Source organism: Dreissena polymorpha, chromosome 4, assembly GCF_020536995.1.
Source record: "Dreissena polymorpha isolate Duluth1 chromosome 4, UMN_Dpol_1.0, whole genome shotgun sequence".
Lineage (NCBI taxonomy): Eukaryota > Metazoa > Mollusca > Bivalvia > Myida > Dreissenidae > Dreissena > Dreissena polymorpha.
Window position 1 is genome coordinate 120644433 of NC_068358.1, and position 72089 is coordinate 120716521.

General features: G+C 33.6%; 2 protein-coding genes and 1 long non-coding RNA gene across 13 annotated transcripts; all 3 read left to right on the forward strand.

Moving 5' to 3' along the window:
- Positions 1-12263: 12263 nt before the first annotated feature.
- LOC127879947 (uncharacterized) lies at positions 12264-28475 on the forward strand. Of its 4 annotated transcripts, none has more exons than XR_008049360.1 (6): positions 12264-12448; positions 23854-24039; positions 24561-24760; positions 25875-26031; positions 26727-27724; positions 27836-28475. It is a non-coding gene; the product is annotated as an uncharacterized LOC127879947 (long non-coding RNA). The 4 variants fall into 4 exon arrangements; XR_008049361.1 differs by having other exon boundaries at positions 23867-24039; XR_008049362.1 differs by lacking the exon at positions 12264-12448 and having other exon boundaries at positions 23657-24039; positions 27841-28475.
- A 1922-nt stretch (positions 28476-30397) lies between these two features.
- Positions 30398-36422, forward strand: LOC127879941 (uncharacterized). Of its 5 annotated transcripts, none has more exons than XM_052427067.1 (7): positions 30398-30487; positions 32083-32272; positions 32565-32791; positions 33100-33217; positions 33944-34060; positions 34693-34857; positions 35055-36422. In XM_052427067.1, the coding sequence occupies exons 2-7, from the start codon at positions 32092-32094 to the stop codon at positions 35330-35332; spliced, it is 1086 nt and encodes a 361-aa protein (XP_052283027.1). In that variant the 5' UTR covers positions 30398-30487; positions 32083-32091; the 3' UTR covers positions 35333-36422. The 5 variants fall into 5 exon arrangements, with proteins under 5 accessions (XP_052283027.1, XP_052283024.1, XP_052283029.1 ...); XM_052427064.1 differs by having other exon boundaries at positions 30442-30728; XM_052427069.1 differs by lacking the exon at positions 30398-30487 and adding an exon at positions 30977-30999.
- A 2256-nt stretch (positions 36423-38678) lies between these two features.
- Positions 38679-51766, forward strand: LOC127879940 (uncharacterized). Of its 4 annotated transcripts, none has more exons than XM_052427063.1 (7): positions 38679-38829; positions 43333-43511; positions 43957-44162; positions 45951-46073; positions 46898-47042; positions 49808-49963; positions 50853-51766. In XM_052427063.1, exons 1-7 carry the CDS (start codon positions 38813-38815, stop codon positions 51149-51151), a joined length of 1125 nt encoding a protein of 374 aa, XP_052283023.1. In that variant the 5' UTR covers positions 38679-38812; the 3' UTR covers positions 51152-51766. The 4 variants fall into 4 exon arrangements, with proteins under 4 accessions (XP_052283023.1, XP_052283020.1, XP_052283021.1 ...); XM_052427060.1 differs by having other exon boundaries at positions 38680-38829; positions 49784-49963; XM_052427061.1 differs by lacking the exon at positions 38679-38829 and adding an exon at positions 39835-39993 and having other exon boundaries at positions 49784-49963.
- Positions 51767-72089: the final 20323 nt, after the last annotated feature.

Below are 72089 nucleotides of genomic sequence, written 5' to 3' on the forward strand. Positions count from 1 at the left end.
CCATGATATATCTATTATTTTATAATGGTTAAGTTGGCTATGTATATGTACCAAACGTAATAAATTTATGTTCTGTTTTGTTTGGGTATTAATCGAACAAATGCAATAGCGATGCTGTGTGCACATCCTTAGTAACGTCTCTTCAGGTGCAACTACAAAGATATCACCAAGCATGAAGTTTGAACTCCTACTTGTCGCTTCAATATGTCTTAACTGAAAGCCCACACGCCTTATACGACTGTATTACGAGTCAATATGGATTCAGCTATACAGTCATTCGAATCAACAATTTTTTAAATATGGTTTCAGAAAATTAACCTACATTTTATTATCCTCGAAATGACTTTAGAATTTATATTCTCTTTTTCACGATAAGTGAAACAACAAAAGTCATTAAAAGCTTAAAACGGAGTCCTCGAGATTTAATGACTATTTCAAGTTGTCTGCTATATTAAACAATATGTTTGTAAATACAATAATTGTATAAATGGTGATAAAATATATCCATCGGTAATTGGTGAACCTTGAAGAGCTAATAATGGTTTGTATCGTATGTGATTTCGAAAAAAAGTATCCTCTTGGTAAGTACACACAGACAAGTGCTATTCTGACACATTCTGGAGTAATGTATTGTCACTCCAACTCAGCTTGATTCGAGACTGTTGTAATGAGGAAAGATATCCACAGGCCCCCAGTGGACCTAACTGGCAACTGCATTAGTTGTAGACGTTCACATGCATGTACAATAGTAGCAATCATTTTTGAGACAGCTCTACTTTCGTGGCTTTAAAAAAAAAAGGTATGAGGGCTTTTTCACTTTTGTTATCAATATATTTAAAAGTGAATGCAGCATTATCCACATCATTTAATCTAATAGATATGCTGTTCACGGATGTTTAATCCCTAATCTGAGGCATGTTCAATGTGGCAGAATTTGCAAATATGATATCTTATTATAAGTAACTCATACCTATTGGATCAAACGATGGTAAAAATTTGCAGTGACTGAGTTATTGATAACTGAATTACATGGCTTCAAGAGTAAGTTCAGTTGAAATAACATTGTTATACTTGTATATTGAAAAAAATAACAATACACTAACCCTGATGAGTGGCGTTAAGATGCTGACAATGTGCAGACACGTTAACTCATTTATGCATAACGTCTAGAAAAAAGGCCTTGTCAAACAGCGCAGACCCTGATGAGACGCCAAATGATGCGGCGTCTCATCAGGGTCTCCGCTGTTTGCTAAAAGGAATTTCTGTAAGAAATATTCTAAATATAGAAATAATTATACTAGCCACCCCAAATTTGTGAAATAAATTGATAAAAGTTAGGAGGATAGGAGAGTCAGCTCGGCATAAATGGGTTAAATGAATTGTCGTCGTGACAAGAATCCTGCCATGCGGCATTGATACTAGTAAAATGACCTTTAACAAACAAAACAGATATAGTTTTGACATTTATTTAATTGAAGAGCCCATAAAAGCGAATTCTTTTTTATTGCAGTGATTTTACTTGCCAAAAGTTACAGTCTCTTACATGTTGTTTCCCAATTGCAAAAAGTAAACAAAGGCTTCTTCCCAATTACAAAAAGAAACCTTTTTCCGAAAAATCGGACCAAATTTTTCTAAACAAAATGCCATTTTTTTCCAAAGAAACTAAATAATAGCTTTATAAGATAAATTTTAAAAAGGAGTAAACATGCACTTATAAACAATTGGTATACTGTATAACTTATAATCATATCAAGTATGTTATTTTTTCCGCAGTTCATGGTATATCGCGATATATTTTCCCAATAAAAAAGGCACAGGCTGTAAAATATAGTCAAGTCATGATCAAAATTGTATTGACAACATAGTAGACTTAATTATAAGGTTGTTTCACCGGTACCAGCTGAATAGAATTATATTTTAAAAGTTTCGCATAATACATACTAGTAAATACACATTACTTTATTTTAAATACACGCTTAAAAATGAAGCAAGATTGAACGAACTGGATGCAAATTAAGTTTCACAAAAAATGCCGTTTACAACTTATATGATGAATTATTTTAAATAATTATACTTCTAGCTAACGATCATTTTCGTGAGATTTCTCTGTAAGGTACCATATGAAGTCATCCACATTTACATATGGTGTGACTTAGATACAGAGCATACGAGAGTTGAACAAATACCAATTTTAAAACTCAGTGTAGCCTTGAAAGGCTGCTCGAAATAATGCCTGTATTCAATTGAATAATTATGGCCAGTGAGCACTCGTAACGATAAAAACAGTCCTATTACATTTAAAGTGAGATTATAAGATGTCAAATATTTATGAATTTATATAAAATGTGTATACAACTTATTACACATATATATATTTTAGTTTCCTACAACGATATATATTCATACGACACACGAACACTAACTCCGATCCTAATAAAAAGACGAAGGCTGCGGTTATTGTAGGAAAAAATGTACGAAATATCTTGGTCACAAACGGCTCGGGGTCGGGGGATTTGTCTTTGCTGCATTTAATGAAATTCGTCTTCATTGTATAATTTTTCTTGCCTATTTCGTGTTATTGTAACATATTTTTATCAAACACATATAAAAATCGTATAATGTCGCTTTAAAGCTATTTTATACATATTTCCTACATCGAAAGACCCAATTCTCATTTAGACACACTTGCGTCCATTCGAGAATCTGTCTATGAGTAGATTGAACCCGGCACCTCATCACATTAACAAACACCACCGCGACAGGCATAGTATAATTATATATATATTCTGATGATTCAAGTAATAGCTTGTACATACCTGATGTATTTAAATTGTTTATGGTACGGTCTTAATTTTTTCAATGAGTTGACTGAATACATCGACGCCTTAATGGGTAATGTTTTGCTTCCGAGTCTCCTAAGATCATTTATCAGACGTTAACGTCTTTTTTATATGGTAATACAAGGTCATCTGCTTGTCGCTTCACACATGCACCAAGGCAATCGGGGGCCCCTTTTCCTTGTCCGGCTTCCCAAAAGTTCCATGTAGCCGATCGGGTTCCCTAATCGTGGACAACTTTTAAAAAAATGAAATTACTCAATAAAACAGAACATTTTTAATGTTAGTGGTTTATTTTTCACACAGTTATTCGGTTTTGCAATTTGTGTGTAATTGTTATAATCACACAACAGTTTGTTTCTTACATCGTCAAAACTGGTGACACGAGGATATAGTTTTGCCCACATTTACATTGCTTTGTAAGTGCGCCCAATATCAATGAACATATAAAATAGTGTATGCTATGATAAAAAGATAAACGTTGTTCGGTAATGACACAAGAATGTATGTTTGTTTACTAATGATATTTTACCTACAAAACTGATGCGTTACTAGTCCTCTTCTTCGCTTGTAAATATTTTGAAACATTGCAACTTTTTAATTACGTCATGCGGATGTTATGATTTCTGGGAAAGGTTTCAGACGCTGCGGTAATGACAAGTAATCTTGGATGACGAAACAACTCGTCTAACATTCTTTTGGAAGCTTTTACACCAAAACCATTGTTAAATTATAGTTTTGTATGTTGTTTATATATTACGTAAAAAAAGCAATATAAATGATAATTACAAATATGTGAACATATTTTTACAAGTCAGTGTATACATGGAGACTTGGGTTTTTTGTAACAAAGGGACCAATATCTGGTGGAAATCCTTAAAATTATAAATTGAATAGAGTCTAGTTATTATTTCTGGCAAATGACTTATTTTAAACTAGCTGACGATGTCATTGAAGATATGTGCAGTTGGGTATTTGTTTAATCACCCACTTACATTCTTGTCCATTTTTTTACCTCGTGTCCATAGAAAAAAGATGTTGTTAATCTACAAAACTCCTTTACCAGAAGGACGCATTGATGTTTTTTCAATGTTTTGATAAAACACTTTTGTACGATTTGCTGGATGCCGGTCTCTTATTTTTAATGTGATCTTTTTTGACAACTTTTCAAAACAGTTCGATTAAAAGGTCAATAAACGGCGTATGAAAAAACATGACACATATTCTTTTCTTCCTTTTAACTCAAGCCTTGTCCAAAGTCTACAAAAAACTACATGAAGTATCGTGATTACACCTCAGAGATCCTAAACAAAGCGTTTGAGTGTGTCAATACTCACGCATGAACCAATGATATTTTTTCAAACATAAATAATTGATGTTAGATGCTTGCAGGAATAAGATTTAATGTTTAAGAAGACATTTTTCTTTTTGTTTTAATGGATTTCTGTGAAAATTAATTTTTTATGATTATTTTTTAAAAAAACATAAGTATTTGATGACAATTTAGGGCAGAGATAGTATATAGGGTCTAAAGCATTGTATTTTTGTTTTAATATGTTACTTTGAACATTCTATTTTTTATGATTTTTTTAGCATTAAGGGGTTGTTTTTTTAAGACCAAAACTGGTGCTATGATAATAGTGGATGACATTCACTTTACCAAAACATTTATAATTGTATTGTTTATTCTTGAAAGTGTATCTCCGCTATTCACTAAAAATACCGCTTATGATCAGAAAATTCATATATAATGATGTTAAACTTTATATTTTTTCAACAAGCATATATCTTTTTTCTTTTTATACAGCCCAATGTTCTTCTCAGCCACTAAAGGGTTATATGTGTCGTGAATCATATGATCGGAAAACATTTAATGTTTGTTATAACTTTAAAATAATTAAATGAAGTGATGTGGTTATTCTTTGATAAACCAACATACTGATCAAAAGGGAATATTTTATTAATTGTTTGCATTTTATATTAAATGCGTAATCTTTGCCTAAATGTATTTCAAACTATAGAGAAATCTATATAAAATTGACGACTTTTGTAAAAAAGACAAAAACATTTATGTTATAGAAGCTTCAAGATAAAAATAAAAAAATACAAGTTTTAACGGATATTGGTAATAATTTCCAATATAATTGAGTGACTTAGCTATTGGAATTGATGAAACTATCAGATGGAACAAACAACTGAAATATTATTTATTTTTCAATATTTTATGCACTTTAATTGAGCCTTAATGTGTGTTTATAAGCATTTATAGACAGTGCCCCTCACCAAAATCAAGGACATAGTACTTGTTATTCATTTGTGTAATGTTATACAATAATTTCGTGGTAGAATATTGGAAAAAAAAAACATTAGAAACGAAAACTTGTCAGGTGAAATTTTCAATATGGTTACGGAAATTACCGATCGTTGGTTTCCGAAAAACAATGTGTCGCGGTTTCCGAAAAATACGATGGTTGCACTCAAAGATATTAATGTTTCTGACAATTACTGGTTGATAAATTAATGATTTTGATTCTCATTTGATAATTTGGTGATGTCAAGGCTGATAAACTTGAAATATGCAAGCTATTCTGTCTTTTATCATATGTCTGTTGATACATCTGTACAAACGGTAATTTCCGTAAACACTCGTTAAATTGTAGCAGACGGAAGTTTAAATCAAAATTCTTATGTTTTACACAAATATTCGCCCACATTCTTGCTAAATACTAAAACATGATTGATTTAAAAGTAATATTGCATTATTTTCAGCCTTGAAAACTGTCTATGACCGCGTTAAAAAGCATAACAAACTTTTTGGTTTACCATTTTTATTTGGACGCGATAGTGTTGCGAGTTTTGCATGTCAGTATGAACTTAGCTACGCTGGGCGGAGCGTCATGTATACAATCGATATTGGCCAATGAGAGTGCACGCTTTGCGACAGCACTCGTTGGCCTGAATTACCTGCAGTAAATTTATGCAGACGACAATTGAGTCGGAACAGTGGTGTAATGGTAGATCGCTGGCTTAGTAAACGAGAGGACCCTGGCTCGAATCCCGCCCTGACCACTTGAATTTTTCTGAGCAAGAAATTTATCCCACATTTGCTTTTCTCGTGGAAATTGCGCATTACATGCAAAATACAGTTAAATCAGATATTTGACGTAAAGAATTTTAATAACTTAAAATTAAATTCCTTACATACCACTAAATTGTTTTGTCGAATTCTCAAATTGGCATAAATAAATTTGTAATCCGAAACACGCTTCTGAATTTTATTGTTAACGCCACATAAACAAATTGTAGCTTCGAATAAACAGTGCTTCGTGTATTTTTGCGGTTTCTTTGTCTCAGTAAAAAGCGCGCGAAAACTTTGAAGACGTGTACAACGTCACGTGAAATGTGTTGGTGAATTTATTGAACAGCAAGTCAGGCGACATACGTGTGTTCAGTTGGAAAACACCGTCTCGATTGGACATAATCTTATCACATCTTTTAATTGTCACATATGCGAAAAATTAATTTGCTACTTAAGAAAAAAGGCGAATGTTTATGTTTAAGAAATTCTTGAGTTTACTATTTAAAATGGAATATACGGTATAATCTGGCATTGAACAGCGACGAGAAAAGAAGTAAGTATGCAGTAATTGATAAGAGTTGCGCTGATACGGATGCTTTGGGGAATCGATCCAGTTGGGATTATGGGAGTCTATGCGTGAGAAAAAGTGTTCAGCAATGAAATAAATGTCGTTATCCATGACTTTATAGGTTTTTTCTTAAAGAGTCATAACGGACCAAAATAACGTCATAAGTAACGTACAGAGGGGGGTTATCTTTCTACGTTATGTAATTTGTCATGTCGGCAAAATTGTTGCTCAATAATTTAAAGAAATAATTAAAATATTAGATACACATAACACAACATGTACATGATTCTAAGCTAGTTATTCTCTAGCAAGGAAACCAACATTCTAAAGATGGTTGCCATTGCAGGAACCAATTGCGAAAGAAAAAGAGACGTTATTTTGTCTCTCTATAACATAACTATTAGGATGAACAGTGCACCCACAATTTGACCCCTGCTTTAAGACACACTCTTTATAAATTTGAATGGGTTTTGTTCATTTCAAACGTGCGATACAAAAAGCTGTAACATAATTTTGAAAACTGAGTCGCGTCTAAGATTATGCAATAGCGTACAAATTCAGTGACTTCAGCGCTTTGATAACTTTCTAAATAGCTTTCAGGGAGTATGGCATTGAATGTTCCGCAAGATAAATATCTCGATTTAATTATTGGATGATTTCGGACGGTTTCATCCAATCAGAAATAGCTTTTAAACGTAATTTAGACCCATGTTAAGCGAGATAATAAACGACCACTTTTTGTACACTTCCATTTTGTGACATCACGAGTTGCCTCCCTTGTTGGTTCATGCTGTAAGTGATTATTATACTAATCAAATATCAGTACGAAAGGCAGCCTTGATGTTTAGCGGGCCGATTCAGACTCTGCGAGCTCGAGTTAAAGGGCATATTGATCCAACTTACCTGAAAATAACATTGAATTTATTTAAAGACGAGAGATATCTAGTTGAACACGCGGCGATCTTTGCACAGGTTTGATACGGAATTACAAACAATAAACTAAAGGAGCTTGGTGCAGAATAATCATTATTATTAGGGAAAATTCTCATTCGATTAAGTAACTGCTGTCACGTGGATTTCTTCAACGATGGACAGAGAGTGTAAGCTCGATCAAAATGAGTGCGCTGGCAACAAATATAGAGAAAACATTATAACCTGTTGTGATCGAGCGATATTGTAAAAATCAAAATAAGGTGATCGAAGAAATCGGTTTGTCTGACAAGCCTCAGTTAATGTATAATGCGATGATACCGGTATTCTACTAGAGCAGCGCACAGTAAACATAATTTCTTTGATAAATAGAAAGTCGATATTACTCAAATACGACGGACACTCAAGCGACACATAAAAGCAGATAATTGATTGGTCAGTAGAATACAAAAAAAATCTGTTTATTTAACCAGCGCACACTTCTCACCTTTTACAACCCCTTTCAATTGGTATGATTTCAGAGAAGGTGCGTCTTTCATGAGCCAAAAACATGGAAATGTCTGAGTCGAAATATCAAATGGCGGAACGTGCATGTTAAGCGTACCTCCGTGTCATGTGCCTTCTAATATTACTTCTGCTTTTAAAAAAGCCGGAATATAATCTGAGATGGAAACACGATGGAACGGGATACATTGTTTCCCTGTGAAGCACGAAACGAAGATTAAAGCCATTAAATCGGGAATTGATGGTGTCGATGCATATCAACAAAAAGAAATTGAAATGACCGGGAACCATCCCAGGAAAGCCCGACGTTATGCGTGTACGTGTGCTATAATTAAAAAACTACATAACACAAAGCAACGCTTTGTAAAACCTAAACCCTTCACAAATTCATCGTGCATTAAATCACTGTCGCAGGATGATCAAGGGAAAGTAAACATGCGTAACACAAGAAAGGGAAAGAAGATCAATTCAACTAAAAGCCATCAACCAACCGACTTACTGCAAAGGGAAACGTATCTGATGATGAGAGCCTACCGTGATGAGAAAGTGTGCTTTGCCTGTTGACAGTTTTATCGCCTAAATAATTACAAAAGACATACGTTGAAATAATATCATGGGCCTGGTGTAATAATATTCCCACTGCGTTCATTTCAGTGTTCGACACTAACGGGAATCCGGTATTCCGAGACTCGTGGAAATGAGACTTGGACTCCTTGTTTTTGGGTCAAGGTAGTCCGTTGGACTCCTTCAAACTCATCTTTGATTATAAACAAAATCCCTTCGTTTACTTATTCGTTTCGCAAAATCAGAATGCGTGCACAAACAAAAATTTTACTAAGAATGGTCATTGTCGATCACTGTCCTTAAGAACTTGTAGTTGCATTTGTTTATTGTCTCATTTAAATTGTAATAATTTAATATTCACCATCTACATATCGCAGAAGGAAGTTTTTAATACCAAGTAATGACTTCACACTTCAGCCACTGCTTGAGAGCTGTGAGATTTCTTCTTAACAAAGAAGATTTAGCCAGCTGGTCTATTGATAGTGAGAAGTGTGCAAACAAAACTAAGTGATGTCGGAAGCATATAGAAAACAAGAACAATACCATCATTTGGACTATGTACTTGAATACGTACTTTTCTTCTTTGCTATGACAACCCCAGTCTATTCAACAAGTAGTTGTCAGATGATCCAGTGTGTATACTTATTATTGTATTGTTATCATAAACATACTTTGTCAATTTTATAGTGTACATGTATGTAAGCAAAAAAATTAATTAAAAAAGTTTTAATCAAACGACTTGCAACGCAAAGGACCCCAGTAAATTAATAAAATCGTCGAATTAAAAACTTAATCACGTTGCTTTGTCATAGCTTTCACACATGTACCTAGCAAGAGTCCTTATAAGATCAAATTAGCACAACTTGCTTAGAGTGAGCTTTTATGATTATATTTTGCCAATTGTTAATCATCGTTCCTGCATTTCCCGTTGTCAACATGTACATTGTAAACAGTCTAGAGAATATATGTATTTCTAAGATTGTAAGAAATCGGTCTAAATGACAATTGGGTAAATTACAAAACTGCGTTCAAAATCTAGGTTGCTATGTCAAATTAAATACAGTTTCTGAACGTTCCAGAAATTACATGTTTACCCAATCCCCATGAAACTCGATCAGAACGCATTTTCTAATGTTATATCTGCTGAGTTTAAAAACGATTTAGGTCTACTAAAAAATGAGTGTATGTAGGCTAAGGCATTTTCCCCATGTTGGTGTAATGAAACTTTGTAAACAATCTAGAAGTTCAATGTTTTGCCAAATCATAATAAAACGATCAAAACAATTGCACTCATGATATTTCAACTGATTTCAAAATTGCTCTTGTCCGTTCCAAAAGACGACTTTAGGGGAAAAAAGTTTAGGAAGGGATTATATAAAAGTCATTCTTGTTGATCGTTCGGTTCGTCCGAAGTTTTAAAAAAGCTTTCTGAAAAAATCCGCTGGGTTGAATATTGGCCCCTCCCTGAGGATTTCTTGCTGTCTGTGTATGTTTGGAGCAAACATTTTAAACAAGTATTCTCTGAAACCGCAAGGCCAAGAGGTTTGGTTATTGGCATCTATTATTTTATTCTGGTCCTCTACCAAGTTTTTTAAATAAATATCGTCCCTTTTGTAAAAACTGGCTACGCCCAATGTTAATGAAATGTATGAAGACTTACATATTTGAAAAAAAGTTTTCTCACAAAACGATAGGGCAGGGAATTAGTTGTTGTTTAACATCTTATTCTGGTCCTGTAACAACTATGTTAAAATCATCCCTCTTGGGTTAAAATTGATCCCTCTATATGGATTACTTGTTTAATAATATATATTTAGTGAAAACTTTGAAAGTATTCTGTTTCTCATCAGCAGTGCAAAAAGGCATGTTATTTGGCATGTTACAAGGCCCGGGACTCATGTTATTTATGAAGACTTGTGTAGTTAATAGCGCAAGGGTCAGGGTTTTTATATTTTTGTGTATAACTTAAAATAGTTTTCCTCTTTTTGTCTTATTAGTTCTCTCAAGTAATGTGTCTGAGGTCAAAACTAACAACACGGAAGTCTGTTGGACTCTTTCAAAATCATATTTGAATAGTTTGAAAACAAAATATCGTTCCTCGAGATCAGAATGTCTGCACTTTTAAATATCCGAAAAGTATGTCATTTATCATTCTGCTGAAAGACATCGACAAAACAAAAACAATCCAAAATTATGTATTTTGGTTTCTAGTTGCATTGCTTGCGAGTAGTGATACTGGAAACTCTCGAGCTGTGAATCAACTTGATTTTGGTCGTTTTTCTCAGATATTTGTGCTTAAAAAATAGCTTTCGCTAAAGAGTGTCTAATCACTATAAAATCATCACCATACTCGTAATTGTTTGCACAATGCATGTTTTACGGTCCCAATGCAATGAAGATGGGAACGACTGTGCATCAGTTGTGCGTTTATAATCCCACGTCACTAGTAATAGATACTTACAGGGGCTTTGTTGCAGTTTTGTGGCTTTGTTATATTATGTTAATTATCACGGGGAAAATGCATAAAGCAATTTGCTGTTACGACCAATCCCGAGGTTCAACAAGCAATCATATATATATATATATATATATACATGCATTATAGAAAATATTATGGTTAAACTTACACTAATTAACTTAAATATTAATGACATTCCTTAAACATTATTTCAATCATAAATAACAAATGACAATAAATATTAAACATCAGTCACTTTGAACTTCGATCTGAAGCCAAACATGAAAGAGGATGTATCAATTTCTTTGTTAACATGTGTTATAACCCCCAACACTACGGTATATAAAAAGTGTCATAAATTTTGGACTACATGAAGAATGATCGGCCTCCTCAATTTCAGAAAAGGGAGTACAAAGAACTCCTTACTCAGAATAGTTTGTGTCGAACACTGCACATAAGATTTTTTCATAAAAACACTGTCAATAGAGGAGATACGTTTTATGCACCAATTGTTAATATACTTACCCTAAAGTTACATTTACGTTATATAGTTATTGTTTCTTTCTTGCGAGTTTTTTTTTATTCAAACATAAAAAAATATCAATTATTATTTTATCTGATTCTATGGACTTTCATTAAAATCGTATTTAAATACAATTCCAATGAGAACTATAAACAATTTTTTCTAGTGATGCATACTTGAGTTAGTATTTTTAAAAAACAACAATGGGCATTAACGTAACTTTATTTTTTATTATGCGCGACTTTATTACTTGATGATTCCATATGGAAAAAATGGCACAAATTAAAATTTAAGTGTCTTCCCTGAACACTGGACGTTGTTTAGCTATTTCCAGCTAGTGCATACACTTTATCTACACCTCTGATTACAGCCAACAGAAGTCATAATTCATTTTTAAATTTACTTATGTTCTTCACACCGTTCGGTACTGGACAGTTTATTCACGAAAGTCAACTAAAACAATATAAAATTATTAAAAATAAACACATATTCTCAAAAACAGACATCATTTATTTTTTACACATTCCATGGTCTCGCTATCAAACTCAGTGAACGATCTTTTAGGGTACTTCGGTGTGACCCAGACTAGACAGATGTGTAACCTATTATCGTCAAGCAAACTGATTCAATCTGTTGTCGTTAAATAAGAAATAAATATCAACGAATACATCGCTTTTAGGTTTTGTTTACTGAGTTTTAATTATAATAAATGCGTTTGAAGTTTAGTTTAAAATGCACGAATTTGTAGGTTTAGAGAACATGGATGATATTTTCTTTTTTTACAATAAATAAAAAAAAGACAGATTACAACGGGGTAAACAAATAACGTTTAATAACTGTTATCATTCGGAATTTACCTTTTTTCGCGCATTTCTTGAACATGTACTGAATACTACCTGTCCTGTTTACGTGGCTTGGTGATACCGCATATCAGTTTTATGCCTTTATCTTCGAGGGGTATATTTTGATTTAATATATCAAAAACGTAAGTTTGTTCTCTTCTTATATTGTTTGGAATAAATTAAGTTGTACAATAGCATACGATTTCAAGTAAACTTCGAGTAGTGAACTATTGCAAACTGTACTGACTTGTTTTCTTATTGCGGGTAACTACCTTTAATGTTTATGTAGAGCAAGTTACGAAGGGTTTGTTATCTCACATTGAACAATCTGCAAGATATGATTGCTTGTAAATGGTGAATGTGTATTAATCGTTTTATGACTAATCGTATAAAGTTGGCAAATGAATAAAGCGTTTTATTGAGATCGCTCAGGAAAAAAGGAATGCTTTGATTACTTGTATTATCATTAACTAAATTTTAAATGTGTTGTATACCCGTGTTTAGTGTTAGAGTAGGCATACCATTAAACCTAATACGAGTACATAAATACAAATTTATATGTTGTTTCACTTCAAAATGCTGTGGTGAACATGGTCGTACTTACATGCTCTACAAAATCGAGTTTGTTAAGTCATTTAACTATTTATCCAGTCGTAGTGTTTTAACTTAACAAACATAATGAATGATTCATACATTAATTGCGTTAAGCAGAGGATATAAAGTTGCCGAATAATCACAAGATTTTGCGAACGCTATTATCATCGATTACTTGCGTGCACGAACACGTACTATTGAACATCGGCGAGGACACAGTAAACACATGCGATGGAAGGAACTGCACTTTTTCGCTTTTAAATACAGAAAACTATTATCAGTAAAGGCAAAAACTTAAAGTAATGTTAAATTAAAAAAAAAAACATATTCATATTAATAAGTAATTGTTTCATGCTTTTATAAATCACATTCTACATATTGCACGCGATTCCCGATGGGTAAAAGCGGTTACATGAGCAAAATGTGTGTTCTATACACTGCGGCTGATGTTTCAATACACAATACTGGAAGATAAATAAAAATACATGTTTTTGTTATTTGTTGTGTTAAATTGTACATTAACTTGGCATTGGTTTTAGTTTTTTTTTATTGTTTGATGCGATTTAACTTATTTTAAAAATCTTTATATTTAACTTCATAACAAAACAATCTTAAACATGTGACTTGCTAAACAGCTGTGTTATTGTTTGAGTAATTTTCAATCGAAGATACTATTGGCAATGTAACGGCCACCGGAAAAACTTTGCGAAACCGAAATTTCGCAAACTTAAGTACCCTTTTTCTTAAAGATTTGCTACTTTGAGACATAGTATGCGATAAAAGTCTTATCGTTGATTAATAATTGGTTATTTTCACTCAAAAAACGCGTTTTCTTCACTATGAAATTTATAAGCAAAGTTGGGGTTCCCATGGGATTTTTGCATTTTCCCATGGGATTTTCGATTTTCCCATGGGATTTTTTCTCCCATGGGATTTTTTTTCTCCCATAATTTGCAAATGGGAGAAAAATCCCATGGGATTTTGAACATTTTAAAAAACGTGTTTTATTTGCGTTTGCAAGTATTTTAACGTTATTTAAGGACTGTATATTGGTTTTATGCCAATTATATATAAAAATATTTAGTAATAAAAAAATCCCATTTTAAAATGGGAGAAAAAAATCCCATGGGATTTTTTTCTTATTTTGAGAGATATATATTTATGAAACTTTCAGAAACATCATATTTTATGAAATGATGAACAACTACGATATTTTAATGCGTTTAGTCGTGTTTAAAAAAAAACAAAAAATCCCATGGGATTTTTAAATCCCATGGGATTTTTAAATCCCATGGGATTTTTTTCACCCATGGGATTTTTTCTCCCATGGGATTTTTTTCCAATGGGATTTTTCAGTTTCGTAAGCCGAATAAGTTTCTTAATGCGAAAAACAACAATAAAGGAAATAATAATTATAATTTTGAATAATAAATTGAATAATATAAATAACATGAATATTTTTAAAATGAGTTACAATTAAAGGTTTATGCTAGTAGAACTTATCATTTCTTGTTCGAGCAGATGGTTGAGTCCAATTGGTGAGTATGCCAGCTTAGAACCAGTATAAATGCATCGCAGACAGACAACGCTGTCATACTGTACACACCGCTGAGTAACAATCTTTATTGCATTTCATTTTGCAACAGAAAATGAACTCCGTAGTATAATTGATCTTATATATGCCCTCTGCTTTTGAAAGCGTGCAACACATTAACATAACAATAAGTCCACGCCAAAAACTATGTGCAAATTCCATTCAAAGCTATATACACATTATAAAGGTCAGATGACACGCGTCATGCGAAAATGGGTCTTATGTCATATGCGGCCGAAGTTGGTCCATCCTAGCTTGTCCAACCGCGCAGTCTGGTCAGGTACTACGCTGACTGATATATAAAGTCAAGCCATGATTCGTGGTCTCATATCCTAACTCGGTAGCTCCTGTGCGAAACTTTCACCGGAAACGACGGCACCGAGACGGGCGCTCGAACTTTGCGGATGCGCGTTATATGTTATATATAATAGCGCGATGTGTTTTTTCTTACTTTTCTCAAATTAGTAAGCCCAATCAGCGTTTTATTGTGTTCTTTGCTTCTACTATTAACAAGAACTTCAACTGATACGAACATGAATTTTATTTTAATATGTTTATTTAATGCTCGGAAAACTCATTGTATATTTAGACTACTACTTATAAAACAAAGTCGGGTTTTCGGCATAAAAATTGTTATTCCAAACCAGATTTTACGCACTTTACTGTACAAAATACCGTTAGGGCCACCGTGGTTACTCATTAAAATCCAGAGGGCGAGAATGCGAGAACGCGAAAGTACGATGACGACAGTGCGACAATACGATGGCGACAATGCGTTCGTACGATTGCGAAAACGCGCTAGTACGATGACGACAATGCGACAGTGCGACAATACAATGGCGGCAGTGCGATAGTACGGGGGCGACAATGCGATAGTCATATCGTACTGTCGCCGTGGTATCATCGCAATGTCGCCATCGTTCTATCGCATTGTCGCCATCGTATTGTCGCACTGTCGCCATCTCATTTTCGAATTGCCGCCATCATACTATCGCGTTATCGCATTGGCACCATCGTACTATCGCACTGTCGGCTATCGCCATCGTATTGTCGCACTGTCGTCATCGTATTTTCGCACTGTCGTCATCGTATTATCGCACTATAGAACTGTAGTATTGTCGCCATCGTACTATCTCACTGTTGCCATCGTATTGTCGCACTGTCGTCATCGCACTGTCTGATTGTCGTCATCGTATTATCGCGTTCTCGCATTGTCGCCATCGTACTATCGCATTGTCGCCATCGTATTGTCACCCTGTCATCATCGTATTGTCACATTGTCGCCATCGTACTATCGCGTTCTCGCGTTCTCGCCCTCTGGATTGTAATGTGTAACCACGATGGCACTAACGCAATACTGCATAGGACTGCTGCCTTTGTCACCATATTATCAGAATCATTAAAGTGCAAAATGGAAACTTTCAACTGTCCTTTCACTTGATACATAAGCCATTGGCGATCTTCAATGATCGCTTATTTCCGAGAGATGCATTTTATTTTTTTCAAACTTCGAATTTTGATATATGTTTAACTTATTCATTTAGATTACAGTATTTTCACTATAAATATTGACTTTGATCCAATTATCATCTGAAAAATACGATTTCGCGATTTCTTCAAAGATCGAGCGAGCCTTTTTACCTGTTTACTTATATATATCTAATTTAAGGTTACACAGATGTAAAGTTGTCGTGGCCGAGTGGGTAAGGCGATAAAATTGAAATCTTTTGGGATTTTCCCGCGCAGGTTCGATTCCTGCCGACATCGCATACTTTTTGCGACGCGTTTTATTTCTTTTCTAACGTAATTTGATTTAATATAGCACATAAGCTATGTTTATTGTTAAATATGTTGAAAATTGTATGCACATCCTTCAATTTTAAAATTAAAACAACGTTATGGCTAAATTGATTAATTTACTGCTGAAAATACGAATGATGCATGTTGCATTTTTATTTTTATTTCAAAAAGTAAACGGTAAATCTGTCTATTTTTTGGTATTTTTGCTGTATATAGTGTTTCTATAAAAACTTTATTTAAAATATAACTTAAATGATACTATTTTGAATTTTATGACACTTTGTTTTTAACCGACCCAATTTTTACTTGGCTGAAATCACTTACATTTCATGGCGCTATTCCATAGATTAAAATTTGTAAAAAATAAATGTCTGTAAAAGAATACTTATTTCATCTTGTTTAAACTTTAAACACCTTTACTGCATCTGTACACACCAACTGCATGCCCATATTTGGAAATTTGAATGAATTATGGAACTTTTATATACCCCAGGGGTGAAAATAAACTGGACAAAAGCCGAGCGTGAGGGTGGTTTTGAAAAAATCGGTTTATTTTTTTTTAAGCATGGAAAGCTACCTACAAATTTGCATGTAGTTTAGTGAAATGATGCTGATTAGGAAAATAATTAATTAAATTATATTTGGATATGTGCCCATTAGAGGTGCGCAAGCTTAAAAAGGTAGAATTACCGAAATTCCCGTTCTTACACGTTGTAGCATGGATCGGGTATTGAACACGATACACGTGTGTATTAGCACCCTACTGTAGTCCCGGCGGGGTTATCAACTGCACCAATACACCGGTAAGCAACCAGGGGAATATCATATGAAAAAAGAACTATCATGCATGTTTGTTTTGTTAAAGTGTGTCACAAAATTTCCCTAACTGCCGATGTCGGCTATAATCTCGGTATAAACATGCAAAGAAATTAACATATATATAATGTTAATGCCGATATGTTATTGGACATTTTGTATGTCAAATGTTCATTATTTGCATTAAAATTAAGACGATTGTATTGAACACGATACACGTGTGTATTAGCACCCTACTGTAGTCCCGGCGGGGTTATCAACTGCACCAATACACCGGTAAGCAACCAGGGGAATATCATATGAAAAAATAACTATCATGCATGTTTGATGTGTTAAAGTGTGTCACTAAATTTCCCTAACTGCCGATGTCGGCTATAATTTCGGTATAAACATGCACAGAAATTAACATATATATAATGTTATTGCCGGTATGTTATTGGACATTTTGTATGTCAAATGTTCATTATTTGTATTAAAATTAAGACGATGCTTATTTGCCAGAAAGCGTTTATTTCAAATTCAAAACAAGCAATAATCATACATAATACCAAAATATAAAACTAACAAAATGACAACACTCTCGCTTAACGGAACGTTCAGAAGCACGCGCACTTAACAAAATTATTGCAACTAATGCAAGCTGTAATTAATATGTGACTACTTGCTATACAACCAGTATCATGCGAAAATTGATCTTATTTAATTGTGGTTCCCTCTTTGAATTTATGTTGCCTGTCGACTTTTAGAATAATGTGTCAGTAAGAAATGTATTGCTTGCTCTACAACCAGCATCATGCGAAAATGGATCTTATTTAATTGTAAATCCCTCTTTGAACTTAAGTTGTCAGTCGACTTTTAGAATAATGTGTCAGTAATAAATGTTTTTCTTCAGTTTCACATGTTTTTTAAGAAAATTTAGTGAAAGATGCAAATGTGTCTTATTTATTTTTTTCTGTGTCTTCAATGTATCTTATTTATATGTGACTGCGTGCTTATTTTTTTTTCAAGAAATGAAAGATGCAAATGTGTCTTATTTTAATTTTATCCATGTCTTAAATGTGGCTTATTTATATAAGATAAAATGATATACTGCCAGTGTCATGCAAAAAAGGATCTAATTTCTTAATATCCACATTAACGCTTTGTTCTTTATTAGCACCGTCTTTAATTAGGCTATCTATTTAAAGTACAGATTACTGTGAACTTAATAATTGTGCAACGGTGATGTTGATCCATTATCGTTGTTAATTTAAAATGTAGACAACAAGTTAGCAATTAATGAAATCAGTTATTTTGGAAGTAAATCTAATTGTTTCTGTACAGTAGCCAGGTGGATGTGTATGGAGCGGATAAGATAGGGATCACCACAACAAGTTTCTAATACACAGTATAGACTTCCCCTATTATTATTAATTACCTGATTGGAATAAATAAAGTGTTAAATTTCATTTCATGTGAAAAGCAGGATTTCTGACATAATTTCAATCGTTTTGCTTTTATACACAATTTCATGGAACAATGAATATATTGGCGCGATGGAACACAATTTATAAATCAAGCTGACAGTATAGTATCATTTTTTAATTATGTGTAATTTAATTCGCATCTCTCCCTTAACTCGTTCAATGACACGTGAACTTATATCAATTATAAAACATCACGTGCATCATTAAATATTTTTTTTTAATTATGAAAACATATATGTTCTACATGGTTTTGTTTAGTTTTTTTTCTCAACCAGAGAGACATTATAAAACATTGTTATATATAAAGCGCTTTACTTTTCTACATTACATAAAGATATATCGATTTTTTTGTTAAGTGTACGTGCTTGACATATTTATAAAAAGGCAGTGTTTATTTTTGTAATAAAATCGAAAATTGACATTTAATTTGATGCAATCCACATTGTTTAGCGGCCAAGCGCAGTATTCCGCTCTCGGCGGCCGATGGTGTATTGCAATATATACAATGAAAAGCTGGGTTTCTGACATAATTTCAATCGTTTTGTTGACGCGGAAGTGCTTTTTGGTGGCCAAAAATACTATTGTTCCCTTTATTTAAACCTAAATCAGTATTTTTTTACACTTGAAGGTTTGTACAGCGGGGATTTCGGTACCGGCGCGGGTATATGTGCTTGTTAAGAATTACCGAAATCCCCGCTAAGAGGCAACATATTATCCTGATTTATGCTTTGATTAAACATTGATAACTAAATTGCAAAAGTGTATAGCATATTGTAAATAAGGTAGTACGATATCATTTGTTTCATCAGATTTGTTTGGAAAATACTTTCTGAAGACTTATTATTACTATGTCATGTTATATTTACAAATACTTTTGTGTAACCAATGTTTTAAATGTACATTTTACCTTTTTTACATTCGTTTACACATTTTTCACATTAATAAACTATTTAATAATGGAAAAAATATTCTGATAAGAGTGTTTAAATGATTAACACTAATATTATTGTGTACAAATCAACATTAATGCAAAGCCAAAACCCAAACATAATGACATATAGACCCTTTAAGGCGTAATATGGGGGATTGGCGTAAACATGGGTGATTTCGGCTCTGGGCGTACGAATGTAGCAGTACCGAAATCCCCGCTAATTATTTTCCAAAAGAAGTAACCGAATGGGAGATAATACATGTCACTGGTTGCTAATGAAAAAAAACACTATAATAATTTTGTTGACACTTGAAGGTTTGTACAGCAGGATTTCGGTACCGGCGCGCGTTTAAGTTCTAGTGTAGAATTACCGAAATCCCCACTGAAAGGCAACTTAATGCTGTCAAGAGTGCTTAATAATTAAAATTAATATCAAATTTGTTGCACCTTAACATTCATGTGAAGTCAAAAACCATTCATACCGATGACCTATTGACCCTTTAAGGCGTAAATATGGGGATTTCGGTACTAGGCGGGCGAATGTAGAATTACCGAAATCCCCTTTTCATCATCGCACATTAGTGTAACATAAATTTTAACACAATATATGTAGGGAAACTCATATGAATCGCGTAATGTGAAAATGATTATTATGCTATAATTCGACCACGAAACTTGACGTGACTTAATACCGGACATTATGGAATGGAGCTACGCTTGCCGTATTTGACATAAGACCCATTTTCGCAAATTATCTTATCAATGCTTATATGAATTTGATTGCTATAATCTTATGCGTATTCGACACGGAATTATTGTCAAGGTTTTTCATTTTGTCAATATTTATCATAGCAGGGGACATTGCTGACATCAATATGGATACTGTTTTCATTTTCTGTCGAGAAATGATATGACTTATTATCAAGATTATTTTATAGTACGGTAGCGTTCTCTTCACAATTGAGATTTATTTGTACAGGTAAATTGCTCTTATACTCACCATTCGGACTCGACGATCGGCTCGAATAAAAATGTTAGTCGCTTAAAAGTACAAATTCATCATATTGAGCACGATTATTATTATTATTATTATTATTATTATTATTATTATTATTATTATTATTATTATTATTATTATTATTATTATTATAATTATTATTATTATATAGCTTTTAGAAACTTATACCTTAAAAAAAATCCCATTGGAAAAAAAAATCCCATGGGAAAAAAAATCCCATGGGTAAAAAAAATCCCATGCGATTTTTTTTATTATTTTAAAACACGATATAACGCGTTGAAATCGCGAGAAATGCTCATCATTTGTTAAAAGGTAGTGTTTCTGAAGGTTACATGAATAAATCTCTAAAAATCAGAAAAAAATCCCATGGGATTTTTTTTTCCCATAAAAAAATGGGATTTTTTTTCTATCAAAGTAAATTGAACGAAAATAAGCACAAATGCTTTAACAATGCTTAAAATCGATAACTAAGCACAAACGAACGTGTTTTATGTTTTTGAAAATCCCATGGGATTTTTTCTCCCATAAAAAAAGCTGGAGAAAAATCCCATGGGAGAAACCAAAATTCCCATGGGATAATGAAAAATCCCATGGGAAATTACAAAAATCCCATGGGAACCCCAACTTTGCAAATAAAGTTCATAGTGAAGAAAACGCATTTAACAAGCAAAAATAACCAATTATTAATCACAAGTTAGACTTTTATCTTATACTTTATCACAAATAAGCAAACCTTCAAGAAAAAGGGTACTTAAGTTTGCGAAATTTCGGTTTCGCAAAGTTTTTCCGGTGGCCGTTATGTAAAGATCGACTTCGAGATTACTACTCACGTCTTTATGTTCCTTTTTGAATGCAATAACTTGACCTAGCAATTTGACTTATGTGATCTGTATCTTTGAAACCGCATTGCTCACACTAACTACCGGCCCTCTTGGTAAAGAAACAATCTTGAATACAACATGCTTATCATTAGATCCGCACCACGCCCTTTATATATTCAATTGTTTAGGTATTTTGTACAAATGCATGATCCAATTACATTCACCTTTGATTTCTTAGTCTCGCAAGCGATAGGGTTTTGCTTGATTGACAATAATTTACTCGTATTTTATGCTAGGTTAAAACGTTCTCCAGATATTGTTTGGAATCGGGTTTCACATGATAAGATTATGTTACATTGGCCTATAAATAGTTGACCTCGAAATTCTATGTTGCTTGTCGAATATCTAGGATACTTATTTGGATTATCGCAGGTTCAAGCGTCATCTTGGTACCGTGTGGCCGCAAATTGATCTGTTAATAGTAAAGTGTAATCGTTACAATCCAATTGATATTTCACCAATTGTCATCGAAGTTGTTTGACGTCTACATTTCCTCCCAAATGACAAGCATAAGGATCACCATTATTGTATGGGAATATGCTTTGATAAAGTGTTAAGTATTTTTTTATGATTTAAGCCAATAAGACCTTGACCTTTGGCCTAGGGACCTCGAACATCACCTTTCTTCCAGTAATCGGCATTCCAATGATTTTAGTTCAAAGCATTTGCTAGATACCGTTTGAAAAGAAATTTGTACCAGCCCCTATGACCTTACTTCTTAACCTTGAAATCAACAGGTTCTTTTTTAACTCCCATGAAGCGACTTTTCCAAGTTAAATGATGTAAGTCGAAGCATTCTAAGAACAATATTGAAGCATATTAAGATGAAGCCTTATAGTGTAAAATGTTCGTTTATATGGCTCGGGTGAGTGGCTAAATTTATGTATTATATAACAGAAAGTAGTATTTAATATTGATAACTCTTACAATTAATTACACGTAAAAACATAAATTGAAAAGTGTTGATTCGACTTAATGTTTCGGTCTCCATGTGTCATATACGATGTAAGTAAGCGCACATGTTAATCCTGTACTTCCTGTATACCATTGGTGTAAGTATGCCGTTTTATTGACTTTATAACTGGTAAAAATTAATATTACTCGAATAGGTTTCAAGATGCCACTATGCTTACAGAATCTGTATATCAATTAATGCCACAAATAATAAATAGAACATTGGTCGATGTCTAATTGTAAAAGAAAAAAACCCAAGCTCAATAAACTGTTCATATAATTATATAGTAGGCTATTGTTTAGCCAAATGCTGCTGGGCAAATCTTGCACTTTTATATGCATTAAATGGCAGCTGATGTTCAGACGATTCCAGACGTTCTTTTGTGTATAGCGCGTTACTACACACTATTAATGATAAAATGTTCTTCATTCTTAGTGTACTGTATGTGCATTCATGTATATATGAATTACAAGGCCCAGATTCTAACACAATACAGTTAAAGTAAGGTGTATTTTACTTAGTGAATTCTAAACATAAATTCATTGATTGTGTACTGATTCGCGGAGTTAAGGCTAACGGATTAGTATAGCTGTATATTTATCGCATGCAGAAATACATTATATCTTATGCAAATATGTCATACGTAAGGCTACCCTTACATTTGCCAACAAAATGACGTAACAAATAGTTTAGCACAACAACAATACAGTTTAAACAGTTGATAAATACGAATAATGTCAGTATGAAAATTGATACCTCAACATCCAAACTTTCAATTTAATCAATTGTGAAAATTATCGAATTTCGATGGATCATTTAATATTATTAAAACTGTGCTCATGTGAGAGCTATTGTGCAACATCATTGACCGGCGTCAAGCCTTTTATTTTTGCCTAAGGTATATAAAACATGTATGTTGTTGCTGTTTTTTTCTAGAACGACCTGGGAATCTACCAACATTTGCAAGAATGTTAATAGTGTATTTTTTTAACTATTCAATTTACATGAATATCTGTATTAAGAAAGTGTTGGTGCAAAATAAGCGACAAATAACCTTTAAACATTTAATTTTGCAAATAGTTCAAAGCAGCAACATAATGTCGGGTTAAATACACACTTCATGTTTTATTTTTTTGGCTACATTCGTTTTGACGATGTCGTTCTATAATGCTATGAACAATCTATGGAAATCTTTTATCTGATCAATAATTGGTTTTGACAAAAAGTTCACTGAAAATGTTATTGAGTGATAATCTTCCTTATTACACAAATTGATTTTGATTGGTAAATAAATTAATACCTTGATGAGAAGCAGTTTTCTTTTCATTAACATATAATTATAGTTGGAAATCTTCATCTCTAAAAACTTACGATAGGATTTAAAAATAAAATTGAACAAACATAGTTGCCGTCTATCACACTTTTAAAATATTTGATTTTGTATCAAAGCTGTTCATAGAACACATTGAGAGGTATGTATCCTCATTTTAAAGCACGTGTTTCCAGTATGACAAAGAAAGCACTAATTGTGGTTATCAAAGTTGTAAACAATCACAAGAAAAGGAATGGTGCAACGAAAGATATGAAGCAGATGTGTTGGATGTTTGGAGAACTTGGGTTCGATGTGATTCCGCGTTTGGACCTTAAAGTCCTTGGGATAGAAAAGGAACTACGAAAAGGTACACATACTGTTAGTAACAATCTGTATACATTAATCAGTAATGAATCATTCACTGCACATTTATGCATAACATTTAAATCCAATAAAAATAATTGGATGACATTCTATAAAATCATATATTGATATTATCAATACTAATAAAAACACGTGCAAAACACACGATCCATGCAATCTATTTGCAGCATCCGTGTCATATTAAAAATATTTGTTCCTGGCAATTTGTATCTCATATGTTTAACAATTTAGGGTCGTAACGGTTTTTGCGTTTAAAAAAACATAAATATGTTTATAATCGTAGCGTTCGTCCGTCTGACCGATATATGCTTTTCCAATATTTACTATGAAAGGTATTATTCCATATTTTGTGAATATTATGAAACTTGGGTGTGTACCTAAAATAAACACAACTTTGCTGTCAACGTCTCCGCGTGGTCAAGAAACCCTTTGAGCATGTGTGTATCGCAATCACTACGTTTCGAAATTATCATTATAAAAGAAAGGTTTATCTGAATGTTTTAGCATGTTCCGAACCCTGCGACTGCTTTGTGTTTGTGATAAGTTCACATGGTCGAGAGGTTCTCCTGCCTGGGACATCAAACGTGTACGTGTATGACCAGACCGTTTTGGGATCGGACGGAGAGACTGTCTCTGTAGATGATCTTTTCAAATTCATGGATAACAAAGTGCTGAAAGGAACCCCAAAGTTGTGCTTTATTCAGGTAATACAAACTTATTTTTGGTATGCAGACTTGGAACAGGAATGCATGAGTACTTATTTATTGGTAGCAGTTAATCGAAGAAGATTAATACCCAATCGTTTGGAAGTATTTGATGTAAACACATATATGTGTATGAAATTATCAGCTGATTATGCGGATCTATTTAGTTGAACACTAATCAAAACAATATATTTGATAACACATACAATAAATGACGTTCCATAAATGTCACAAACCAGTGGAATTATTCCGTGATATAATAATGTAAAACTTTCCATAAAAACAAAGCCCCATTTCATTTTAAGGGGCATTAGTTACAATGGAAGTTACTGTTGTTTATTTCGATGCAAATTTTAAGATTGCAGTTTGTTATTTTGACGTTCGAACGCGCCCTTTGTGAATAGAATATAAATTGTACTATGGGTTCGAACGTAATTAACTTACTCGCTTTTCTCAAGATCAATACGATGCATCGCAAATAATTATGACATAATTTGTAATTATTTGACCGATCTATTTCGGTTTCGTTGTTTTAGGTCAGTGCATTGTTACCTTTAAAGGACTTTAGAATGATTTATAAATTAAAGTTAAGTAAAGAATATCGAGTATTTTACTATACATTGTATTTATGTTAAAATACTTTAGTGTAATGTGAAGTCAAATATGACACGGTCAATACAGAAAGCAGTCGGCACTTTACATATGCTACATTTTTTATTACTTTAATAGTAGAAATTCCAAATATAAGTAGCTGAAAAAGTCTGCTAATTTCGTATATAAATATATCGAGAATTAATTTGAACGATTATGAAATAAAACAATTAACACTTAACAGACAATTAACTCTGTTAAAACACAAGGTTCGCATGAAAATAGCATTATTCGTCATTTGTATTCCAAGTTTGATTACCATATATTGGAAACTATGTGCATGTATTATTAATGTTTAATGTCATATTATAAACAGTCACCAGACCTTTGACACCTGGCGAAATTAACGAATGTTATGGCGATATATCCATGATTGGAAAATTATTTTTAACTGCTAACATTTTCGTTATAGCAATACATTTGTGTTAAACGTTAGCTCTACATATTGTTTGGTTTTCTTAAGGCATGCCGATCAAAAGCACAAATACAAATGTCATCGAGCACAGATAATGCAGAGCTTCAGTGTTGATGAGGGTATTCCTGTAATGGTATCTAAGCCGACAATGACGGGCGGACATATTGCACATCAGTTAGATCAGGCGGATTGTAAAACAACGCAGGTAACTGTTTCCATTATAGAATGTCCTTTCAAGTTTACCAGTGTGGACATCTGTTATGTATACATACATAAACTTAGGTACGTATATTCATAAAGCATTTAGTCAAAGAAACTTGTATAAATATTATTATGATAAATTGTATATTATTCATTACTCAAACTTTACTTCTCGCTCTTTTGTAGATTCATCTGTTTTGTTTTTGATGATAGCAATAATTGTTAACTAGATTCTAAATGCTGTAATAAAAAAAAAAAATTTTGTCTTAGACCTTTTCATGTATTGATACTTTTTAACAACTTATAAAATTCAATACTGATTACATGTCATGCCTTTATATGTTATTTTGTTTTGATCATGTAATATAATCTATGTCTATTGTATATATTTGATAAACCCTAATACGGTTCACATTGGCATATATTGAACTAGATTTCACTAATTAATACTAACTTCTCCGCATACCTTTTTGACCAAGATGCACAGCTTTTATAATAATTTTTTTTTTTCTTCAAATTATCTAAGATTATTTCATATTTTTTGAAGGCACTCATGTGCGCTTGCGCAACGCAACAATTTGCTAAAAGATGAATGTAAATACTTGATTTCGTTTAAAATTCCTTACCACGATAAACGAATAATATCATCACGAAATAAAATGTCAAACTTTAAACAAAAATGTATATATTTGTTTATAGGACGATTCTTCACTGTCGCGAAATTCTGAGCTGCAAGTCTGGTACGACGATTCTGTTATTGAAATGTTAAATACGGAGTCTGGCACTGAAAAGAATAGAGACAAACACGTTACAGCAGCCGTTGGCGATAAAACTACCCATTTCAAATCATACATTCGGTTGATGGGTTGGTTGAGTATCGAACATTAATACAATAACCAATAGTTATCAATTGTATATCATATTTTAGGCTTGTTTCAGGTGTTTGCTTAATTGTACTGAACTAGTTGCATAAGTATATAAAACAAGAGATGTGTTGTCAGAATTACAATGCCCCTTAATGCGCCGCTTTGAAGCCATATATTTGACCTTTGACCTTGAAGGGTGACCTTGACCTTTCACCACTCAAAATGTACAGCTCAATGAGATACACATGCATGCCAAATATCAAGGTGCTATTTTCAATATTGCAAAAGTTATGATCAAGGTTTAAGTTTGTGACACATACAATGACAGACAGACATACAATGACAGACTGACAGGCCAAATACAATATACCCCCGATCATTGGATCCGTGGCAATCTGGTAAAAATGCTTTCAATATTTAACCTTTATAAGTGAAAATCTGAAAATTAGTATTGTTAAAAATACATAACGCTTTTGTGATAAATCATGTTTTGACCAATTTAACGGCGATTTCGAGTACGCCGACATGCATTGAAATAGTTACGAACAAAAATGCTGTGTTTTTTTTCAAATTACAAACAAAACGTTTAAAGGCTTAATAATAAATGTTGAACTGTCCGTCTTATCAAATCATTGATCTAAGCAGACAACGACAATCCTTTCAATCTGACTGATTCTGATGACGAAGACACTGATGATGAAGTAGATGCAGGCGGAAGTGTTGGTGGTGCAGCAGGTGGAGGCGATTCTAACGTTATGCCCGAGCTTCCCGTCGACGTTGCCCCAGTAAACTGCCCGAGAGATTGCCTTGTCATGTACTCAGTTCAACCGCGTACGTAGTTTTGTCACAAAAGCAATCATACTTGATTTTATTTACATAACACATCAATTAATATGTAACAAAATTACTTTATATAATCAAACTAAACTATGTTTCCTTTAGATAAGTACGCTCTACGTCATGCATCCAGTGGCTCGTGGATGCTTCACTTCATGTTCCACAACCGTAAGGAACTAAAGAAGCAGAATGGAAACGTTCTAACTTATTTGACTTCTGTTGCGAGGGCCATGGCAAACCATACATGCAACTTCTCAATCGAGAATGTTAAAAAAGAGGTGAAGATATGTGGAACAATATACCATCGACCGACAACAGATGTGATTATGAAAGCTCAAAGCCACCCGACGAGACAGATGTTTGCTTTCAAGGCAGCGTTAAAGAGATACATGGATGCAATCAATCGCAAGATGAATTTGGCACGCTTTTAACATAGTTAACATTAAGGACTTGTCGAAGTAATAACTTAGAATTTAATAGTGCGTTGGTTTAAATAAATGCGTGTTTTACGTATAAGTAGACGATATTTATTTTTGATAATAGAGGTTTAAACAAAGATACATATGTAATGTTATTTATCTAGATCAGATAGGGAAAATAGTAAAATTGTGTAAATATTATTATTTAATCAAACATTAACATATTCAATTTAATACATAAAATATACATATACTTCAACAATAACTAAGATATATATAAAAATGTATATACTATTAACGTCAGTATTTTATTGTTTTATTGAGTTGCATAAGATTTCTATAAGCATACGGTTTTTAAACCCAAGAAAGAGGTTATGATTTTATCCCGTTGCTTTGTGTGTTTGTTTATCTGTAAATTTGTCATTCTAAGATAATAAAGCCTATATTTGTTTTACTTTGTTGATGATTAAACGGTTATATAATGTGTATGTCAATAATCACAGCTGTTGGTATCTTTATTGCGATGGTGTTTGTGAGATACCACGTCTTGCGCGGTGCATATTTGGTTATGGTAATTAGCCTTTTAGTTTTCATTCAAAACATTTAAATGGTAAATGGAATAATATCATCTAGCAATGAAAACAGTTAACATCATTTATCTTAGCAATAATAAGTTCAATGCTTATGAAATATTACCAGGCACTTTCGACGTTTTCTTGGTGACGGTTTTATTGAATTTCTACTTATAATAGTATTTATGTTTTTATAAACTGTGTTTTCATTCAATCATCGTGTGTTTTCATTTAGGATTAGACACACTTAAAAATTTAGCATAAAATCCATATTTTCAAAAGGTATTAGAATATAACAATATATCAATATAATATATTGCGAATACTCTATGGTCTGCAAGTTACTCCAGTACATTCCTAATTTATTTATTTTCAGTTACATTATCGGATTTTCAGGGAAATTATATATAGTCATTCAAATGCTCGAATATAACATATTATTTTCAATTTAATACAATTAACTTTGATAATATTTTCGAAAGTAGACTTTAATAAAATAATATAATAGAATCTTAACTATTGATCAGACGGACAAACAATAGGATTATAAACACGTTTGAATCATTTGAAACGTTAAGGCTCACCATACTAAACGTTATAAAATATCTATTTTACGCTTATATAACTATCTGAATCGACACATATCTGCATTTGTTTGTCATATTTGATCTATATCGCGCATATTGAACCTTTCCTTACAAAGATGGAATATCAATATTGAAAATAACTGTTGACTGAATTTGGCGACATAGACTATATTCATGTAACTGCATAGTACTTTTTCGTTATAGTGTTTTCTTGGTATTCTATTTTGGTATTAACTTCCTTAATGAGAATAATTTAAACTTTACCGTGTTAAAGGTAGTGAGAACGTTTTACACAAGTATATGTTGTCTTGCTATTTATAGACTTCACTATGAATTAGAGCGCGGACACCATGCTAAATGTTAAAAAACACATTAAGTGACTACGTGACCTAGTTTTTTGCCCGGTATGGCCCATGTTCAAACTTGGCGTAGAGATCATCTAGATAAAACTTCTGACCTAGTTTGGTGAAAATTATGGATGAAAACTAATTGAATTAGCTGAATATTTAAAACGCATTAACTGACCTCGTGACCTAGTTTTTTACCCGGCATGACCCAAATTCGAACTTGACATAGACATCATCTAGATACAACATCTTACCAAGCATGGTGAAGATCGGATGAAAACAACTTGAATTAGAGAGCGGACACATAATACTGACCGACCGACCAAAACCTTCACCTAAAATCAGGTTATTGGGTATAAACACGTTTTCTATTTTTAGTAATAGTGACATTGGCCTGGCGGTAACAAAATTGAAATTTAGTTAAAATACAGAGTGAACAATTTAATTAAGTTTCATGTTGATTTGATTGAAATTGTATGCACTTTGTAGCGGACATAACTTTTCAGGACGCCGCCGGTGTTCCCATAATACGCCCCATTTTAAACGGGCTTATAAAGATCGAACAAAACAAAGCATTTCTTTGTTTACATGTTACAAAGGAGCCGAAACGTATTTAATTTTTGTAAACGTATATAAGTTACGAATGTCGAAAAATATTTTGAATCAATATGTAAAACCTATTAAACTATTGTATTTTAGCAGTAATACAATATTGGGAAACTACCTTTAAAACATGATGCAACACTTGCCTGGGAGAAGCAAATACTTAAGTGACCTACATACAGATCAATATCCGGTTTATTGCAGATGAAGTTGCACAGATCATAAACAAGTGAGAACGAAAATAGGCAGGGAACATCTGCCTGTTAAAAGCATGTTTCTATTCAGTTTAACTAGTGGATATATATTTTAAACTTTAACAAGTGGTTGCTGTATGCCACATGCGCAACACCCTGTCTGAAACCAACTTGCAAACGTTTAAAATCTTTTAAAATATATGTTCATATACTTCAATAAGAGCGGCTTTTGTGTCTTGCAACGGTCTAATGAAGATATAAGGATAAGTTCACATTGTAAGTATAATCGTATGTCCTCGTTTTCAACTAAATGGAACATACATTTTCCGAAATATACATCTTGGGTTAATTTATACTTAAATGGATTAATATTGTTTGCTAGTATACCAGGTATAGATTTCAATTATATCAGGCTACACCTGGCGGTAAAAGAGAAAACTTCCTCATTTTAAAACTATTAATCGAGGTTATATTTTCAAGAGGATAAATTTTTGGTTGTTTACATACTTTAAACAACTGTAAAGCGTGATTTTTATTCGTTAACGAGGTACTTGTTTTTGTTTTGTGAATATTTGATTTTCTTTCGGCATTATTATCTTAACTAATTGCATTTCATTTTTTCCGGCTTAATTTTATAACACATGAATGCAAATCTATTTTTGTGAATGTAGGAAGAATGCATTTATTATTTGTATTGATATATATCTCACACCATTTGATGAATTTATATAATTAGGCTATTGTCTTTTTATGTTTTTACAAACTGAGAAGAAAACATTTTGTATATAATAATCGTGCTCTTACCTGAGATCCAAATAAGTAGGGTGCCTTTTTTAAGGTTTTACTATAGCAATTAATGGAAAACTATTCCAGATTGGTGGCTACATTTTTTAACTCAGCAAAGTATAAATGAACAAGAAGGTAAAAACTAGTCCGACCTAAGTGTCCTATACATGTAGCAATATATGAAAATCTACGAAATTCCCAGCTTGCCATAAATAGTTATCATTTGAGAAAAGGTTCTGGGCAAGTTTCGTAAAGCTTGGACAATCTAAAGTGGTAAATGTACAGGGTTGAATAGAAAACTGCCTTATTACCTGATCATGTTCATTACACCGGAACCGGTTCCTCGCTCTAACTCGGTCGATGTATCGTTGCAACAAATAATATAAGGAAGTTTTAGGAAGGCAGTAATATTGTTCACAACAATTCAATATAGTCTTATGAGGAAAATTGACAATCCCTTAGCAGCACAGCTTTGAAACGGATCGGTTACAAGTTTCGATCTCGGCTTTGACATACTTAAACAAATGTTCGGAGCAAATTCATTATGATTTGTGGAAGATTGTGAGTTCACATGTTTTCTTTCTATTTGACTTGTGTAAGAAATTGAGCAGCAAGCTCTGCGCGATCAAAAATTGCAAAGAAGGATTACATCGAAGTTGCGTTCAAAAGCCCATCATCGACGTGGAGTATTGTTTGTTGTGTTTTGGTGCATTTTTGCATGAGATGAAAATGAATAAATTGTATAAGATAGTACGAATTTAAATAATCAAACAAAATAAATAATACTTTGCGTATATTAACTTGATTCTTATATATGTTGTCGGCTTTGCGGCGTGCCTTTCAGATTTCCACAATGACAAAAGTAGCTCTGATTATCGTTAACAAAGAATTTCATGTACAAGAAACAGATGATAAAAGATGCGGTGCGACCAAAGACTTCCAGAAAATGTGTTGGATGTTTGCCGAACTTGGATTTATCGTGATTCATCGCTTCAATCAGACATCAAAGGGAATCCGGACTGCAATTAAAGATGGTACTACTAGATAGTAGAAGGTTTCGCGGTGCATTTATTCAATTAATTTAGTATTTAGTGTCTTTAAGAACAGAATGATATGTTAGAAATAACGCTTTATTTTCTTTCTTTAATACTTAATTCATTCCTTCCCCGAACCGTAGGTTAATATGCTATAAAATTATAATTTAAATGAACCAATTATAATGATATTATGATCAACAAGTTTAACATAAATTAATACTAATATTAACTAATTAATAGAAAACAGTATTAAAATAATTATAAATATGAATGTTTTATTTTAATTCAGCGTGCAGTATACCAAGCGAGTGTTTCGTCTTCGTGCTGAGCACACACGGTGAGGAGAGTTACCTACCCAAGGACAGCAATGCACACGGGGGCGAAACAGGCCTACGGGCGGAGGTATATGATCAAATGGTACTGGGGATTGACGGACAGGCGCTCTCTGTGAATAATCTTCTAAAGGAAATAGACAACAACGCACTGAAGAATATGCCAAAAATATGTTTTATTCAGGTTAGTTGATGTCAGAAAAGGTGATAGATTATGTTTAAAGTAACGGTTTAACACCGTTTAGCTTCTCATTTTGACAAGTGATCCAACATACGGACAAAAAAAGCCATTTAAATATTTACATATACTTGCTGAAATGTTTGCACCTAAATAATCCACAGAAAAGCATACACAATACCACAATCAATTGCCAGTAAATAATACACTGTAATTAACGATTAATTATGTATCATGATGTTTATGTGTTTTTTATTGCGATAAATGAACAGCGTCAATATCTTTAACGTAAATGACATGTGTGTTTTCTGCAGGCTTGTCGTTCAATTGAGGGCAATCAAACAATTGCAATTGACGAGGGCACAAGTTTATTTGTTCAGGAGCAGTTTGACAAAACAGATGGCGGGATTCTCCACTTTAACATACAAAACAAGGAAACTAACTTTTAAAAATATATAACTTGTTTGCAAATATTTGTTATGTAAAAATATGTAAAAACATTTGAAATAATTTTAATACAAAGAAAACAAATGAGTAGAAAAGTTGCCCTTTCCCCTGATTTCGAATCAGGGACCTTAAAGAGTGAAAACAAGCCCGGTTACTACTGCACCACTAATGCCTGTAATACATACGGTACATGTTACACGCTTTGTAATTAATTCATATGTTCATGTGTAGCTGCCATATTACATACGAAATGCCATACACACGCTTCATTATCGTACCAATTTCAATTATCAATAAAGGAACGGTTATTTGTCACATCTTCCTTTGACATGGTTGTATGTTCGCTTGTTTAATATAAAACAATATATCGCTATGACACATTTTGAAAAAAAAATGGGTTCAATTAATGCATGTTGAAACCTAAGACCAACGGAATACATATCTTAAGGGAGTAAATTTCTTTGAATATGATACAAACACTGCCAAGATCGCACAGTTTAAAGCTTGCACTTGAATATTAAGCATGCAATATATGATCATTAACCGACCGTCAACCGAAAGATACAACAAATATACCCTCACTTCATCGAAGAAGAGTGAACAAAATTATGCTTAAAACACTTTTTAACTCCTAACATTTATCGACAATTTAAGGCAACAGATTTAAGTCGCTGTGTTTTGACGCAGGTCTTATGCAATATTTTCTACTGCAGGTCATATGGTATGATGACGACGTTGTTCAAGCCGTGAACGCAGAGACCGAAGGAAAAAAGGTACACCAAACGGTTAATGATGTAGAAGAAACATATGCATTCGGGAACTTGTGTGGTCAGTATGAAATTGTTATATGTCATCAACCAGATAAAATTATGTTTAAGGAACGTGTTTTATGTAACGAGCAAACTAATAAAGCCTTTTAGTAATATATGTCTAAAAAAAAAGCTTATTGTGTGGCTATATAATGTCTGGTATACATTTACTTAACTGTAACAAATGTTTAATTCAAAGAGATTTCATAACTTGCTGTAAAAAAAGGAAACTACACGTATGTTATCATGCAATTAATTAGTTCAGAAAAATATTTGATATAATATACCGCAACACTACTTATTAGGATTAATCCATACATTGCCTTATGAATATTGTGAATGACTAACAGTCGGTTATGTAGGTCAAATTACTGATAAAACGAATGATACACAACTAAAATGTTCATCGCAAACGATACAATACACCAAAAGGAGATAAAAGATATGTTGATTTTCTCTTTTATTTGTTATTGAAAAGTCATATTTGAGCACATGTATGTATCCACTTATTTCAATGACACAACAACTGACAAAAACTTAACATACTCATAGTTACCGTTGCGCAGTTATGCTTACAATAAATAAATGAGATTGACGTAAATTTAACAGTACGATTTCGTTTGTGAGTAACAATCGAATTCAACTTTTTAGTTCAAGAAAGTCCATTTGATCTGCCCGATTCGGATAACGAGGATGGCGAAGTCACGCCCGATGTGCGGGGTGCTGATGATTCGAAGACTATGCCCAAAGTGGCTACTCTGGTGGCTCCCGTCGATTGCCCCACCAACTTCCTTGTTATGTACCCCGTTCAACCGCGTATGTTAGAGTTCTATTCACGTTTTCTTGAATAACGTTTATGTAATAAAACGGTAGCATAGAAAACCAAACACCAACAATTAAAATGTATTAATTGGACTGAAAAATTAAATGTATGCCTACGTCTGAAATATTGCTAATAAACATTGATCTTTTGACCAGCAATGTTTGTTGATATTTGTAACTTGGGATTTCAGATAAATATGCTTTGCGAAAGGCTGACACGGGATCGTTGATGCTCTACTACATGTTCAAACTGCGGAACATGTTGAAGAACGATGGTCGTATCTTGTCGTATCTGACCACAGTCCTGCGTGCGATGGCCGATCACACATCGCATTACAAAGGTCAAGAAATAAAAATGTGTGGAACTATATACCACAGGCTGACCCGTGAAGTTTTTCTTAAAAATACACACGCACCGACAAAGCAGTTCGAAACCTGGAAGTCAATGCTTAAATCGAAAAGAAAATGATAAACGGCATGCTACTTACCGTAACTATGTTTTTGAACGGTGGCAAACGGATTGTGACATATTACCAGACATGTTCGAAAAATTTAAGTATTTGCTTTTCAAATATTAATTATTTTCCATCAAAATTGATTCCGATATAGTATTATTATAATTATCAATATCAGCATTAATTATATAGACTATGTCATTTTTAAGATATCGGTTAAGGTGAGGAAGTTAACTTAAACTTACACAAACTTGCACTTTGAATAGAATAAGAGTAGGTATCAGACGCATTAAAAAATTTAAATGTGTGTCTTCTTTAAACTGTACTATTGTGAAATGTAATTATATTCTTTTTAATCAGGTGGTCGGTTGACAATACAAGGACAATGGCGTTCAAAGTTATAAACATGTATTTATCGCAACAACTTAAAGCTTATGACAGTAGGCTCTCAAAACAACAGCCCGAAAATTGTGGATTACAATATTATACAAAACTTAAATTCTATTTACTGTTTCCACGATTTCCAAATATACGATAACATTACAAGGGTATTGCTGTTTAAATAGTTTTTGAGCGGTTGGTTATGTTAAAATATTCCGCCATGGCCACTCCCCCCCCCGTTACCAAAAACCCATATTGTAAACTATTTTTTGCATCGCATTTCTTTTTTGTAACAGTTTATGTATCTTATTTTCGTGTTTTACGGATACAAGTTTGAAGTGGCGTTAAGAAACCTATATATATTGCTAACTTATTATTAAGTGAAACAAATGTTGAATAATATATTGGAAATACAATATAAACACCAACATATTCGTTGATAAGTCTGTTGAACAACAATAAGTTTACACAGTCTCAACTTTCTTTGTGCTTATTACTTACGTACACATTGGTGCATATACATTGTTTCTATGGATATAAATTGTCCAAACTTTTGCAAAGTCGCCATATGTAAGTAACTAGTAACTTTTAGAAAACGTGCATATACGTGTTGTTTTAATTAAATCGGTGTTGAAACTTTCTTATATTTAAATGTGTGTACTGTTTCTTTATGTATACTTTCCGGTGAACTTTCGTGCGTCTTCAATTAAACTCGACCCTCAAGACTTTCTTTGGCTCAGTGCATACCCAAACCCCCACAACATATTGTTGCAAAGTTAAAGAGTGCACATGTGGAGATACCATATTTTTTACACACAATGAGCCCTAGTTTTAACTTGACCTTGAAAGCATCGAGCTGTTTCTTGTGCGCGATCGCAACGTCCCATAGTGGTGAGAATGTGCCAGGTTATTTCGATATTTATAAATGCATGCGAAAGTAAAAGTCCGATCAGGGATCGAGAACACATGTACAAAGTTAGTTCGAAAAAAATGTAATACAGGCTGAGGTAACATTCGGAGCACACGTTTCGGGATAGTCCGAAAGACATACGTGATAACAAGATTCCAATATATATTCCAGCCTTCCCACCCTACTACTCGGAATATAACTATACATTGTGTACGCTCATAAAATACCCGTTTTGCATCTGCACACAGATTCATAGATGTAATTGATAAACCTCCCTCGTCCCTATTGCGCCGATTGAACCTTTTTTTTTAAATAGAATATATGTTATGTAAATAAATATCTACACTTGATATGACAACAACATTATATTGACAAATAGAGAATACATGGTTGGTGCCGAGATGGAGAAAGTTTATCTGTTGAGGCTTAGAAGAGGGAAATAGGTTGAGCTTTATTTGATTTATCCTGCTTCATTTTAAATTTTGGCGTTTAACAAAGACACGTGCTTAATTAACACAATACAATAATTATTCTGTTCGAGCCTTCTACAACTGTCAGCATTCCTGTCGACTAAATAATGATTGATTGTATCACGTTAATGAAAGTTCCACATTAAACTGTCCCTTTCAATATATCAACTAATTTAGACGGTCACTGTTTTACTAGGTCACTGTTTGCAACAGAAACAGGATCAATATTCACAAATGATTAATATGTTATCTCAATGTGGTTTATCGCTAGTATTAAATGGTAGTTATAAACGTCCTTAACAAAAATAGTAGTTATTATGACCGTGTTAAAGGACGTGTGCACGTATTGTACCAGTTTTAATTGTACTGCTATTTACAAAACCCACTACACGTAGTCGACACATCTGACTTAACAATATACGTTCCCCTACTCTAACAATTGTTAAATTTTCCAATATTTGATAACAATGCATCGCAGTAAATATACCCACTGTCCATTGTAAAAGGAGTATTAACAACGTGGTTCAAAAAATTAAAGTCAAATTTCAACAACAGTTTAAATAGTCACAAAACACGCCATTTTAAAGATATGCATACATCGATATGTGAATGGTGTGTTCATTTGTTGTAGAAATGATGGCACAGCAAATAATAAACAGGCACAGAAATATTAACACGGCATGCATGTACGCTGCCCACATTCACAATTAATGCATACTACTTTCGTCAAAACTTAAGAAATTATGCAGAAACTGTTTTTTTCTATATTAGGCAATAGTTGCATTTAGCATTACCCAACTGGCCCTTACATTAGCCTTAGGTTAACATGTGAGTTGTCTTATTTATAAGACGCGCAAAGAATTTAGAGATACTTTGTATATGGGCTAAATTCTTTGGAACGTCTAATCGGTGAAAAGTAAAAAATGTGTTGGAAACCAGAAAGTTTTAATTTTCATCGATTTGCGTAAAATTGCAAAATAGCATTACCAACTCATTCAGTTTTAGTTAAAAAGTCGATTTTTACCTCAAATATCGTCAAATTGAAGTTGGAAAGGCATAAATTCTTCAGTTAAACTTCTGCTTAAATGGCAAACTAATCACTGACTTGTAGCAATCTCATGAAACTGATTTGAATATGAACCAATCAGAAGAAGGCATTACGGTGTAACGTGTACGCGTAATTTAATTTAACATGAGCTTTTAACACCGACTTTTACCTAACTAGATCTAGTATGCTAATCTTTGTCGATTTAATAAGCATATGTTCAAAACAGATATTGTGCAGTTTCTATTCACTGTTCTAAGTTTCAGCAAGTTTTTATGCTTGTCTTTTTCGCACCTCTGCCTGTGTTGTTTTATTTACTTACATCCTACGTTACATAGAAGGACGGAAAATTATTTTTGTACAGTATAAAAATAAAAGATGTAATTTATTTCAGAACTTTTTAATTGTCAATTTAGAAAAAAAAATGCTAAATTAATCCAGAAAAGTATAACATCGGTTTACTATGTAACGCTCTGCACCACAACAGACGAACGCAAACTGTATTTTACGCTGTTTATTCTCCCACTTTAAACCAGATGCTTTACATCGAGGTCGTGTTATCGATTTATATCTACACAGCGAGCGAATCGAGAGATATTAAAAAATTGAATAGTGGTTGGATTTAAATTGATCAGGCGTGCAAAATTCAAAGTGTCATTACATAATTTCTACGGAACATTATCGAGAAATGAATTATCTACACAGGTATGTAAATATTATTGCAATCCGTTGATATTAAGTGTCTTATATCGGGGCTTGAATGTTGCGAACAAAATCCTTGCGCAGCCATATAGACAAAGAACGAAAAATTCCCACCATTAATTTGGTCTTTCCCCCTTTGTACGCTCCAAATACTACCCATATAAAAAGTAGCTTAATATTTAAGAGCGTCAAAAATTTGGACAAACATGTGAGAAACATTTCCACAAAGTTTCAGTTCAATACCTTTATCCAAACTCGAGGTATTGAGTGAATGCAGATTATGAGTAACAGTGACCTTGACCTGACGAGCTTCAAATTTATTCCGGAGTGCGGTCTCTATTCAAGCTTACTATAAATAGCTTTGTTCATGCCAACACGCTATTAAACAAAAACGATTAATTAGATAACATGATATATTTTTGTGGCAAAGTTGACATTTTTCAAGGACCATAATTCAAAGGTGCATAATGCGATAAGCCTGGCTATTAAACTTGGTAAAGGTAGTATCCCCATAAAGATTTTAACATATGTAGTTATGAAAATAGTTTAACGATTAAGCATAGACAGTGTAATAGGTTTATATTACCATATTTTTTACAATCCCAGAACCAAAATTATTGAGTCTTTCATGCAATCTGAATGGTTACCTATCTTGACCAATGTATTATGATCACCTAAATTTTCACCAAGATTCATGATGAAAAGTTAAAACGTTTTGGGATATTGAGCAGACAGTACTTTCCGGCATGATGCCCGCCGGCCGCGCGCCGGCCACCCACCGGCCGCCCGCAGCCGAGCGCATGTGTTCTCATAATATGCCACGTCTTTTAAACCAGCGTGTAAAAAAATAAACAATCTTAAATATTGCACTTTTATTTCGAAAAGAAGCAGAAATGTATAGCATTGTTTGTTTAAGTATACAAGTTACGAGGATCGAAAATTGTTTTGAAATCAATATGTAAAACCTATTCAGTAATTGTGTAACAGAAGTTACATTTTATTGGAAAACTACCTTTAAAGTGAATACATTATCTTCAGTATCATATTGCAACAGTTGAATGGGGCAAGCAAAACGTTTAAGTGAACTACATACAATAACCAGTTTATTTTAGGCAAAGTTGTCAGGATTATAAGTGAGAGCGGAAATAGTCTCGACAACATGTCAAAGTAGGTAATATCATAAGAATTAATAATTGTATTATTATTGTAAGAATGTGTTCAGTTTAAACCTATATTAACCATATGAACCATAACATTTTTCATGGTTAATAGTCTTGTCTAATTTCTTTTAACAAAGGTTCATACATTGCAGTGCAGTTTTTATATTTTGTCTCAAAGACGTATGAAAATAATTTAACACATGATAATATGTGCCGCCAAACATTCGTAACAATCTTATATTATATATAACTTATTTCCTTGAAGTTACGGAAGTTTTTAACGTTGTCATGTTCAGCTACTTTCTAGTGTCTTCACCGATTGATGTGCTATTAACCTTTGTTTTCAATCTCTTCTCACTATATATAAAATAAACCAATAAGCGTAGGCCCGATTATTGTAACGCTTTACTTAACTCATATAAAAATGCATTACTAACACGTGATTCCTTTTTACTTAAAACTATTAAATTAACTGCCGTTGCGTTCTAAACTTTTAGGTCAGCATATTCATTTAAATGCTCGTTTTATCTATGTGACATTACGATATATAGTTTATGCAGCCGTTAGTTTACAAAGTATCTACGCATTAATGACTCGCTCATAAACTACTCACATAACAGAGACATAGTTTGAACCATAGGCTTTCTTCACATTTCTATCAAAATGCATTCCATGGCTTTTTACTAAGTTATTTTAAAGATTTCAATCACATGTTTATACATTTGAAATATTTTTAAAGCCATTACATGTATATCGTGTTGATATATGAACTATAAACTGTTCTTATAAACTATGTTTCATTGTTTCGTGATGCTTGCATTCCATTAGATTCAATAAATAAAATGTTATCCAAAAACAACACGTTTACCAATGGACCAGCACACCGCTTTGTCAGATAAGTTCAAGGGCAAATAACTCAGGATTGTGTGGGTCAGTTGGAATAGAAAAAGTGCCTTTAACATCTGAAAGTTCGAGGAACGACATATCTTAATCTACAGTTTAATCGCTTGAGAAATGTTGAAGTAGTTCGTTTCTAAAATGTATTACTTTTTATTCTACTCATCACGGACTCTAGATGAGACGGATATGAAACGGGACCGTATCGGCAAATAGCTTGTCGATACTTTGTCACGTGACCAGTAGCTATCGATAAGCGTACATCGAAGCGCCGAGGTTATACATTTTGATGTACCACTCACGTCTATTTGTTGATTATACTTTCATTTCTCGGCCGATTTTTACAAAATATATATCATTAGAAAGCCTACGTTACGTAGTTTTTCTTCTGATTGGGGCAGCCCGGCGAGTCATAACTTTAACTTTTGCAAATATCACACCGTTTTAGAATCTAGATTTACGGTTGACATGTTCGTACTTTATACCGATTTGTAGCGTTTATATTTGGAGTTCAGTTTTTAAAATTACATCTTGCTTAGAAGAATACAATTCTGTGTACGATAGAAAAAAGTGGTTATAAAAATGGAATCAAGTAAGGAATGAATTTGTACGAAAGTAGCGCGCGGTCCTAACGCAGAGAACTGATGCTACGGTCTTGGTGATTATGCTTTTGTTTAGATACCGGACATTTAATTTCCTTTGTCATGATTATTATATTTTGTATGGAATATATTGAAATATTTTGTTCACGAAACAAATCAATAAAGCTAATTATTAATGAAGCTTAATAAATTAACGATTTCAGCTCTTGTTTACAACACAGACTGGGTGTTAATTTTATTACGAGACAGCGTATATAGCGGACCCTCTTGATATTTTTTCGGCCGGGATTTTCAAGAATCTTTAAATAATTTTAATTAATTGATTATTAAAGGTAAATAACCTTTCATATAATTATACATAATAACCTCGTTGAAAACAAAAAACAAACGATGAATGTTTTGACACCCATTTTATTTGAAGTATGCAAAGACGAAAAAAATCAAGAGGGTCCGCTATATACGCTGTCTCATCATAAAATTAACAACCTGTCTTCGTTATAAACAAGAGCTGTAATCGTTAATTTATTAAGCTTAAATAATAATAAGCTTAATTGATATGTTTCTAGAACAATAAAATTTCAATTACTTCCATAAAAAAATATAATAATTATGTCAAAGGAAATTAAATGACCGGTATCTAAACAAAAGCATAAGCGCAAAGACCGTAGCATCAGGTCGGTGCGTTAAGACCGCGCAATACTTTCTTCCGTCTTCATTCCTTATTTACTTTCATTTTTAAACCATTTTTTCCTATTGTATACAGAATTCTATTCTCATTAGCAAGATGTAATTTTTAAAACTGAACTCCAAATATAAACGCTACAAATCGGTATAAAGTACGAACATGTCAACCTAGTTTCTAAAACCCCAAACGTTCGGAGCGTTATGACCGCTCGCTACTTTCGTACAAATTCATTCCTTATTTACTTTCATTTTTAAACCCTTTTTTCCTATCGTATACAGAATTATATTTTCCTTAGAAAGATGTAGTTTTAAAAACTGAACTCCAAATATAAACGCTACAAATCTGTATAAAGTACGACCATGTTTACCGTAAATATAGATTCTAAAACGGTATGGTATTTGCAAAAGTTAAAATTATAACTTGCCGGGCTTCCCAAATAAGACTTCATATATATTTTTACATCTGAAAACTACGAAACGTAGGCTTTCTTATGATATATAATTTGTCAAAATCGGCCGAGAAATAAAAGTAAAATTAGAAAAAAGACGTAAGTGGGTACATCAACATGTATAACCACGGCGCTTCGATGAACGATAATCGATAGCTACTGGTCACGTGACAAAGTATCGACAAGGTAAAACGCGTGGGGGTAAAACATAAAATGTTTATTCTCGTGTTTAACTCGCTATAAATCCATAAATAACAACGGAAATATACTTAAAGTTTTTTGTTTTTTTTTTTAAGGAATTAATAAGCGACAATATAACGTATACACCAATAAAATCGGATGATTAGTTTTTGCATAAAATTGAATTTACTACAGTTAGGGTCAAATACTCGATTCAACTCCTGTCAATATGCGCTCCGTGTACTCATTTAAACATGGCTTAGTTCAAGGGCACATAACTCATTAATGTGTGCATCATTTAACATGGAAAAGACGTCTTGGTCTTGCACATCTACACGCCATGATGATTACATAATTTTAGTGTCCATCTAATAGCTAAAGAAATAAAGAAGCTTCACAAACTAACAGTAATGTATGCGAACAAACCGACCGACAAACGGATTGGGTGAGTGCATGCGCCCTCTCCCCACCCCGACATTTTCCTTCAAAAATAATGTGTATAATATAAATAATCTAACTATCCATTTTTTTCAGCATGGGGAAGAAAATTGCTTTAATTATTGTGAATCGAGATTTTGCTCAAAAAGATGACCTTAGAAACGGTGCAATCAAGGACTACAATAGAATGTGTGTGATGTTCGGGGAACTTGGGTTTTCGATAAAATCGAGACTCAATCGGACTGCTGCTCAGATTCGAGACGATGTTAAAAAAGGTGACACAAGTTTTAATGTTAAAGTAGTTTATATCCCAGATGCCTGTTATATTATTTATATTTTATATCATTGAATTTACCACAAAATCAAATGTGTTCGCATTTGTTGGATACTTGGATACTGATTTTATACGCTTTAAGAAGTAAAATGAAGTATGTATAGCATAGCCGTGTCACCAACAAGTTATTAGGTTGATATTTGTAAAAAATCATTAATGTTAACCATCTTTACTTTGTATAAATTTATGTTGTTAATTTCAATTATAGTTCAACCTTATATAAGGGCTAATACAGTTTTAGTAATTTTAGTTGCTTTAAAGGTTCTGTTACTGAAATGGAAATGTGTTAATTTTTAAACGCTAGTAGAACTACACCGATATGCGACAAAATTTAAAATGTTAACTCGTTGGTGTGACAAAAAATTTCCGTCTTCCCTTTGTCTAAGCATGTTCCATACCGTGCGACCGTTTCGTGTTCGTGATCAGTACACATGGCGAGGAAATGGATTTGCCTAAGGAGAGTGCTGACTCAGTCAACGTGTTCGAACAGACACTTCTAGGAACGGATGGTCAGTCTGTTCCCGTCAGTGAACTCATTACGTGTTTGGATAATGATGTTCTGAAAGGAACGCCAAAGCTTTGCTTTATACAGGTTAGTTTTTGGTTTGGTAAAATATTTAACACCAGTAACATTATTTACACATATAGATACATAAATACATACATATATACACATACATCAAATATTTATTAATTTATATAAAATGTGTAAAAATCTGATTAAACCTATATTTCAATATAAATTAAAATAAAAGTTAAGAAGAACATGTGTCGAAATATGCGAAATAAGCCAGATTTTTTATTCTGAAATCAAAATTGTCTGTACAGTCGAATTCGCCAGCATGTAAATCATACAAGTACGAGGTGAATCTAAATTTAGTTGCACAGGTGGTTAGCGTGTGGATATGATATTAATTAGTGAAAACATCATTTTGACTGATAAATAATCATATTATAACGAAAAATCAACTTTTCTTAAAATAAAATACTATCATTTATAGATATAACAAGGTATTCAACTCAAAATCACCCGAAAACGGGGTGCATCGCTTTGAATAGGCATAACTTCATCAATTATTCAGCGATTTTCACGAGCTTGGTCTTATTCAACGCAGAAATGAGTTTCCTTTCGTGAAATGTATGTCTTGCAATATTTTTACAAATGCTATGTCAACTTTAAAGAAATCACACGATACACAACTCGTGTGACCTACTTGACATCGATCAGACATGATCTAAGACAGAAATCTTCACGGAGTTAAGGGCATTGTCCCTGCAAAGTTCACGTACCTCGATACCATAATTCAATAAAACGTATGAAAAAATATTTTCTTACCGTGCTTTCCGTTGAATTATGCATCAAAGCTAACTGCCAAGCATCTTTTGAAATCTTTGTTTACATACATTTCAACTAACCTATATTTAAAACACACGAGTGATTTCCCGTGATTTCATTGGTCCAGTGCGAAGGTGTGTCTTTACACCTGGAAGATTTCATTCATGAATTCGGTCTGATCGCTGTTAAGTAGGTCACGCAAGTTGTGTATCGTGCTATTTGTTAACATTTGACCCAGCATTTATAGAAATATTTCAAGATATGTACATTTTCAAAAAGGAAAGCGTTGCACCCCGGGTGATTTTGAGTTGAATACCTTGTTATATATATATTTGATAGTGAAATTTTGTTTCAGAAAAGTTGATTTTTCGTTATAATATGATTAGTTATCATTTAAAATGATGTTTTCACTAATTTATATTATAGTCACACGCTAACCACCTGTGAACGGTTCATTTTAAATTCCTGCAACGATATCTATTTATATGACACACGAACACTTACTAAAAAGACGAATGCTTCGGTTATTGTAAAAGCGTATTTTGGCACGCTTTGCAGTTTTTTAGGACGTCCTCTGGACGCAGTAATTTTTTTGACAGATAGACTGTACACGCCACTTTAATTGAAAACAAATGCGCTTCGATAAATAAACCCGATAACCATTCTATATAAGTACCGAAAAGATCTTTAATACGCGAAAAGAACTCAATCAAAACTTGATGCAAACCGATGTAAAAATAATATTCGTAACTTGATTTTGTTATTAGTAATGGTAAGACCAGATTTTAAAATAAATACGTAACGGACTTGAAAACAAGTGTATAACCGGACATATATAACCGGACAGCCCAATCATATTATAAAACAGCCGAGTGATTTTAAGTCACACACAAAAGAGAAAATGATATCAAATATCAAGTTATAATGAGTATGTTTTATGGAAATTTGCTTGAATTCATGAAGTTTTAATGGAAGAGAAATTGATTTATCTACATTTTATTTAATTTACCGAATACTAAGAAAAAAATTGTATTGTTGTGACAGGCATGCAGGTCCAGCAACAAACTTCCAGATAAAGTGTATGACACAGGTGTTCCAGTGACGACTGCCTACACAAAAATGAAGCAAGAAAGCACAAATGACAACAAAGATGGCGGCAACACTTCCGTGCGTTTCCTTTCAATCCTCACAAAATTATCTCACAATATTGCTTTCTTTTATGTGTACTCTCTGTTTTAAGTTAGTTGAGTTGCAAGAAATCTAAATTAAATATCACAAAAATTATTATATTTCTTACAGCTATGTATAACCGAACTTGAAAGTATCGCTATGAATTGAGTACAGGCATATATTCTGAGGTTTGTAACGGATTAAAGGGGGGTGGGTGTTTTATGCGGCAAAATTGCGCCACGTATTCGTTATCAATATAAAAAATGCTTTTATCGGAAATAACCTTTCATTGCGTTCGATCGTCTGTCTTATATTTGGCCATGTTTGGTTTTAGTAAACAATAAATAAAACAACATGTAATAAGCAATTACAGACACGATCAGTAGCGAATTTATATCGCTTATCGACATAAGCAACGCTTTCGTCCGAGCAGTTTAGTTTGGTGTATAAATATGCCTTTGTTGTTAGTCTTTTGTCGTAATTGATCAGTAATATATATGTAATAATGAGTATAAATATTAAATATGGCAATTGCAGATCTCTTACCACCAGTTTAAGGTCACAACTTCTCTGCGTAATAAGCACAATCAATAGTTTTACTCCGTGAGGTTTTTCGTTTGTCTTTAATAATCAATGATAGTTTCCTATATGCATCGCAAAAAATGGATTTTCGCCGCATATTCGCTCTAAACAATCTGCGCGTTGCGCATCGCCGATTAAACGTATTTGATTTCACATGATATATACACAACTTTGCGATATGCGTGCTTATGTCGCCTTACAAAACTTACCATGAATATGTCTTCGTACTTTTTTAATAGAAAGACTCGTCTTCACTTCCATCGATCATAAACAAGTGGTATGACGATGACGTCCTGACTTTGCTGAAGTCAGAACTTGTTATTGAGAGTGAGGAAAATGATGCGGATGACGGAACAGAAGACGAGGAAATTCTACAGTTTTGGGGTTTGTAAAATGGTTTGAAATCGATTCTTTGTTTCTGTTATAAATTTAGGTAGATGCCCGATCGTGGTTGGAACCATCGTTAATATAGTGTTACAAAATGTCGGATATTTTATTGTTCAATTTCAATTAAAACATAGGAGCTCATCAACTGGTTCACTGTATTCAATAGTTTCCTCCTTGATCAAACGATTTGCCTGGTTAAAACACGCGTGTTTGCAAATTCAATGATTAGACTTTATTTAATCCTTTTATCACTTAACTGACTAGTCGTCACATGAAGGTGATTCTGTTGTATAGCAACATTGGAGCAATTAAACTTAAAAAGGACCATGAATAACTGCTTAACAATTACAATTTTTTTATAAGCATAGTGTGCCAAGATCCTTTAAACATCACGTATAAGACCTTTATTTAAAAAGCCCACCTTAGATAAAGAAAAATTACAAAACTATCGCCCGGTTTCGAATCTGCCATATGTTTCAACATTATTGGAGAAAGTTGTCAGCAAAAGAATTGATGAAAATTTGACAGAAAACAATTTAAATTCAGAAAATCAGTCTGCATACAGGAATTTTCACTCAACAGAAACAGCTTTATTAAAAGTTCAAAACGATGTCCTACAATCAGTAGATAAGAAAAAGGTCACTGTCTTTGTTATGCTGGATCTCTCTGCCGCTTTCGACACTATCGACCACATAACCCTTTTAAGCCGCCTCGAACAACAGTTCGGCTTTGCTGAACAACCACTACAGTGGGTAGCTTCCTACCTATCTGACCGCTTCCAAACGGTGAGCATTGACGGCAAGGTATCAGAACCAGTGCTGCTGACCTTCAGCGTACCCCAGGGATCTGTGTTAGGCCCAAAATTGTATAATATGTATACTAAACCTGTTGGGGAAATTTGAAAAAAAAACATGGACTCGGGCATCACTTCTACGCCGATTACTCGCAGCTCTACCTTTCCCTTGAACCCACCGATGGAGCAGCCCAAGACGAAACACTAAATCGAGTTGAAAAGTGCCTCAACGATATCATCTCGTGGATGAATACAAATATGCTCACACTTAACACCGACAAAACCGAGGTCATAGTATTTTCAAGTCAAAACAACGCCAAGTACGTGGATGGGTTAACTATTAAAGTAGGGGACTCGACAATTAAACCATCGCAATACGTACGAAATCTCGGTGCTTGGTTTGATTTAAGAATGAACATGGAACACCATATTAATGCTATAAGTAGATCATGTTTCGGTCAGATTAGGCAAAAAGGTCACATCAGGCAATATCTTACACCAAATGCCACAAAATCATTGGTCAATTTACTTGTCACGTCACGGCTACACTATTGCAATGCACTGCTGTATGGAACACAAACATCAGCTATCAAGAAACTATAAAATGTTCAAAACACTGAGGCGCGTGTTATCACAAGAACATCCCGCTATAGTCACATAACACCGATCCTAAAAGAAATACACTGGCTCCCAGTAGAAAAAAAGAATCCACTTCAAAATACTTACCAATGCGTTCAAAGCCTTAAAGGGATCTTTTCACGCTTTGGTAAATTGACAAAATTGAAAAAAGTTGTTTCAGATTCGTAAGTTTTCGTTTTAGTTATGATATTTGTGAGGAAACAGTAATACTGAACATTAACCATGCTCTAATATAGCCATTATATGCATCTTTTGACGATTTTAAAACCTAAAAATTATAAAGCGTTGCAACGCGAAACGATTGAATAATTTGGAGAGTTCTGTTTTTGTCGTTAAATTTTGTAAAACTACGAAGATTGCTTATATAAGGTATAAAATACGTCATTTCTGTATACTCGGCGGAATAGCTCAGTAGGCTAGAGCGTTTTTACTTCAGGACTCTGGCAGGACTCCAGGGGTCACTGGTTCGAAACCTGCTCCGGGCAATGTTCTTTTCCTTTTTTTATTTTTTTTCTTGATTTTTTAAGGAGCTTTAACGATCCAATGTTTACATTTATCAATATAAAGCATTTAATGAATAAGTTTAAAAAAATGCCAAAATCTGTGAAAAGGCCCCTTTAAATGGACAATCGCCTGTATATCTGAAAAACCTACTTGAAGTCTACGAACCAAGGCGAAACTTAAGATCAAAGAACGAAGCGACTTCATTAGTGATTCCAACGAAGATTAAATCCGTATCATACGGAGAGCGAAGTTTCATGTACGCTGCTCCCAAACTCTGGAACTCACTTCCATCAAACATTCGAGGTTCTTCAACAATTAATTCATTCAAAAAGGCACTAAAAACTCACCTCTTCCGCCAATCTTATGCAATAAAAGCAGTGGTTTTTTCAATTCATTATATAAAATCTCAATCATCATGAACTTGAATTAACCCTTTTAAAGGAAGCATGATTATTTTTTGTTTTTTACGTAGTACTTATTATTTAAGTTTTAGATTTTATTGTTTCATTAATTGTCTTATAGCTATACACATAGGGTAGTTTTAAAGCGTCTTGTTGATCTTTCTAATCTATGGTTACTGTGTATGTTTTTACGTAGTACTTATAGTATAATAGAGTAGTTTTATAGTATAATTGAGTAGTTTTGATCGATTTCTTTTGAAACAGTGTTGCAAAATGTATTCGTATCTGCGATACGTCAAATGTTCTTATGTAAAGCGCCTTTGAACGTGCACTCTTGCATGAAAAGGGCGCTATATAAATCCGGTATAATAATAATAATAATAAGTCGCTCAAAATTTCAGATAATGAAACAATCCTTGATTTAGATGACAAGCAACAGAAAAGGGGAGATGAGACAGATACAAAGGGTGATCCTGATAAAAATCCAGCTTCTCCTGTGCCAAAGAAACCCCTTCCGAAGCTTGATGTGGCGCCAGTTTATTGTCCCAGAGATTGCCTTATTATGTATCCAGTGCAACCGCGTACGTATACTGCATCGTGGCATATTGTATCGTGATCTACATCTCCAGTTGTAACTATGCACAAACTGAATAATTCTGTAAAAATAAAAGCATGTTGAAACAAAATGTTTTACAAGGCCCTCACTGCTTTTTTTTAAAGCTTCACAATCTCTGTCAAAAAAATCCCGTGGGTAAGCATATTTGGCGTTATTATTTTATTGTCAGTTTTAATGTTGTAGTGTTTACAATTATTTCCATAAGCTGATACATTATTGCAGTGTGTAGACTATATGCTTTTTATGTCCCTCACTATAGTAGTGGGGGACATATTGATTTTGCCCTGTCTGTCTGTTGGTCTGTTGGTCTGTTGGTCTGTTGGTCTGTTTGGCCCAACTTTAACATTTTGCAATAACTTTTGCTATATTGAAGATAGCAACTTCATATTTGGCATGCATGTCTATATGATGAAGCTGCACATTTTGAGTGGTGAAAGGTCAAGGTCAAGGTCATCCTTCAAGGTCAGAGGTCAAATATATGTGGCCAAAATCGCTCATGTTATGAATACTTTTGCAATATTGAAGATAGCAACTTGATATTTGGCATGCATGTGTATCTCATGCAGCTGCACATTTTGAGTGGTGAAAGGTCAAGGTCAAGGTTATCCTTCAAGGTCAGAGGTCAAATCTATGTGGCCCAAATCGCTTATTTTATGAATACTTTTGCAATTTTGAAGATAGCAACTTGATATTTGGCATGCATGTGTATCTCATGGAGCTGCACATTTTGAGTGGTAAAAGGTCAAGGTCAAGGTCATCCTTCACAAGGTCAAGGTCATCCTCCAAGGTCAAACGTCATATAGGGGGACATTGTGTTTCACAAACGCATCTTGTTCTTATTATTTCAATTTCAGATAAAATCGCTATGCGAAGCACAGAACATGGATCTTGGATGTTTAATTATTTGTTTACGGAAAGGAGCAAGCTCAAAAGTAGCAAGGGAAATATTTTGCCGTTTTTAACATCAGTGATGACAAAAATGTCAGAATACGACGCTAAAATTGACGACAAATGCGATTTGAAAATGTGTGGAACAATTTACCACAGACTCACAACTAAAGTTCTTCTAAAACCCCCCGGAGTATTTACTAGACAATTCAGAGCGTGGTTGGCCAGAGCAAAAATACTCTTCAGTATTGAAGGCATTTTGTAATGGCTTTAGTTATTAACTTCTTTGTTTTGGACTGCGTAGCATAATCTAAATTGCTGCTTGTCTTTTAAAATGAATTCATTGTTAAGTGCGGGTATTAAAGGGGCCGTCTAACAGATTTTGGCATGTATTAAAGCTTGTCATTAACTGCTTTAAATGCTTTATATTGATACACTAAAACATTTGAACTAAAAATCTCCAGTAAAAAATAAAAATACAATTTATAAAAAAAAGAAGAAAAAACGTTAACCTCCACAGGGCTCGAACCACTGACCCCTAGAATCATGGAAGCTTGGAGTAAAATGTCTCCCGACTTTACCACTCGACCATCCACGCTCACGTCAAATGCGGAGGTATTTTTTGCTATATAAGCAATCCTCGTAGTTTCCCAAAATATGGATTCGCGTCGAACGACGCTTTAATCTGTTGGACAGTCCCTTTAAGCTGTCTTTATTTACGTCAACATTACAAACAAAAAGGGAACACAACAGGTTGAACATTTTGTAAATAGTGGGGCATAAAAAGGGAAGTGGGACCCGCCTTACCATTCCGCTTTTGCTAAATCTATATTTACTATTTATCGGCTTGTAATTGTGTTCAATTAAACGAATACGTTTAGATTTTGGTCGAGTTTTATATATGGTGGAATATCAGAATATTGCTTATTGGTACAACAATCTGTTAATACAATTAGATGCTGACTTTAGACTTTAGACGTTAGACAGCAAACATGTAAGCTATTAACGTGGCAATATCAATATACTATGCAGCATTCACTTATGTAATAACTGCACTATAAGTAGCATTCCTCGCATGACATGTGACAAGTTTTAGCTTCATATGGCTTGTAAGTAAATGGATGAAAACGGATATAATAATACAATTACAGAATAAATGAGCTTAAATGAATTGATTTATATAAACAATCTTGTAAAACGCATGCGCATATAAACACATATTGACAATCTATTAAATTATTTTCCATTATAGTAGACGAAGCACGATAGAACTTAGGTCCTTTGTTTCGTCAATATATTAAAGTTCTGGTAATCATTATTTAAACAATTAATCTGTATGAAGTCACTTACAAGGAGTTCGATATTAATCAAATTATAAAATAAGTGTTGTATAAATATTATCAAAGGTATACAAGAATATTTTGGTTGTAATGATTTGTGGTTGTACAAAGTAGTTGGAACGGTGGATATTTTTCTAGACATTTAAAGATTTGTTTATACGAAGACGGAATTCCGAATTAAGTAAAGATCTTGTATAAAACATAGGTTTGTCCTGGTATCAGATTTTTAATTTCACCAAATTTAAATGTTACAGGTGTTTACAAAAACAGATTAATTCTCTCCTAATTAATATTTTGATGATTTCTATGTAGAGTTGAAACACTGGTATATTTATACTGACTTTTATAGGGCATTTTTTTTTTAATCTTATTATCATACGGGGTTACACAGTTTGTTAAAATTAAGTCCTTAGGTTCGAACGTGCCCTTTCCTCGGGGTTTTATATTGACTTACTAAATTGACGAATATAAAAAAATACCATTTTTAAACATTCCTGCATTTACAACGACTCAATTTGATAAAGAAATATCATTAAACATTTACGACGTTGGTGTTTATTGTTTTTGTTTTTTTGTTATTGTTAAAAACAATCGCCACTGAAATAATAACGATCAAGGGGATAATTCTTCTGAACAATCCTTTATTATTTTCACATACATTTAAATGAGGTCGAGTTTAAAATAGTTTGCAATCGTATCGCCGACCCAATTCCAGGTATGTAAACGCCAAGCGGTGGCTTGTATTTTTAAAACAATCTTGCAGATGAAGAACATGTGTATTTATCAATCGCATAATCCAACATAGATCTTGAGATCTCCTTATTTCAATTAAAAATTGGTTCAGCCCTCGAAAAGTAACCATGTTTGCCGGTGGTGACCTATATACATGTTATATCATAATAACGTATTTATATATGCCTTGTCTTAAATATTGACTGCTTTGAATTAAAATATTTTCTAAAACGAACTAAACACATGTGCCTACTGGCGAAAGATTATTGAACTTTGAATTGTTTGTTGATAACATTTAATGAAAATGTTTGCCAGTGGTGACCTATCAGCATGTTATATCATTATAACGTATTTATATATGCCTTGTCTTAAATATTGACTGCTTTGAATTAAAATCTTTTCTTAAACGAACCAAACACATGTGCCTACTGGCGAAAGATTAATTGTACTTTTAATTGTTTGTTGATAACATTAAATGAAAACCGGGGATATAAAGTTATGCAAAAAACGAGTAACTTGATAAGTTTTACCCTGCAATTGCATTAAAATCAGCCACATATGCACGATGTCGTTAGATTGTACATTTTACGACGGACTAACGCATGCACGAACATAATGACAAGGGAAGGTTAACCTATATCACCATGAGAATCTGCACTGTAAGGCTCTCAAGAGCACCGCTTGCGGGAGCTGGACGATCGATAATAATCGGGAATACGCCGTTCAAAACAATAATGACTAACAATAGGAGTTTGCAACTTTAGCACGAGGTCTCATATAAAATAAGGTAAAAGTGGCCGGTTGAACTCGAGAGGGAGAGAGATAGGTTGGGAGAGGTGGAAAGAGGGAGGGAGAGAGATGGAGAAATAAAGGTGTTTTGAGAGGGAGCGGCAGAGGGGGAGAGGAAGGGATGGGGAGAGAGGTGGGAGAGGGAGAGGGAGGGAGGATGAAAGGAGAGAGAGAGATTGTTACAGATACTTCGACATGAAAAGACTTTGAGACTTTCAAAAGAGTGTGAATTATAACTTTATGCACACAGTTTGGCTGTAAAGGCAATATAATATCTCGTAAGAAACAATTACTTGAATGTGAAATAAGTTCACATACATTTTCTTTGCAGAATCTCTTCCAAATGCCCTTCACTTTATGATACGCATACAATAACATAAAAGACGTATTCCTATAAAAAGTCTACCTAATGCCTTATAGTTTATCCGGTTAATGTATCGTTGTGATAGTATTATCATCATGTATCAAATCAACACATGTATTATTGACATAAAGAAAAAGTTATTTGAAGGTTGTTTATGAACGGGCAAAACAACATTCAAATACATGTAGCTTTATATTAATGCCAATTCCAAACCGAGAGTATTCTTACATTAAAATATCAAATCAAGTGGGCACATTTCTATAATCAGTGACAATTCAGTAGCAATCGATATCTCTCTATGTACCTAACCAAGCAGGGGCATTGAAAGTCTTATTTTATTATTTCTTCCAAAGATTGACATATCTTGTTGTGTACGGCCTTAAACTATCCTTCGTGTACTATTTAGGAATAAGATGATAGAGACCTGACCTTCACGGATATTTTTTAATCGTTACTTGTTATAAGAGATAACTAACACGCGCATGATAAATACGATACGGGCGCGATCTTTATACCAGTATTCCGAATTAATATTATAGGGATAATACACATTTTCGAGGGCATGATCATCTGCGGGCGTTCGTAAATTCCGATACTGACGGAGTGCGCAGCACGAGGGCAGGAACGGTTTTTGAGAGCGCCCGCAGGTAAACCCGTCCGAGAAAATGTTGTTTTTTTTGCTATTATTGCAAAAACAAATCACACATACAAAAATTAAATAAAATAACATTGAAAAAAATATCTCTTGTTCATTCGACATCGACAAAATAATTCGATTATTTCATATGACGTCATACAATTCAAGGTTGTGTTTTACATATGCCTCACTCGGTCATCATCAGAAATGACAAGGCTTAACCTTCGGATAGGCAGTTTTCGATTTTAAATGTGTTTAAACAGTGGATTAATGCAAAGTTGAAATGCAGCCGCGCAAAGTAAGAAATGATAAATTATTTTTGGGACTTTACTGGTCGTGACGGATAAATATATCGCCAGAATAAGTCAATGTTTTCATAGATGTTTCTTTCGTACAGGTCTTTCTTATTTCGTTCCAACTAAATTTTCTAAAAGTTATTACTGCCAACATACTGCCACTGAAGTATTTCAAACATACAGCAGGAACGTTGAAGGTACATAAACACTTACATTAACAGCGTAGTCTTTTCAAAGTGTAACCTGAACTTCATAGACGTTGCCAATAAATAAAGCTGTTGTCAAGAGACTGCAAATTGTATACGTTGAAAAGTGGATTGAAATATCCATTGCCTTTATCCCTGCATGCATGAAGAAAATTGGTGCTTGTTCAGTTCCCCATTTATGCTTGGAAAGTCGTCGAAGGCTGGAGTTATTAACAACGTTAATAATAACTTCGTTAAATCCAATGAAAAATGGGAAGTAACTGCGCGTGGACCAGTATATGGATATGAAAAACACATAACAGGGCTTAAACGGCACGTGAATCGCCTTGTAAATACACGATATCTCCCGTTCAAGCCCTCCTTTTGCCAAGTTTCTGCAGCCCGCCAGAGGGCATTATAGATTGAGTTTATGCAAAAATAAGGAAACAGATATGGAGGGGATATAAATTGTCCACCATTAAGACGATATTCGATTCCCACCATGAAAATCGCGAAGTATAAGAATTCCGATACAAAAACGGTTTACAACTTTACTTGAATTAAATGATTTTTATGGAAAGTATTACATTACTTAAAATACTAATGTTTAACAGATTGACTGCAAAAAGTGCGAGCAGCTACCTTTTCTATTGATTGGTAAAAACATGCGATGTTATTATGGTTTCGTTTGTTATTATGCCGCACTGATATTACATTGAACGTAACGCAGTAAGACCACCAAAGAAAACTTCAAGTTGCGTTTCCTATTAAACGGGACGACAATGTTGAAGTTGATTTAAGGAAAATGTCAAACCGGTAAAAAGGGCTTAGTTTAAAATATTCTGCACGTCTTTTGCACAAAAATAATTCATGGACATAGTTCAAATTCATCAAAGCGTCGCAGAAATTTATGGTGCACTGAAGACTTTGATACATAAATATCATGACTTACTACGTACGCCGATAGTTTTTGTTTTCAGAACGATCGCTGAGCGTTATGTACTAAATGCATGAATCTGCGAGATAGGCACATGCCACGCTTGTGGAAATGGAGCATATGTCAATGCTTAATCAGCAATTATGTTATCAGCATTTCGAAATTCATTTGAAATTATTTGTTAAAGAGGGTTTTGATTATTTTTACCCGGGAGGGGGTAACTTCCCAAATTTTAGGGTAGGGGTGTCCCGCTGGATCCATTTAAATACTAGAATTTTATAAAGTGGACACATTTCATACTATAATTTTAATCTCTTTCATACCAATACAGTACACTTATTGAATGTGTTATTATATCTTTCCCGCTACTGAAATTTCCTTTTTGATAGCAATTTACATTCAAGAATGATATTTATCATACCCATTTTGTTACTGATACGTTCAAATCTATATGCATTTATATAGAAGCAAAGTTCTGATTTCAATACCAATATCTATACTTAGATGCTCGAAACCATACCCATTTCTATAGTTTTAGTCGAAAAACACACCCTATAAAATCGGCACACCCCTATATACCCGTATATACCCGTATATAGGAAGTTACCACCCCCCGGGATTTTTACAGTCAGAATTATTCAGTTAATGTTTGTGGAGACAAAAGGTTTTAGTGTAGTCGAAAGGAGATGTATAACATGGTGTCAATCTGATATTTAAACACGGTTTAGGCCCCTACTAGTATCTTTTAAAGCATGAGCTGAATGTAATTGGGGTGTGAGTGCTTCTAAAATAATGAGGTCCTTCGTCTTTGACCTTTTTACATGAGAAACCGAAGGCTGATCACGCCTTTCTATAACTTACTAGACTCACATACATAAGGACGCATTTTGATGTGTAGTTCTATAGATAGCGAACTTTCGGTGGTTCTTATTGAGCAGTGGATTAAAGTAAATCTCGATGCCGTATTGTGCTCATTGTTTACACACCGGTCTACACACCGGTCTTACTGACCTGTGAACTAACGCGATAGGAATTGTGGGTAGCACTTCTTTAACGAGTCAAAAGAGAAAGCGAAAGTGAGTCAGGTAATCGTGCTTCTGATAATCGCTATCAGTTTAAAAAAAGATTCAAACTCACATTTATAATTAAATAACATTTCTTAAAGCAAAATTCCGTTTTAAACACACAATACAAAACGATTTTTTCTATCATTATTAACATTTTCATTCCTACGCAGACCTACTTTGGCTGATGCATAATTCCCAAAACAAGGGGAATGTGATGCGTTTTAGTATAGAGGTGACAATAACGTAGTGACGTCACCATCTATGTATAGAATGGCATTGTGCTATGCGGACCGGAGTACCCGGAGGAAACCCCACCACTCTGCTATGGCGACCAACATTTAAAACTCGCATGCGTCGAGAGTAGCATTTGGCTTTATTTCACAGTAACATATCTGACGATAACATTGTTTACATGTAATTTTAGTTACCATAACCTGCTAACACCGTATTTCTCCTCACTTTTATTTAAGGAATTACAAGAAAATCGACATTTCAAGATAAGTTACTTCTGTTGTTAGAAGTCACGTGTCTGTAACTGCAATAGATATAATACATCGTCTCTATATTACATACATAGTGGAAAAATTGGTGCAGACAGATTGGTCATACAATGTTCTTGGGCTACATTTTGCTTTCTCTGGTAGCGCTTGCTTCCACAAACAGTGAGTTTGTGTTTTATTTTATCACCATAAAACTATTCCAACCGCTTTAATACAAATCTGAAATGTTGAAAGACGTCAATATAGTACGGCAAAGATGAGTACTTATTGATTTTTTCTCGCAAAAGTAGCGGGAAAGCTGTACATTGGGAATAATAGAGTCATAGGTTTGACAAATACTTGACACATACTAACGGAACATGGACTTAAATTGATGGCGTTTGGTGGGGGCGTTGTCATTCAAATGCTTATACTATGGATTTTTCAAATAAGGTCATAGCATAAACGATCATCCTCAAAACTTGGTAAATATAAGTGTTAAGGAAGTGTTCAAGTCGGAGATAGATCTGCCTAGCCTTAGCGAAGTCAACTGGTAAACAATAGCTCAATTCAGTACTAAACCTAATGGTGCGCTGTCGATTCTTTCAGTAGTTCCGCGATCAAACCAGTGCGGTCACCAGTCGTATTTCATGGCTGAAAACGGACTAATCCGAAGTAATTCCGGTTACTACCTCGGTATTGATTACGGCACAAATTTGGACTGTGTGTGGACGATAGAGGCCCCAGAAGAACAAATGGTGGCATTGATGGCAAACACGTATTACGTTGAACTCAATAGTGGGGGGTAGAGTACTTATTTTCGTAAGTTTTTCAACAGTTGTTTACATATTATACTCAAGTGACCGTTTTGTTTTGTGGAAAGTTTTATTAGCAATTACATGGACGTTGAATGATAAATGCACTTTTTGTTTGAACGATATTGGTTTTCACATATCATGGAAAATAGCAAGACCATTAAAACATAACACGTGAAAGAAGCAATCTGAGGTCATTTCAACAGTGCATGAGACTTTCCTAAAAGCGATACTTACAGTCACAGTCTTGGAGAATTTTGTTGTGAGTCATACGCTCCCATCTTTTCGACCCAGCGATTCCTCACCCTCATCTTTGTAACAGAAAGCAGCAGCGATTACAGGGGTTTCGAGCTTTTCTACAACTTAAATGATCACGTGATTCGTATGGGTCGGCTCTTCCTATTCGGATGTCTAAAGCATAAATACTTATAACATAATGTCGCTGTCTTCAATAAACGCATTCTTCTTATTAACAAATGTCTAACATGTGTGTGTAATGTTTTAGTAGTTTCTAGGGCAAATACAAATGTTATTAAATACGATTATTTGCATATGCGTTTTAGTGTGAGATCAGGACTAAGAAATACTAACATGTATGCTTGCTTTTAGAAACACGCGTTTTAGTTAAATATGTACCAATGTATAAAATTACTGAATATGAAATAGCGGTTTATTTTGAAATTCTAGGAAAGTGCCTTCAACATCAGTTCTTATGTCAAACTTGCTCTGCGTTCCGGACCGTAACCAGTGCGACGGACAAGATGACTGTGGTGATGGTAGCGACGAAAAAAACTGTGAATACGGGGCGTAGATAATGGGGAGGCAGGGGACGCGTCCGCCTCCCAAATATTTCGGCTAGTCGTCGTTATATAAGTAAAACGTAAAATCCCCAAAAATCGCCGCCCCAAAACAAATATTTTTGTAATCACGCGCCGTCAGTGCAGAAGCCATGTGTCCCCTCTCCGTCTGCTTCGAGGTTGCCAATAGTGATGTGTCAATATCCCTTGTTAGGTGTCATAAACCAGGGGCCCGTGTAAATTTCATTGCGTTAATTGTTTTATTGTTCTTTTCCGTGATTGCACTGTCGGTGTTTTGATTAAGGACTTGCTTTTCATATAATTTTTATTGATCGCTTTAATTCAAAGGTAACTGCCACTTAAAACAATTTTGAGTAAATATACGCGTGAAAAACATTAATTTGATTAAAAATATTTTTGTTCTCTAAGTATAACAGTTATTATTTGATAAGAAATCATTGAAGCAAAATCGTATATGTAATTGTTTAATGTTCAAAATGAGTATATCTTATCAGACTCGAAATTTTGCCTGTCCGAAGCGTACATTCGGGAAGAAAAAGTCAGAACAGCGTTCATTCCAGAAATATTCTTCATTCCAATCTAGTTGGTATGATTCGTTCACATGGCTCAACTACGATGAGGTATGTATATTAGTATTAAATTTTAATTTGCGACCTTTCTTACCTTTTATGAACGTCAATCTAAATACAAACGAAATTAAGAGACAAAAAACACAACATACAAATAATACTTGTCTTGTTGCTTAATTATGTGTTTTTATTATTATAATTAATATTTAACACAAAATGTATTACATAAACAATGTTATTCTTTTCAGAGCCGGGACTTTGCGTCCGCATCTCCAATGTTTGGAGGTTATCTACGCCCCTAATATTGAATGTACTTCACATGATTGCACGTGCCTATCAATATAATTATTAGTGCACACATCATTGTGACATTCAACAAACAAGAAAATACGAAAAAAAAACTACAACACATTTGTGTTTACCATCAACTACATGTATGTATGTAAACCGGGTATATGATATCATATGAAAATGAATATGATATGGAAAAAAAGAGGGCCAAGGTGGCCCTATTTCGGCCACTTTTTTTAACAATGCCTTGTTCATCGCTTAGTTGAAAATTCAGTACTCTAGAGCATATTAGATTGGTTATCTTCTGTTTACTTTTTCAGTGTGCGCATATGATTAATTCTGATTGAGTACTGTCCATTTGCATGGTTTTTTTGCAATGAAAACATTGGCAGGTAATGCTAATTCTACATGTGTTTACAAAGTTTATGTAAGATCGGGACCTCGTGGCAAAAAATTTGACCCACATGACCCAATGTCAAACTTTGCCTAGATATCATCAAGTAAAGCATCCTGGTCAAGTATCATCATTATTTGACCAAAACTACGGCCTCTAGTGTGTTTACAAGGTTTTGTAAGATTAGACCCCATGACCTTGATTTTGCCCCCACATTACCAAACCTCAAACGTGACCTAGTTATAGCCAAGACATATATCTTGGTCAAGTTTCATCATTATTGAACAAAAACTCTGGCATTTATGGAGTGTTTACGAGGTTTTTGTAAGATTTGACCTATTAAAGTATATATTGACCCCTCATGACTAAACATCAAACTTTGCTCACAAAAAAAAATATTACGACCACGATCACAAAGTCTGAAGCAAAAGTGTGACCTCTAGAGTGTTTACAAGGAAAATCCTTGTTAACACTCTAGAGGTCACAATTTTGTTTCAGACTTTATAAGTCTATATAATGTAAAGACAAAATTTACAATCTGAGGGTAATAATTCTGGCATTTATTATGCGAATTTGCTCATTATCAAACTTTACCGAGATCTTGTGGCCATATAGCTTCTCGGTAACTTTGATAAAGGATGCTTGAGAAATGTGAATGCTTGAGTGTTTACAAACATAATGTGGACGGACGGATGGACGACGGACAAAGACCGATCATATAACCTCACCTGAGCAATGAGGTGAGCTAAAAGGTGTGGTTTCTTTTTCACCGATCTGAACCATTTTCCAACTTGTCCGAGATATCAATCAAACCAATGTCTTGATGATAAGGTAACAAATGTGACTTCTAGAGTGTTCATAACCCTTTAAAATTGTTACTTTATAAATATAAGGAAAATGCGCCCCGTCCCCCTGACAGCCATGTTTTTAAACGGACCGGAACCATTTTCAAACTCAACCATTGTATCTAGGACACAAATGTTCTGACCAAATTTCATAAAAATTGGGCCAAACATGTAACTAGAGTGTTCACATGTTTTTACTATATACATATAGAGAAAACTGGCCCGCCCAATGGCGGCCATGTTTTTTTTACTGATCTGGACTATTTTCGAACTCGTCCTAAATATCAATTAAAACGGCCACCGGAAAAACTTTGCGAAACCGAAATTTCGCAAACTTAAGTACCCTTTTTCTTGAAGGTTTGCTTATTTGTGATAAAGTATAAGATGAAAGTCTAACTTGTGATTAATAATTGGTTATTTTTGCTTGTTTAATGCGTTTTCTTCACTATGAACTTTATTTGCAAAGTTGGGGTTCCCATGGGTGTTTTGTATTATCCCATGGGATTTTTCATTATCCCATGGCAATTTCGGATTCTCCCATGGGATTGTTCTCCAGCTTTTTTTATGGGAGAAAATATCCCATGGGATTTTCAAAAACATAAAACACGTTCGTTTGTGCTTAGTTATCGATTTTAAGCATTGTTAAAGCATTTGTGCTTATTTTCGTTCAATTTACTTTGATAGAAAAAAAATCCCATTTTTTTATGGGAAAAAAAATCCCATGGGATTTTTTCTGATTTTTAGAGATTTATTCATGTGACCTTCAGAAACACTACCTTTTAACAAATGATGAGCATTTCTCGCGATTTCAACGCGTTAAATCGTGTTTAAAAAAAAATTAAAAAAATCCCATAGGATTTTTTTGTCCCATGGGATTTTGTCCCATGGAATTTTTTTTCCAATGGGATTTTTTTTAAGGTATAAGTTTCTAAAAGCTATTTAATAATAATAATAATAATAATAATAATAATAATAATAATAATAATAATAATAATAATAATAATAATAATAATAATAATAATCGTGCTCAATATGATGAATTTGTACTTTTAAGCGACTAACATTTTTATTCGAGCCGATCGTCGAGTCCGAATGGTGAGTATAAGAGCAATTTACCAGTACAAATAAATCTCACATGTGTAGAGAACGCTATCGTACTATAAAATAATCTTGATAATAAGTCATATCATTTCTCGACAGAAAATGAAAACAGTATCCATATTGATGTCAGCAATGTCCCCTGCTATGATAAATATTGACAAAATGAAAAACCTTGACAATAATTCCGTGTCGAATACGCATTAGATTATAGCAATCAAATTCATATAAGCATTGATAAGATAATATGCGAAAATGGGTCTTATGTCAAATACGGCCAGCGTAGCTCCATTCCATAATGTCCGGTATTAAGTCACGTCAAGTTTCGTGGTCGAATTATAGCATAATAATCATTTTCACATTACGCGAATCATATGAGTTTCCCTACATATATTGTGTTAAAATTTATGTTACACTAATGTGCGATGATGAAAATGGGATTTCGGTAATTCTACATTCGCCCGCCTAGTACCGAAATCCCAATATTTACGCCTTAAAGGGTCAATAGGTCATCGGTATGAATGGTTTTTGACTTCACATGAATGTTAAGGTGCAAAAAAATGATATTAATTTTAATTATTAAGCACTATTGACAGCATTAAGTTGCCTCTCAGTGGGGATTTCGGTAATTCTACACTAGAACTTAAACGCGCGCCGGTACCGAAATCCTGCTGTACAAACCTTCAAGTGTCAACAAAATTATTATAGTTTTTTTTTTTCATTAGCAACCAGTGACATGTATTATCTTCCATTCGGTTACTTCTTTTGGAAAATAATTAGCGGGGATTTCGGTACTGCTACATTCGTACGCCCAGAGCCGAAATCACCCATGTTTACGCCAATCCCCCATATTACGCCTTAAAGGGTCTATATGTCATTATGTTTGGGTTTTGGCTTTGCATTAATGTTGATTTGTACACAATCATATTAGTGTTAATCATTTAAACACTCTTATCAGAATATTTTTTCCATTATTAAATAGTTTATTAATGTGAAAAATGTGTAAACGAATGTAAAAAAGGTAAAATGTACATTTAAAACATTGGTTACACAAAAGTATATGTAAATACAACATGACATAGTAATAATAAGTCTTCAGAAAGTATTTTCCAAACAAATCTGATGAAACAAATGATATCGTACTACCTTATTTACAATATGCTATACACTTTTGCAATTTAGTTATCAATGTTTAATCAAAGCATAAATCAGCATATGTTGCCTCTTTGCGGGGATTTCGGTAATTCTTAACAAGCACATAAACCCGCGCCGGTACCGAAATCCCCGCTGTACAAACCTTCAAGTGTAAAAAAATACTGATTTAGGTTTAAATAAAGGGAACAATAGTATTTTTGGCCACCAAAAAGCACTTCCGCGTCAACAAAACGATTGAAATTATGTCAGAAACCCAGCTTTTCATTGTATATATTGCAATACACCATCGGCCGCCGAGAGCGGAATACTGCGCTTGGCCGCTAAACAATGTGGATTGCATCAAATTAAATGTCAATTTTCGATTTTATTACAAAAATAAACACTGCCTTTTTATAAACATGTCAAGCACGTACACATAACAAAAAAATCGATATATCTTTATGTAATGTAGAAAAGTAAAGCGCTTTATATATAACAATGTTTTATAATTTCTCTCTAGTTGAGAAAAAAAAACTAAACAAAACCATGTAGAACATATAATATGTTTTCATAATTAAAAAAATATTTAATGATGCACGTGATGTTTTATAATTGATATAAGTTCACGTGTCATTGAACGAGTTAAGGGAGAGATGCGAATTAAATTACACATAATTAAAAACTGATACTATACTGTCAGCTTGATTTATAAATTGTGTTCCATCGCGCCAATATATTCATTGTTCCATGAAATTGTGTATAAAAGCAAAACGATTGAAATTATGTCAGAAATCCTGCTTTTCACATGAAATGATCTTTAACACTTTATTTATTCCAATCAGGTAAATAACAAATACAATAATAGGGGAATTCTATACTGTGTATTAGAAACTTGTTGTGGTGATCCCTATCTTATCCGCTCAATACACATCCACCTGGCTACTGTACAGAAAAAATTAGATTTACTTCCAAAATAACTGATTTCATTAATTGCTAACTTGTTGTCTACATTTTAAATTAACAACGATAATGGATCAACATCACCGTTGCACAATTATTAAGTTCACAGTAATCTGTACTTTAAATAGATAGCCTAAATAAAGACGGTGCTAATAAAGAACAAAGCGTGAATGTGGATATTAAGAAATTAGATCCTTTTTTGCATGACACTGGCAGTTTATCATTTTATCTTATATAAATAAGCCACATTTAAGACATGGATAAAATTAAAATAAGACACATTTGCATCTTTCATTTCTTGAAAAAAAATAAGCACGCAGTCACATATAAATAAAATACATTGAAGACACAGAAAAAAATAAATAAGACACATTTGCATCTTTCACTAAATTTTCTTAAAAAAACATGTGAAACTGAAGAAAAACATTTATTACTGACACATTATTCTAAAAGTCAACTGACAACTTAAGTTCAAAGAGGGATTTACAATTAAATAAGATCCATTTTCGCATGATGCTGGTTGTAGAGCAAGCAATACATTTCTTACTGACACATTATTCTAAAAGTCGACAGGCAACATAAATTCAAAGAGGGAACCACAATTAAATAAGATCAATTTTCGCATGATACTGGTTGTATAGCAAGTCGTCACATATTAATTACAGCTTGCATTAGTTGCAATAATTTTGTTAAGTGCGCGTGCTTCTGAACGTTGCGTTAAGCGAGAGTGTTGTCATTTTGTTAGCTTTATATTTTGGTATTATGTATGATTATTGCTTGTTTTGAATTTGAAATAAACGCTTTCTGGCAAATAAGCATCGTGACGGTCTTAATTTTAATACAAATAATGAACATTTGACATACAAAATGTCCAATAACATACCGGCAATAACATTATATATATGTTAATTTCTTTGCATGTTTATACCGAAATTATAGCCGACATCGGCAGTTAGGGAAATTTTGTGACACACTTTAACACATCAAACATGCATGATAGTTCTTTTTTCATATGATATTCCCCTGGTTGCTTACCGGTGTATTGGTGCAGTTGATAACCCCGCCGGGACTACAGTAGGGTGCTAATACACACGTGTATCGTGTTCAATACAATCGTCTTAATTTTAATACAAATAATGAACATTTGACATACAAAATGTCCAATAACATATCGGCAATAACATTATATATATGTTAATTTCTCTGCATGTTTATACCGAAATTATAGCCGACATCGGCAGTTAGGGAAATTTTGTGACACACTTTAACAAATCAAACATGCATCATAGTTCTTTTTTCATATGATATTCCCCTGGTTGCTTACCGGTGTATTGGTGCAGTTGATAACCCCGCCGGGACTACAGTAGGGTGCTAATACACACGTGTATCGTGTTCAATACCCGATCCATGCTACAACGTGTAAGAACGGGAATTTCGGTAATTCTACCTTTTTAAGCTTGCGCACCTCTAATGGGCACATATCCAATATAATTTAATTAATTATTTTCCTAATCAGCATCATTTCACTAAACTACATGCAAATTTGTAGGTAGGCTTTCCATGCTTAAAAAAAATAAACCGATTTTTTCAAAACCACCCTCACGCTCGGCTTTTGTCCAGTTTATTTTCACCCCTGGGGTATATAAAAGTTCCATAATTCATTCAAATTTCCAAATATGGGCATGCAGTTGGTGTGTACAGATGCAGTAAAGGTGTTTAAAGTTTAAACAAGATGAAATAAGTATTCTTTTACAGATATTTATTTTTTACAAATTTTAATCTATGGAATAGCGCCATGAAATGTAAGTGATTTCAGCCAAGTAAAAATTGGGTCGGTTAAAAACAAAGTGTCATAAAATTCAAAATAGTATCATTTAAGTTATATTTTAAACTAAGTTTTTATAGAAACACTATATACAGCAAAAATACCAAAAAAATAGACAGATTTACCGTTTACTTTTTGAAATAAAAATAAAAATGCAACATGCATCGTTCGTATTTTCAGCAGTAAATTAATCAATTTAGCCATAACGTTGTTTTAATTTTAAAATTGAAGGATGTGCATACAATTTTCAAGATATTTAACAATAAACATAGCTTATGTGCTATATTAAATCAAATAACGTTGGAAAAGAAATAAAACGCGTCGCAAAAAGTATGCGATGTCGGCAGGAATCGAACCTGCGCGGGAAAATCCCAAAAGATTTCTTATTCATCGCCTTACCCACTCGGCCACGACAACTTCACATCTGTGTAACCTTAAATTAGATATATATAAGTAAACAGGTAAAAAGGCTCGCTCGATCTTTGAAAAAATCGCGAAATCGTATTTTTCAGATGATAATTGGATCAAAGTCAATATTTATAGTGAAAATAATGTAATCTAAAAGTTAAACATATATCAAAATTCGAAGTTTGAAAAAAATAAAATGCATCTCTCGGCAATAAGCGATCATTGAAGATCGGCAATGGCTTATGTATGAAGTGAAAGGACAGTTGAAAGTTTCCATTTTGCACGTTAATGATTCTGATAATATGGTGACAAAGGCAGCAGTCCTATGTAGTATTGTGTTTGACCGGAGAGTAGCGTGATCTGTGTCGGTGTTGGGCGCTCTGAGGGCGCAATCCGTCTACATAGGTACATAGGAACCTCTTGTGGCTATAGTCCATGGATCGGGTTCGGCAGACAGGGAACATGTAAATTTTTATATGTATGTTTTATATCTTAATTACCTAAACGTATATTTATCCTGGTTACTTATTTACTGAGGTTTGAGTTAGTCGCAATGATTGTAGATACGTTGTACTATATTTAGTAAGTATTTGGAGGACGAGTGGCACGGGCACGCGCTTTATTATCACTTATGCAAGGAACGCGTTTTGTTTATATACGTATTTTTGATATTCCGATAGGCCTAAGGGACGTAACTTATTCAAGTAAAACGCGATATTTTTTGCGATGCCTTTTTATAACTCTTGTTTAATTAATTACATACGAATATACAGCTAAATTTAAGATGATGTTTACCAGAAAAAAAAATTCGGAGAAAGATATATTGAGATTTTGATATTCCATAGAATGCGAGTCTCCATATATATTTTCTATTGCAGGGGAGGTAATTTAAATTTTTTAAAGTCTCCGAATTGGTCTTTGTTGTATCTATTTACGTTTATTTTCAAGCTAATGGCGATTAAAAAATTAATTATTATTAGTATGTGCTCACATGGATATTGGTACGGATATATCGTGTTCATATAACTGTTACTACATCCATATCATTCAACATTCAGGTCGGGCTACACAAATCTCGTGAAGAGGCCAGTAGGACCTGTAAACAAACTCTCATACACACACTCTTCACTCATCGTGGCGCTCACGCATGTCTGAGGCGATATATAAGACCGATGTCATATATAATACTGTATTCGCTGGTATTTTCGGTTGATATGTTTGATTGCTTAGGACGCAAAGAATATAGTGTATTTATATTTAATCGAAGTGAGCTCATTGTTGTTTCTGGCGGTATTCAATTTCTGGTAATAGTTTCGCGATTAAAGACGTCGGTTCTCGGTTAGGTGTGGAATGTTCTTATTTGTTAATGTGCCAAGTGCTTAAAGGCGGTTTATCGCACTTTATTAGTCGGCGTTTCAAGAGAATGGGTAATAAATGCAAATCAGTAGGTGCTTAGAAGACTTAAGTACGGCAAGAACCACAACTCACTCTGCTAGGAACGATTACCACTGCCTGTCTGCAGCAGACGACAAATGATTCTGCTCTAGCAGTGAATGTATATACCAGCTTGTAAACGCCATTGGCCAGTCTAGTGTTTATCATTAAAATATGCACATATTGGCTGCTTTCATGGAAAACGAGGCTTAATGCACGTCAAATAAGATTAGCCTGTGCACAATGATAAGCATATGCAATGCGAACAAGCTAATCAAGGACGACAACAGCGAACAACTTCAGTGCCTTCAGCGCTTTGATTTATAATATACATTATGTCCTATGTTATATGGCGTATAGCTACTAATATATGTGTGTATAAAATATGTTAACCGTCTTTATTTTTTAAATAAATGAAATCATACTGAAACTCTACGAATTGAGGATTTACATGTTTTTATGAGCTGTCAAAGATTATTACAAACAACAATTATTATCTTTTTTAATGCAGACACTTTAAAAGACTGTGGGTGCGGACCCAGGATCCTGCGATAAATCAAACGGAAAGGTACTTTAGGTACTTAAGCTACGTTGAAGAAACTCGGACATTGTTGACGCCCTGTCTTCAATAAATACTGTTTTTGAGTGAGGTAAAACTTACAAATGTATTTGTTAGCCAATTGACGTGTATCGTGGTATTTTGAAATTATTTTTAAAATAACTGGGCTAAGCATTGGTTTCGGTAGAAAAGTACTGCAACAATTTCGCTAGATTTGAACACATTTTAACACTCCGCATTATGATATTTTGATTCAATTTTTCATATTTATACCAAGTGAGTTTTCATTTGACCGCCTTGCGGATACAGATCCATTAGCATGTGCTTGTGTATTATAATAACAATTAATGAGTTAATTTACTACTTACAGTATCGTTATTTCATCAACATCATCGTTATCATCGTTATCATCATCATCATCATCATCAACATAAATCATCATCTCATCATTATCATCATCATCATCATCATCATCATATCATCATCATCATCATCATCATCATCATCATCATCATCATCATCATCATCATCATCATCATCATCATCATCATCATCATCATCATCATCATCATCATAATCATCATCATCATAGTCATCATCATCGTCATCATCATCGTCATCATCATCATCATCATCATCATCATCATCATCATCATCATCATCATCATCATCGTCGTCGTCGTCGTCGTCGTCGTCGTCGTCCTCGTCCTCGTCCTGCTCCTCCGCCTCCACCGCATCATCAGCAGCAGCATCGTCATCAGCAACAGCAGCAGCATTATCGTCACTATCACCAACAACATCGTTATGGTCGTCATCGTCGTGATCATCATCATCAGTGTCATCATCATCGTCATTGTTATCGTCGTTGTTCTCCTCCTCGTCGTCGTCATCGTCATCATCGTCGTCATCGTCATTCTCATCATGAACAATTTCAGCAACCGTAAAACCTATCGCTTAGCTCATTTTTGCAGTGAATTCGGATGTTATATCAAATCTTTTTGATTAATAGAGTTTGCTGCTTAATGTATTAATAACTAAATAATAATGTTGATAATATTGAAAATAAATGGTTTCAATTTTATTTATCCGTTTAAGATGCAGTATTTGACCAAGTCAATTTGTCGCTTAAAGTATTCATTACACATTCAATCCAAAAAGCGTTACGAGTTGCTATTGAAACTATAATCGCATTCCGATAAAAATGGTGTCTGTATTAGGGCCTGTTTAATTTCTACGCTTCCTTGCAATTCATAAAAATATTTTTAAGGGTACCGGTATATCTAGACACACTCTGTTATCCAAACAATCCTTGTGATCATAAACAAATAAACAATGAAATATAAATAAAATTAGATGATAAAAAATGGTATCTTCCTTTTTGCTGTTGCTAGTTATCAACAGAGTAGCAAAACTTTTAAATATAAATTATATTCAATTCATAGCATGCTTAAAGATTTGAAGTTTATCTAAATCTATAAGCACAAACATATTTATGTTTGTTAATACAAAGCTGTAGCAGTTTTCTGATTGCGCTTGAAAAGATGTGATTGTTGTTGTTGCATTAATAGTATCATTAGTTTGTATTTCCAGATTAGGTATTCCACCATACATTTTGTTTTTAATCTGATGTCTTATAATTGGCATTGCAATATTTCAATAACGAGTAATCAACACAATTGACTTTATGTATTTTTAATTGTTTATCCATATTATCATTAACACTTGAGGGAAAAATAAGCTGTGTCATTTTTTATTTTTATTTTACTTATGGTTCAGACAACTCTGCTTTTACTATATGCCGTAATAATTATAAGTTTCCGTGCACCTAAAGATATTGTTTTTCGTGTTGGAAATTTAAATACGAAAAATATTTAGAGACAAGTGTGTTATGTTTGTTTGTCAATTATTTAATTGAAGTAGAAATAATACATCAGTGTACATAATTTTATTGTGTTGTTCCCTTCGTTCTTTACTTTAAAAATACAACTTAACAGCTTTGCAATCAACTGAAATAATATATAAAAAGTAAAAAACAATAAACGTTTGGCTTTCTTAATACGATATCATTTCAAACGCTGTTGGAAGGAACCATTGCTTATTAGAGGTTACAAGGTAATTTACCCAAGTACGCAAATGTAATGGTCGATTGCCCTTAGGCATGATTCTGTTTTATTACGTTAATCCGGTTGTAAAAAATGCATGACCGAAGGGTCATCAGATAAGCAAAAACAGGGCCAAAATCTGATAAATAGCGCTGTTTAACTGACTGTACGAAATCCTATGTCCGAAAATTTAGAATCATGAAAACATAAATATTTTTGGCTTAAAAAGGAAATGTAAGAAAATTTAGAAGGTAAGAGAAATACGGTGGTTGTATGGTGTTTAAATCGATTAGAAAATAGCAAAACCTAAAGACATTATCTCAAGTGTGCTTTTCAAAAGATTTATATGAATGTACACACACGTAAAACTAGTCTATTAAAATGCAATACCTTCATTGGTTCTCATGTTTTTAAATATTTATTAAACATAGGTATTTGTGAACACTTGTTGTTATATAATATTGAAATGTACACGCATACTGAACATAAAATCATAGCATAACGGCTAAGTTGGTTTTTACTAAGATTGCAATAGTGTTAGTATTTATTATTATGAATCTTATTAGGATAATTTTGAAAGTATGACACAGAGTATCTGAAGAAGATATATACATAATCACATATGTTGTTGTTGTTGTGGTTAATGTTTCAATACTTTTATGAGTATCATACATTCAATGACGAATAGCTATTAATTTGTCATACAAACACCATAATTATTATTGGATTGCGGAGATTAAACAAATCGATTCCCTAGTAACTGATAAAACTGATACATTTTTTGAGCGACAATTTGAAACTAAATCTAGTATTATTTAAATTTGATTATTTTACTTGCAGACTTTTTTATTAACCCCCAATTAATGTGTACGCAACGTTTCTTTTATTTAAATCGCTGAGTACGAAGCATCAAGCTATTTTTTTAATTAATTGACAGTGATCTTTAATGTATGTCATAATATAAATTGAAATCAGTCTTAATTAAAGCTTGAGTGGTTGGTTTGTAATAAGTTTTGTAAATGTTGCTGTAGGATATGTATGCACATAAAATACTAACGCTCTGGCATATTGTGATGGTGATATGATTATATATTGCACAATGAATATGTGATGATGTTCTTGTTA

What these genes read in the sequence shown, in the direction of transcription:
- LOC127879941 (XM_052427067.1), top strand. Translation starts at nt 32,092, where the DNA reads ATGACAAAAGTAGCTCTGATTATCGTTAACAAAGAATTTCATGTACAA. An exon ending in CAAAAATATGTTTTATTCAG is followed by an intron (nt 32,792 to 33,099) that starts GTTAGTTGATGT and finishes TGTTTTCTGCAG; the next exon opens with GCTTGTCGTTCAATTGAGGG. An exon ending in TGCATTCGGGAACTTGTGTG is followed by an intron (nt 34,061 to 34,692) that starts GTCAGTATGAAA and finishes TCAACTTTTTAG; the next exon opens with TTCAAGAAAGTCCATTTGAT.
- LOC127879940 (XM_052427060.1), top strand. An exon ending in TCGAGACGATGTTAAAAAAG is followed by an intron (nt 43,512 to 43,956) that starts GTGACACAAGTT and finishes CCTTTGTCTAAG; the next exon opens with CATGTTCCATACCGTGCGAC. An exon ending in AAGATGGCGGCAACACTTCC is followed by an intron (nt 46,074 to 46,897) that starts GTGCGTTTCCTT and finishes CTTTTTTAATAG; the next exon opens with AAAGACTCGTCTTCACTTCC.